The 72,089-nt window shown below is 36.6% G+C and overlaps 1 long non-coding RNA gene across 1 annotated transcript; it reads right to left on the bottom strand.

Moving 5' to 3' along the window:
* Positions 1-11,879: 11,879 nt before the first annotated feature.
* LOC132121816 (uncharacterized) lies at positions 11,880-46,431 on the bottom strand. Its single transcript, XR_009426322.1, has 3 exons — positions 46,332-46,431; positions 12,067-12,297; positions 11,880-11,941 (listed from the first exon to the last, which is right to left on the bottom strand). It is a non-coding gene; the product is annotated as an uncharacterized LOC132121816 (long non-coding RNA).
* Positions 46,432-72,089: the final 25,658 nt, after the last annotated feature.

The raw sequence follows: 72,089 nt of genomic DNA, 5'->3' as shown, positions 1-72,089 counted from the left end.
ATGCCACACAGCGCCTCGCGTGGATTGTACTCTCCACTTGGCCTTCCGTTTTAAGTGCGATGCATTTAAACCCTACAAGTCCTTCTGCACCGTCCTCCCTCTGTGTGCGGTGACAACAGATATTTATCAGAGAGTCCGAAATGCAAAATGATCGCTCTAATTGAAAAGTACATGGTTAACTAATGTTAATAGTCTTTAGATTAAGTCACTGCCGTACCAAGCTGGCTTTTAACCCTACAAAGCATTTCTCAGCTCATCTAGTTTTTCACACAGACAGCCGGCCCCGGCGTGTCATTTGTCTCAATTACTGATTGTTTGATTAATTTGATGTTACCTTTCCGCAAAGTGCGCCTCTTTAGATATGTGCGCCGTGACAATGCAATTAGGTCATCGGAGGGCTAATCCAATTTAGCATGTTAGCGTCAGATGCGTAAGTGAAGATGTTAATATTTATTTATTCCTAATTGTGCGCAACTGTCCGGGTGGTGTCTGCATACTAGCGGGGTTATCCATCCTGAGTTAGGAAGCTATTTTCACTCTGTCAGAAAAAATAAACTCCCTTATTAACAACTCACTCTGAATAATATCCTCTCCGCCGCTTGAGTAATCGCCTACAAGAGTGGCCCCTGCGTTTTACATTCGTGGGGCCTGTGAATGTGTCGCCTTGATCTAATGCGCGGCAGTACATCACAGCACAATCACTGATCGCCGTAATCTAGCATCTCTGTTTTGAGAATATGCTGTTGCCTTCGTGCTGGCTCGCGGCGCTGGTGCGATTCAAACAATTTATAATAAACGTGACACGGTAAGGTTAACAACTGCCTGGTGAAGATATTCACAAAGAAACATACGATATGAAAATCGCTCAAAGCTGCAAATGTGGGTTGGTGGAGAGATGCATTCTTGATGAAACACAAAAGCAAAAATCATTAGAATAGAAGCATAATACCTCAGGAGCAACGCAGCAGCTTCAAAGGTTGTTAGAATATAATTGACACTTTCAACTTTTAGTGTCCCGGAGTCATTTGCACCAGTGGAAAGAAACAAGCTCTAGTTTTGATTTCTTCCAGGACTACTTGATTTGCATTCATCTGGAAAACACATGGCGATTTAAAAGGAACACACAAACAGCTAGTTTTGACCCTATTTGCCTTTCACACACTCCCGTTTTTGTAAATGCTAATTTTGTTTCGTTATTCCAGCAGTTCTGTGTGTAATGTTTGCGAGAATACAGCATAAGTGTAGGTGCCTCAGGGTGCTTGCAAATGCATGTGTGCGCAAGTATGTATAGTATGCATGATGTGAAGCAGTGCGGTGTATAAATAGCTGCTATGTGTTGGTCTTAATGACGGTGCAATGGCTTGCTGTTGCCCTAAGGGCCAGTGTGCTCAGAAAGAGCTTGTGTTCGGAGTCACACACTTCTGCCAGTGTGTATGTGTGTGCTCACTGACTCCAGGCTTCCAGCTTCAGATGACCTTGTATGGGGTCCCACAAATGGTTTTTCAGGCTCACTGCTGTGGAGGGAAATTGATATGTTTACACAAGGCGCAATTATTTATATTACATTATGCACTACAGGTATGTATATTTATTTTGGCTTGATTTGAACAGAACCTGACTGGAAAATTACCAAATAGAAGTGGCAAGGAGATGGAGGTATTTCACAGTTTTTAAGTTATGCAACACGTTTATTGTTAATGCAAATGTATAGAAAAGCTAGTCAGTCATGGATAAAGCTATCCTTAAGCAGTCCCATTGATCTCAGTGGCAGTCACTCATGCAGTATGTGACCTCAGGATTATGCATCTTGTTTTCTGCACATTGGTGTTCAGTTCTGGGCATAGAAGTTCCTGAGCCAATTTCCTAAGTCAAAAATGTCATGTGACCATCTGACACTCTGAAACAACTGGAAATTGTTCAAAAACAAGAATGTGCATTCACTAGCAAATTTATTATATATTATATTTATTATATATATTATAAGCTTTTTAAAACAAAATAATTAAAGCTTAAATAAAATGTAGAATATAAAACTTATATTTTAACATATATTTCATTTAAAATTTTGAACAAGATAAATGACACACAGCAAAAATTCTAAAAGATTTAAACATAAATAAAAGCTATTTAAATATATTATACAAGTATAAAAATACCATAAATAATACTATTATAAAACGGACGCAACACTTGCTTTGCGGTACAGCTGATTCGTATAAATATTTCTCCAATTATCCTACTCGCCCATTTAACAATTTGGTTTAAGGAGTCCTTATTCTTCACTGACAGGCTTCCATACCACACCACAATGGAAAATTACATAATAGATTCAATAAAAGCTTAGTAAAACAAAGTCAGCATGTGTCTATCAATGTTAAATTTAGCAAGTTTCCTAAGGCAACTCAAACGTTGATGACCCCTTTTGCAGACCATTTCACAATTCAACTCAAATGATAATTTTGAATCTATGACTGTGCCAAGATATTTATACCTCTCCACACGATCCACAACCTGTCCTTTGATAGACGTAGTGACATGTCATGTCTTGTAGTGAACACCTACAAGCAGTGGCTAACTGACCCATTATAACTAGCCATAGCTAAACCTAAAAATCAGCGATCTGCCTGTCTTCCCACTAGGAGACAGTTCCTGATTGGATGAGAATCCATGTTGCAACTTTTCCCTCCCTGCATCTCTCTCTCTTCGGCTTGTTTTCTTCATGCTCTCTTTAAAGCCCATTAAACTCTAATTGCATTCATTGATGCTGACTAACAATTTTTGCAAAACATTGCGGTTAGTGTAATACCATGCAAAAATAAATAACTACCAGCCACATTATAAATCATTTGTGCTGTCTCTGCTTAGTCTAGCAATTAATTTTTAGGCTCTTGAGCATGTTGCTAAGAGGCTATAATAATACAAAGCACGCATTTATGCTTGCCGTATTAACTTGTTAGCGTCATTGTCTACATATGGTGCACCGGAGAAATCTGTCCCCACTACTTAGGAAACGATGAACGTCATGTAGCTGGAACACAAATGCATAAAGCAGGGCGTAGAGCATGTCAAAGCTAAGCTGCTGAAATGAAGCATTACACCAGTGTTTATACATTCTACTTAGCTCTGTTAGAACAGCATACTGGCATTCTGTAAATGCAAATATGCAAGGTTTTGTATGCATGGAATATGCAGATTTACTGCATTTGCCAAAATGTGCAAAGCACAATGCATGGACTGTATCCCAATGTCCAACACGTTTGAATGCAAACTGATGAGGCTGTGTCACAACAATGTTGAAAATGCTTATTTTTGCATGATGCATGCTTACTTTTCACTTACACCGCACACTAGTTTTCCATTTCGAACAGAGCCATTTGTCTTTAAATGGATAAGTTGGTGTTTTCTAGCAGGCCAAGTCCATGTCAATCTTCTCAGTCAAATAAATACTCCTTTAAAGGGCGGCAGGGCTATCGTGTCGATCTGCCGGTAATGGTGGGATCCCTGGGCTAAATGTGTTTGGTTTAGCATGACACGTGTATTTGTCTGCTCTGGTATCTTGGTGCAGAGTGCGAATTTGTGGTCGTTGTTATCTGCTTGGATTAAGAGCCAGCGGCGGCTTGTCCGCTGTGATTATCCTGACAGCCAGTCCATTGACCACCACTTCTCCTCTCTCATTCGTCGTCTAATTGAAATGTAAGGACTCGCCTAGCGGGTTATCCTCCCTTATGGAAAATAAATGGATTGAGGAATATTTTTTCCATGCCCTGACTGCGAAATTAGGGCGGAATGTAAGTTTGACTAACTCAATCAATGAATTTAGTAAAGATGTATTTCAGAGCGGTATTTAAGGATTAGTCGCACCGTTCGGAATTGAAAGTGGGGGGTGTGCAGCTGACGTTTTGACAAATCTATCTGGGACAAGATCAACAACTTAATGTTTAAACCAATCACTCTAAGTATATATTTGAGCTCGGATATGCAGATGCGATGTTCAACTCTCCGGGGTTCAAATATACACTAAAAGGATCAACAGCACTCTCGATGGCCAAATTACCCCGAAATCCTTCGAATTTATCAAACATGAATTTCAACAAGGAGCCTCGTCTGAAGAAACACAAGAAGCGCCCATTAGCGCACATGGAAAATAAATGCCTTCGAGGTTTAACTACTTATTTTTGACATGCAATCAGCTTGACTGTGTTAATTTACATAGCCTGATAAATACCATCTGGACGGTTATGCGAAATAACTCAAGGTACGAAATTGAGCATTCGCCCCCTGCAACCAATCAATGAAACAGCTATGGGCAGCCTCCTCCTCGGCCTGCCTAAATATGTTGAGGCATCTGATCTGAATTTTAATGATATAGCTGCGTCTTTCCATTATATCTGCACAAATGTGAAGCACAATGTTTTTCGATGCTGTTTATTTTGTATTATTTTCCTTAAAGGGTTAGCTCTCACCAAAGAAATGGAAATTCTGCCATTGTTTACTAGCCATCATCTCGGTCAAATTCATTTAAAATAAATGCCGTTTTTAAATTTTCATGGAGCAGAATTCTTTTGGAAGAATCTTCCATACAGTTCATTCATTCATTCAGTTCATAATACAAATATACATATCTATCTATCTATCTATCTATCTATCTATCTATCTATCTATCTATTGTTTTTTATATGTTTATTTTATAAATAAATTTCCTGGCATTGATGGTTTTCATTTGATTTTGAATATTTAGTTAATTCAGAATTTGATTTTCAGTTAATAACAACTTAAAGTTCTGTTTCTCACACAGCTATCATATGACTTCAGGAAGCTTTGGATAAAGTCATAAGAAGTCTTTGTGTAAAGTCATTAAAGTCATTTTATTGTGCTTTTTGTTCATTTTGGAGCGTGACATCTGTGGTTGCTTCATACTGTCACTGCATGGAAAAAAAAGACTCATAAATTCTCCTTTTATTTTCCACTAAAACAAAAGAACAGACATTAGAGTGTGTTAATTAAGACAGAACTTTCATTTTGGATGAACTATTCCTTTAAAGGGGTCATTGTGAGTGGATCACAGAGCTGTTCACTTCCTCGTGAATATCAAACATTTTCTTATTTTGTTTGCAGAGCATCACATGACCTTGCTTTAGTTTAACTTGTCATGTTAGCCTGTCAGCATCGCTTCCCGACGCTGTTTTGTTCTTGTCTGTTTGTGTCATTGCATATGTGTTTGTTTTTATGAAAACAAAGACCTTCCCAATGTGTCAGTCACACAATGTTAAATGTGTATTATTGTGCACGTCTGACTGAAATTTGAATATCCAATAAGCAGAGACAGAGGAGGTGAAAACCCCCGGGGAATTCCCTCCACCCCCAACATACACCAGTGCATCAAAAAGAGAGGGAAAACCGACTGAGCATGTTTGTTTCTCACCAAGATAAACAGATCCGAATTAGAAGAAAAAAAACAACAACAACAACAATAGGCCTCCCTGCTACTGGAAGAATTTAACTTCAAAACTGGAACAACGCTGTGAGAGATGTACGGCCGGGCGTTCATCATGTCAGTTTTAATGATGTAGGGAGATTGGCTAAAGTTCATCGTCGCCGCTAATCAACAAAGCTGAGCTTATCAAGCACACGTCCTGCTGTTACATCTTAATTGAATTATACCTTCAACCCAGCTTTAACACTTTGTTTAAAATGGGTAAAGTTTAGAAGGTCATTTACTTCTAACAACTTTCTTTTTGCTGGAAGTATCTCTAATGTGCCCTGCTATAATTAATATTAATTAATGCTAAGGCTAAGGCTACTTCAGGTGTAGTATAATGAAAACTTAATGTTAGCTGGAGCCATGGTGGTTACATTACAAAAAAGTACTGTGGTACTATATGTGTCTATATGTCCTTATTTCAATTATTTCAACTTGACTGAACAACATCAACACATTTTTACATGGGGTTATTAAATGCAACACTAAAGTAAATCAAAGATATGAACATGGTATTGTGTTTAACATGAGTTCATTTCTTGATCCTGTTCTCCCATGTTATATCCATAATTTCCAGCCCTCACTCTACTATGGAGAACATAAAAGTGACTAAAGATGAATGAATAAATTAAAATAAATAAATAAATAAAATAAAATAATGCCAGTTTTCCATGCTATTTTTAATAAAAAAGGGTCGGTGGTTGAATTTTTGATTTATCCATTTATCCATATAAATAGTATATGTCACAATATAGTTATTTTGTATTTTTATAGTTACACATTATTTAAATATTTTGTCTTTTTATTTGAAACTTCAGTTTTCTATGTTACATTTTTACTAAAGAATCAAAACAGCAAAATTTATATTATTAAAATAAATACTACAGGAGTAATTTTCACTCAGACATGATTCATACATTTAACAATTAATTAAAGAAAGCATAAATACAGTAAATAAACAAATTATAAAGTAATACTTTGAATTAAATACAAAACTTTTAAGAATAAAGACTGAAAAAACATACTCCAATATATATATATATATATATATATATATATATATATATATATATATATACAAAATAAGATATACTGCCCACCTCTAACTAGTAATTCCAATATGAAACTCAAAATGACTTTTTTTTTTTCTCGCTGTTTAGATCTCAAAACTACAGGATACCCTCTGTTCAATACCATAGCATGTCTAGGTGTTCATCTCGGCAGCTGTACCCACAGTAGTTTTGCACAGTCATATTTTATGGCATGTAGATCTAAAGCGTGCCACGTTTTTTCTTTCTCTGCCTGAGCACATCCCACTTAAAGGCCTGAAGAGAAATCATGTTGTTGTCATGAGCAGGGCGACAGGCCAGTGGAGATGGATGATTCATTTCCATCCCCATTAATACTATGATTTGTTTACAGATGCATTGTAGGTCTGGAGAGAAGAACTCTCTTCTGCACGAGAGTGAGAGATGATTTGTGTACCGCTGGCTTAGATTAGCTCCAGTCCCCATATTGGACATCATATTTCCCAAGGTATTTTTCCTGCAGGCCTAAGTGAAAACCAGATGTCACACACGTCAGCTGTGAGGGGGTATGAAGTATGCTTTTTTGTCACCGTGATAGTTGAGACCATAAAAAAATGTGGCGATATCTTCCCGACACCTACATATTTCCTGTTCTCAGCCCTCGGCCAGGCTCTGAATTAAACAAACCCATCACAGAGAGTTTAAACACAAATCACTGTCTATCATTTTGTGTTATTGAGTCACAGCACTTAGCTACTCTATAGGTTTGGCTACTCCACGAAACTTAAAAGTGTGTTTTCTAGTGCGTCTATTGAAATATCGTACACAGTCTTATGTCCTGCTAACGTAGAGAGGCACAAATCCTTGTCCTGAAACGATTGCTTACAGCCAAACAAGTGAAACTGAAAAATACTCAAGTATGCTAACATTTATTTGAATGCTCTACCAATGTACTGCAAACTTGTTGACCCACTGAACACACTTGACCTGAACTATTGCATTGATGTGGCAGTAACAAACTCCAGAACTCAAGGGGGTGACAGAGTGCCCTTCAAAAGGTTGTGGTATTGAACCACATGTGTTATTATCCAGGTAGCTAACTATAAACTGCTTCTCAGCCAAGAGTTCATGCTGGTTCCCACTTAGAGAAAACTTACATCAGTTCTGGAAATGTATAAATATGTTGCACTACGAATTAGTTTTGAACACAACATAAAATAAAATAAAGCTTGCATTGCAAGGGCTTGTAATGTCATATACAGTAGGATTAATTTTGCCCTTTCGGCATGAAATATTGCTTGAAATTACGTGTTTTGCAGCTTATTCTGGCCACAACCCTGCTGAAAAGCCTAAGCTAGTTGGCTGGTGTTTAGCCTGGTCATAGTTGGTTTAGCAAGCTGGTTTTACAAGGGTTTTGACCACTTCTTTAGCTGGTCAGGATGGGAGACCAGCTGACCAACTAGCTAAAACCAGCTGAAGACAAGCTTGACTAAATCCTTTGTAAACCAGTAACCAGCATACAGTATTTTAATCTGCAAATGAAATAAAAAAAGATTACTGGAGCATATTTAAAGGAAACACTATTACTATCACTATTACTATTAACCCTCTAGGCGCCATGGTCGAGTTTACACTGAATAAAACGGCAGATTTTGTCAAATAAGATGTCAAATTTAATGCAACCTCTCCTGCACCACATGGCAGACATGTAATACTTCATCTCTCACTCAAAAAAAAACGTTTAATTTAAACACGTGACTTTTCATGAAAATTATATAATTCACGATGGCCACCACCACATGACGCCATAATATGCAAATTAGATGGGAAAATGTAATCCCTACATAAACAATGGTTCATCCTTAATATTTTTATAATTGATAGAAAGTCTCTATATTTTATTACTTTTAAGATATTGCCTTTTGAAATTAAGATGTCAAAAGATTAAAAAACCTCTGGTGCCTAAAGGTTAAATACAATTTACAGTACTATACTATTTATTCTGTATTTATTTCCACTTCAAATTTTCACGTTTATTTCACATTGCTGGTGTTTCTTTGTAACTTATTTTGTAAAATTTATGATCAGTTTACAGCTGATTTTTTTTTACACCAATATAATTTCAGTGTTGACAGTTTTTAATATAATTTTTTTTTCAGCAGGGGTCTATAGTAGACAAAAGAAATTTCTGATTGGCGTAAAATGAACATTTTAATGTGAAGCTTAGACAAAATCCATCACTTTAATAAAAATGCATTCAGATAATGGCAGTTGATAAACTAATGTAAAGAAAAATGAGGTACAAAGTGTGTAAATTTGTGTTCGCAATCTTTGTCTGAACAAACAAAGCCGATGTCTAGTTTATTTTCTAATAAGTGACTCAGACTAAACACTGATTATCTTTAAACATCGAATGTGATCTGCTAAACTTCAGTAAACTGATTGAATATTTCTTTCTAAAAACTCAATTTTGTCTCAGTGGATTGCTAAAAACGTGCAATGTGACTTGAGTTCGAATCTAGGATGGATTGGATTTCACGATTTTTGCAAGCGCTTGCCAGGTTTGTGTGCATCAGACGGTCAGCAAACAGATTGTGGGCGGTCTGTGGGCGAGACTAGAGCACGGATAACATTCAATCACGCTAGCATGTGACAAAGTTAAAGCACACTTCGGGTTTGAAGAGAATTACGGTCCCATAATGCCTGAGGGCTGAAATGAAGGTTGTGTATGCCAGTTAGCGTTCCTGTGTGGTTAAGGCTAACAGCTTAGCACGTGCCAAGGCATAGTGGTATACGACAGCAGTGGCCCGCGCGTGGGGGTGTGGCGTGGCACTCTGAGCGACACGGCGTCAGATGGAGGAGCTGTTCTCCATTAGACGAGAGCTCCCCAGGGAACCGCCGCAGCTGACGAGCTGTAAGAAGTGTCTGTTAATTACGAAAGTCCAAATTTGAACCGCTTTGAAGATGACGAGCTCGGAGAGTGTCATCAGGAGTTGTGCGCTAACCTTTTGTCTTGGTCCAAATGGGGGCCTTCTCTCGCTCTACACCCACTGACTCGTAAATCTTTAGTCAGGAAGAGGTAACGGTCATGCAGAGTTCAGCCCGTGTTGTTTTTTCTTGCTCATGTATGTAATTTAATTTCATATAATTTTATTATCCCACGCTCACTCAAATTACACGCTAAACACACTAAGGTACTGATAGACCGAAGGTCTGAGAGGAACACGCTAATGAGGTTGGGGAAAATATGCAGGTGGTCATTGCACTAATGCATCAGGTTTATACAAGTGAAACTATGGAGCTTTTAGCTTTTATTTCCTCCTTATGTCAATAGATTGGAAGCAGCTGCATGAAATGAATGAGACTATTTAAAAAACGCCCTCATCAGTCAGTGCCTCACTCAGTAGGAATGCCAGTTTGAAATAATCCACATATTTCGACCTAAATCATCATTGACTGTGACTCGCCCCTGCGTAATTGTCTGAACGTTGCATTTTTACAGTGTCACCATATTTCTGAGCCATTAGAAATGAACAATCGACTAGATTCAGCCGCACGTGTTTCAGACAGTTATCTGTGACCTCCCGGCAGATTAATCTTAAAGAAACAGAAGTGACCAGTTTTTACCCTCTGCATTAAGCACAACAGTATGTAGAGCGAACCGAGCATAACAAAACTTTTTTTTTTTCTTTTTTCTTTCAGTGGTTCAGTGTTCCAATGTGTCCCATGAGGCCTCCAGCAAATCACATAGCTCAGTAAAATCAGCACGAACCAGAGAAACTTCTGGAAATCTCATCAGCGAGGCGCACGACCGTCAATCAAATTCACAAATCTGAGGGGTTTGTGACCTTAGATTTGCGGGGAGTCGCTCCGGGCTGATCGAATAAGCTATCGGTCTATCAAATGCAGCAATATTTTGGCATATTTGAAAATCTTAATACTTTATTGCTCTTGAGAGGGACAAACCCCCTGAACCTCATAGACGTTTCATGCCTGATAGACGTAATACTCCAAAAGCCCTGTAATTTATTCCAGTGAAAACATACTGAAACCGCTGTGTGTTGTTTCAAACCAAAATGTATGCAAAGACAGAGCGTAACTCCTATATATGTCCCATTTGCGGTGACTGAATGATGTGCTGGTTGTGTTTTCCTCTCCACACACACATTCTCTCTCATGGTTTTTTTTTTTTTTTTTTTTTTCATGGGTGCTGGAATGGAGTCCCAACAGCATGCTTCTCATAATTATTTACAATCTACCCTGAAATCATTTTAATCTGGGGCCACTTTGACACTCATATAACTAAACAAAACACACTCACATACTTATTGTACATCATTTAGATGAGTAGAGATAGATTGATTCATCTGTATGATTTTGATTATTGTGGTAAATATATCCAGCTAACAGTGAACAGGATCGCCATCCTTTGTGAGGGTGAGAAGGAAACATGAAGAAAAGCTAAATGAAAGTGTGGGACATGCATCTCAAATATAAATAAATAAACAAGTGTAGCTCATCCAATCAGAATTAATTTCCTATGAATAATCTGATGGTTTGCTCCATTAATTAATCAGAAAATAAACTAATAAAATAACATTATAATATACTTAAATATTTAATATTAATTCAAATATTGTATTTAATATCCACATATGTAAATAACTGGAATATCTCAATAGAATAGTTAAAATTATATACATTTAACATTTAAATGACTGGAATATTTCAATAGAACTGTTTTGCACCATAAAATAATCGGAAAACAAATAAAATTATCATATATTTATAATATGATATATTTATATGTAATAAATATTACATTACATTATAAATATTATTATATATTTAAGTTACTGGATACAATTATTTAAGTTTCTTCCTTTTTCTATTATATATATATATATATATATATATATATATATATATATATATATAATTTTTATTATTTGCTTTATTTATTAATTTAGGAGGTGAAACAATTTTTCAGGCAAACAAAAAAGGATGAAAGAAATTTGAGTTAGACGGTGTGACCTTTTTTATATATGATATATGAGTGATATGAGTATTGCTGCTACATATATATATATATATATATATATATATATATATATATATATATATATATATATATAGATATATATATATATGTAGCAGCAATACTGAAAAATTGTTTCACCTCTTAAATTAATAAATAAAGCAAATAATAAAAATTAATTACCAAAGTCATAAAGTCAATACTTCAATGCATTATGTGTGGAAGAAAAGGTCAGCGTTCCCCGGTGGAACACACAAACAGGACTTAACATATAGATCCATAAACAAATTTGTCATTGGACCAAAGAGAAGTGTGAATGTGTGCTAGCACTTACTAATGTTTGGGTCACTCTGTCGAGGTCTCACAGGATGGATCCATGTCCATTTCCTGGAAACACTGTTAGATGAGGTAAAAGAAAAAAAAAACACTCATAATAATGTCTTTATTAATGTACTGTATGTTTCCAAACATTCAAGCTACACACAGAAAATTCTGTAAGAAATGTGCTTAAATAAAGTAACCTGGTAAAGTAAGCCTGGTGAATGACCCCCTCTGGCCTGCTTTATCCTATACATCCCACATATCAAATCGCTCCGCCACTCTTCCTTGCACTCCACAGAGGAGGAAATTCCCTGGAAAATGAGACACATCCTTTTGGCTGGGATATTCTGGATCAGTTTCATCCTCATCTGAACCTGATACTGAACTTGTGCAAACTCTCCCACCGTGTGTGTTCATAACCCTGCGCTCTACTGCAGGAAAACGGAAAAAGAGAATGAAGAGATTTAACAATTGCGTAAAAAGACATTTAGCATGTTTAGGTAAATACATTACTGCACATGCATGCAAATGTCACATATGCATCACATACAATGGCAGTTTTACTCAGCCCAGTATTACAATTAAACAATAATCTACTTAAAATGAAACAATGAAGTACATATTACAAATAATTGCATAGGCTTAAAAATATGTAAAACTGCAAACATGTCAATGGCTGAAGCGAAAAACTGAACTACTAAATTAAAAAAAATGTAAGGGAGATTAATTGAATTACTGATTTATTTTTTTTTAATGCCTGATTTTTTTTTCTAGACAAATATAAATTATGACTAATATATTTTAATATGTCTTTACAAAACTAGAATTCCTAGAACTAGAATTAATTTGAAGAAATAATTTTTTAATTCATGGCTGTTATCAAGGAGAATAATACATTTTATCGCCACTAATGTCCTTTTTGTGCAAATAAATAATTATTTCTAAAATAAACTAATTAAAATTATTAAAAAAAAGAAACAAAATTATTAACAATAATTATAATAAATCAATTAATAAAAATTATCTGTAAATAATAATGAAGTGATTATACATTCAATAATAATAATAATAATAATAATAATAATAATAATAATGTATTTGACAGTTGAAGCATATTTCAGCATGGCTGAACAGTCAGCAAGAAACAAGTGGTCTTCCTTCCATCAAACCTGACCCATTATCACCTTGTTTTATTATCATTAATAACCAGCGCAAACACAACAACATGCTGACTGCACATTTGAATCTTCATTTTCACCATGAACCAACACTGATAGGCGAAGAGTGTATAAAAATAATCAGTGTACACGGAGGGTGAGAAGTCTGATAATCAGAAGACGAGACCCCGTCCTCCCCCGCCACCTCCCTCCCTCACTTCATTTTCCCTTCTAATTACTTTGTCTTCTGATAAAGGCATGGCTTTGGGATCATCAAAGGTCCTTGAAACAAAGAGCAATATATAGCAATTACTGAGCCTCTCATCTGCCGGGCTCAGATTAAAAAGCAGCACACAAGAACACTCCAAACTCTTGGCTCGTATGTTCAGAGCTGTCATAACATTGTGTCTGGAACGTTCTATGGAATTCTGCAGTCCTCCGAAGGCAATTAGGAGGAACAATTAGCTCGTAATTGCTTAAGACTCGCTATGCACATCTTAACTTGAATTCATGTAAAAGTACTTTATATGGACGTGTAAATCTGAGCATTGTGTTGTTTTGAAGAGGTTCCTTTTGGGGTCATGATGTAATGAGGGCTTTTGTTTAGTTTGTGTCAACTATACCGGATACAAATGTTGGCCTTCAAAGAACCAAATAAAAAAAAAAAAAAAATAAAATCAATAAAAGTAAAAAAAAAAAAAAAAAAGCAACATAAAAGTAGTTTACACTATTCTGAATATTATTTATGCTATAAGTCTTCTGAAGTCTTCTGCAATACTTACTGTGAACAACAAAGTGAAATTTAAGGTGTTATTCACTGTTAACCTTCCCTTCTGTCAAAATGATCCAATGAAATGAAAATATCATAAGCCATATCATGCCATGCTTGATATGTATATATATATGTGTGCATGTGTGTGTGTGTGTGTGTGTGTGTGTAAAATACATATAAAAAAAAAAAAAAAAAATTATATATATATATATATATATATATATATATATATATATATATATATATATATATATTATGTCCATCTGAAAGTTATTAGATTATCTGAAGTAGTCTCTAAATTAAAATATTTTATAACCTGTACATATCTGTGCACAATAAGACCGGAAACATGCATTGACAAAGCAAACAGGGTCAATTATCTATGTTATGTTGCCTTTAAGTGGTAAAAATACAGTTTCATTAAAGGACGCTACATGCAATCACAGACATAACTAATTGTGAGAGCACTGCCATGTAGATCAAACGTGATAACAAGGTACACATAATCTGTCACCTAAATGTCTGTAACCTGAGTGCTGGTCTTAATAAGTCCTTATAGATGGAACCCAAGTGGTTAACATCTCTAATGAACAGGACTGTTCACAGCCCTGCCTGCACAGTGTGAACTTACATCGGAGCCATTAGCTGTTAAAAAGCTGATTATTGTGGAGGAAGTCTTTTCAAGGTTAAACACTGCAAGGTTCTGCCGTGAACACCCCTTAATTGCAATTATATTTGAAAATAGTTGAAACTATTTTACGCCCGCACTTAGTGTGAATGGTGAAAGTGTTAAACATGAAAAAAGCACCATGCCTGTCAGAATTCAGTAGCCTTATTAAACATGATTATGCAGCGCATTTGTGTGATTTTCAGAATTTCTGTTCATGGACTATTTATAAAAACATTTCACACAGTGAGTGATGATGTACTTCAAGGAGAAAAATTTATTTTCTTGCAGTTTAAATACCTTGCTTGTTCGTGGCCTAGTGGATAGAGAGTTTGACTCCTAACCCTAGGGTAGTGGGTTCGAATCCCGGGCTGGTAATACCACGACTGAGGTGCCCTTGAGCAAGGCACCGAACCAGGGGTGTCATGCATTCATGATTTTTGAGGGGGCACATTTGGGGGGGGGGGGGTTCGGGATTATAAGTCATTCTACGAAAGCACTGTATAACTGATATAGGCTTATTTTTTTATTATTTTTTTTCCTTTTTATTCAAAACAATTCCAAACATGCTTAATATATCAGGAAATATCTCGTTTCTCAAATATGTGTAGGTAAACGCGTTTTGCACCTTTATAGATTGTTATTTGATCAATATATGGAAATGTAGTGTAATCTATTAACTACACATAAAAACCTGACTTTTTACTTAAGTGCCATATCATGCCATAAAATATTTTTAATACGACTGAATTTGCATTTAATGTAAATTTTAATAACAATATTGTAAGATACTTATTTTAACACTTTCATTTTACAGAGAGTAAAGAACATTTACATTATCAAAAAACATTTTCATTCAGTCTAGCCAGAGTTCAGGCACTCTCAAAAACTCCCATTAAAATCACTGAGGCACTTTACATTATGAAACTAATATCTTACTTACATTCGTATGCACATCTGCACTTTTTGTTGTTTCTGATGAGAGAATTCGCTAAATAATTCAGTCAGCGAGCAAGTGAACAAAACACTGCGTTTCAGTGATGACTCTTCTGGACGTCTCTGATTGGCCATTGCATCCATAAGCGCAACAGAATAGTTTCTGATTGGTTATCATGAAGCGTTGTACGAACGCGTCTGTCTCTGGCTCAGCGCCAGCCAGCGAACGCAGATTTGAATTTAGCAGCTGATGCTGTGCACTGAACGATCTATTCTCACCACTGTGATTGTATCAAATATATAAAAAATATTATTCTGCAATTTTTTTTTTCGTTTGGAAGCTGCATTTAAAATCCACTTGGCTCAGAAATCTGAGGGGGCACGTGCCCCCTCACTTTGAATGGGCACGACGCCTCTGCACCGAACCCCCAAACTGCTCCCTAGGTGCTGCAGCATAAATGATGACCACTGCTATGGGTGTGTGTTCACAGTGTGTGTGCACTTTAGATGGGTTACATGCAGAGCATGAATTCTGACTTGGCTGAATGGCACTTCACTTCAAAAACAAAATGAATGGATTTGCTCTAACTTTTTTCTTACAAACATGCAGCTTTTCACTTCACAAGATGTCAATTTATGGACTGGTGTTGTGTGAATGAGTTGAGATATTTTTTATCAATTGTTTGGACTCTCATTCTGACAGCACCCATTCACTGCAGAGTATCCATTGGTGAGCAAGTGATGTAATGCTGAGTTCCTCCGAACCTGTTCCAATGCTGAAACAAACTCATCTTGGATCACCTGAGGATGATATATAGGCCTATATTTTTTGGGGGGGTGAACTGTTCCTTTTATAATTATTTGTGAAATTTACTTCCAATTTTACACTTTTATCAGTGTAGTCCCTGGTTAACCTGTTGGTTAGTAAATAAAACCAGATTTCACGCTGCATAGGTTGGTAAAACACCATGTGAATCATTCACAGCAATCTTTCAATCCCCCTGATCAGATCATGCGCGAATCTCGTGCACGTCTCTTTGGTTCTGTATGTGGTGAAAAATGAGAACGTGGGAGGACAGGAAACGCATCGCCAGTCCGAATCACAACTCCCTCCGAATTCCTCACAGTTCCTGGCACAATTACGTGGCGTGTGAAGCCGCTGCTTACACGCACACACTCCTCTGATGACAGCCCATCTACAGGGACATGTAGAATCAACGGCCATAAGACAGTAGGTTACAGTTCAGAAGAATTTGCAAGTTAAGTAGGCAGTGAGTGGGGAGGACATGCAGATGAACGGGAAGCCACATCATGCCGTTGATAGCTTCACATGTAGGTTAATCATGTGACAAACGCATGGAGAACATTTACTTATCGAGTCTCCCCATTGGAAGAACTGCGGAGACATGCAAATCCACGCAAACTTAACTATGGTGGTGAAGCCATCTGTAGAGGGATTTTAACTCACGTGAAAAAGGTTAATGTACAATATACAATCACGAAGCACAATATGTATTGTAGGATACCATAATTATATCATTAGCACAAAAATATAGTGAAGGCCCTAGATAATAAAGTGGAATTAAATTGAGTATACACAGTATGATATTAGTGTACACTAAATACAATAGCCTACGCTGACCTCAACAAGTACTGGGAACATTGATAAGAAATGTTTCATCAAGAAATTAGAATGATTTCTGAAGGATCATGTGACACTAAAACAGGGTTTTTAAAATTAACTGGAACTTAAACCATAAAAACATTAAGAAAACCGAAAGAAGATATAAGAAAGCTAACCTTTTTTTTTTAAACCCAACTCCCCCCAATAATAATAATAATAATAATAAATCAATCAATCAATCAATCAATAAATAAATAAAAATAAGTTAATTTAATATGACCTAGTAAAATAACTAAAACCAAAGGGGAAAACAAACCTAAAACTTCTAGATCAAGAAAAACCCCCACAATGGAATCACAAAAATCTAACTTTGATCATAATTATCTGATCATAAGTATTTGGTTATGTATGATATTGCATTAGATTGTCATCAATCCAAGTGGCATTAGCAAACTTTCTAGCAAATTATGATTATGAACTTTTAATTAATTTAATTATGCGAACCAATACTTCTTATGTATGCATGTATTACGTATTTATGTATAAATTTATTTACGTATTTATTGACAACACTTAAACCTAATAAACTTATGGGGAAAAAATAACATTGATTTATTAAAAAAAAAAAAAAAAAAATCAGAAACCTTGATATATTATTTAAGATAACAAGACTAATATAATGAAAAACAAGACAAAAATAACAAGAAAGTATTTATTTATTTATTCTGGTGTTTATTTGAAATAAATGGCAGTTGATTTGCCATTTCATCTAATGCAATGACATTTAGACACTTTTAATAATAATAATTAGCATTACACTAAGTGTCCAAATGCATTTATAGCTACTGTACATCATTTAGCTAATTTAAGGCTATTAGCATTACTAAACCACATCAAAGACTCAAAGGTGCTAAACAACATGGTAAGGAACTGCACTGCCCACACACAAAGGTTACAGGTACAATCCCAACAAGTAGTGACCCTGACTGGAGAGTCTCTAACCGTCTGTATTACCATTGCGCTCTGGAGGAAGACACTTAACCCCAGGTTGCTCCAGAGGGACTGTCCATGAAATTAATCAACTGTAATTTGCTTTAGATTAAAAGTGCAAGCAACTAAACAAAGCATTTGACCCTATCGCATTACAACCTTTGATTTCTGTAAGATAAAATCATCAGATAGTCGTGGCCTAATGGTTAGAGAGTCGGACTCGCAATTGAAGGTTTGTGAGTTCGAGTCTCGGGCCGGCAGGATTTGTGGGTGGGGGGAGTGCATGTACAGTTCTCTCTCCACCTTCAATACCACGACTTAGGTGCCCTTGAGCAAGGCATCGAACCCCCAACTGCTTCCAGGGCGCTCTGGGTGTGTGTTCACTAGGGATGGGCATTCGATTAAATTTCCTTAGTCGATCGTCGGGAGAATTAATGAACGACTATCGATTTATCATTAATATTTTTATAATATAATTAATTATTTGATTTTTATAATAAAAAAATGCAATGAATGTAAAAATACAGCGTGTTTTTCCTCGGGAAGACCTTTATTACAAGATCAACTTGTGGCAGACAGTTAAACTATGTTCAGGCAACCTGAACATATATGCGCGTTCATATGCGGTGCTCTAAAGAAGCGGAACCTGCAGCTGCGAGCCGGCGTTCTTAAACAGAGACCTCATTTGTTCCAAAATAATAATAATAATAAAAGAATCATGTTAAAAAATAACATAAAAAAAACAATAATACTTAGATCTGACAGGTTTTGTCAAAATGTAACTCAAAACTATCCAAGCCAGAAGAAAAAGCCAGATATTAGCCTTCCTAACAATTACGCTAACTTAACAAATTATGCTACTTAAAGATGGATCACCATACTTGGCTGAATGTCATGTCACCTTCACTTTTCACTTTCACTTATCTATCAGGTGAGACGTCCCTGATGTCTTGATTCACTTCAAGAAGTGCCAACACATAAAAATGGAATTACATTCCCTGTTCACTCTACTCAATTAGTCCTCATCAAAAAAAGGAATATTCCCATGTAAAATATACAGAGGAAAGTCTTTTAATCATTTTTAAAAAGGCCCGTGCTCCACATGTCTGGGAGGATTTCAAGGAAGCAGCCAATTAGAAGTGTGAAAGTTGGAATATACTTGGCAAGTTTAGTTAGGCTTACATATGGCATACGCTGGCATTTCTATAATTTAGCAGCAGTGCAATTAACAGTTATAATGTATGTACTTTCCCGTGAAGGTCTAATTTGAAGGTTTTGCACATCTGCATATGAAATAGGGAATATCGCAGCGGTCTTTGTCAGGACTGATGTCTAGCTTCTGAACACTTTATCACAGAGCTGAGGAGATAGAGAGACATATCTAGGAAATTCTAATGATAATATAATGGTTATTTTCCTTCTCAGAGATCTATACTTGATATAGATAAAGAAAATATGTACACATTTGAATATTTCATTCAAGAATGTGATAGACTTCTTAAAATCCACTCAAACTTTTAAACTGTGGCATATGTCAAATATTACCCATTACCTAGATGATGTTTAATATTTAAATCATAATCAAATATTTAACACAATTTAAATTGTTCATCTGATAATATATATATATATATATATATATATATATACACTCACCTAAAGGATTATTAGGAACACTATACTAATACTGTGTTTGACCCCCTTTCGCCTTCAGAACTGCCTTAATTCTACGTGGCATTGATTCAACAAGGTGCTAAAGGCATTCTTTAGTAATGTTGGCCCATATTTATAGGATAGCATCTTGCAGTTGATGGAGATTTGTGTTGATGTACATCCAGGGCACAAAGCTCCCGTTCCACCACATCCTAAAGATGCTCTATTGGGTTGATATTTGGTGACTGTGGGGGCCATTTTAGTACAGTGAACTCATTGTCATGTTCAAGAAACCAATTTGAAATGATTCAAGATTTGTGACATGGTGCATTATCCTGCTGGAAGTAGCCATCAGAGGATGCGTACATGGTGGTCATAAAGGGATGGACATGGTCAGAAACAATGCTCAGGTAGGCCGTGGCATTTAAACAATGCCCAATTGGCACTAAGGGGCTTAAAGTGTACCAAGAAAACATCCCCCACACCATTACACCACCACCCCCAGCCTTCACAGTGGTAACAAGGCATGATGGATCCATGTTCTCATTCTGTTTACACCAAATTCTGACTCTACCATCTGAATGTCTCAACAGAAATCGAGACTCATCAGACCAGGCAACATTTTTCCAGTCTTCAACTGTCCAATTTTGGTGAGCTTGTGCAAATTGTAGCCTCTTTTTCCTATTTGTAGTGGAGATGAGTGGTACCCGGTGGGGTCTTCTGCTGTTGTAGCCCATCCACCTCAAGGTTGTGCGTGTTGTGGCTTCACAAATGCTTTGCTGTATACCTCGATTGTAACGAGTGGTTATTTCAGTCAAAGTTGCTCTTCTATCAGCTTGAATCAGTCGGCCAATTCTCCTCTGACCTCTAGCATCAACAAGGCATTTTCGCCCACAGGACTGCCACATACTGGATGTTTTTCCCTTTTCACGCCATTCTTTGTAAACCCTAGAAATGGTTGTGAGTGAAAATCCCAGTAACTGAGCAGATTGTGAAATACACAGACCGGCCCGTCTGGCACCAACAACCATGCCACGCTCAAAATTGCTTAAATCACCTTTCTTTCCCATTCTGACATTCAGTTTGGAGTTCAGGAGATTGTCTTGAACGGGACCACACCCCTAAATACATTGAAGCAACTGCCATGTGATTGGTTGATTAGATAATTTTATTAATGAGAAATTGAACAGGTGTTCCTAATAATCCTTTAGGTGAGTATGTATATATATATATATATATAATTTATTTATTGATTTATTGATATCCTAATTACAGTTAGATGTATTATTTGCACCATTGTCGGTGACCTGTGACCCAGAGGATTAAAAGACTCCAGTTTCTTGGTGGGCTCCTATGTGTTTGTGTGTGTATTTTTGGCTTTGGAAGGCTCCCAGAAGCCATCTGGCTGTTCGGGGTGGTTAATATCCAAGAAATAATCCATTTACAGCTTTAAATCTACCGCCTGAAGTGTTCACACACTCTCTTGTCCTCCTAAAGAGCCGCAGCCTCTGGTGAGAACCCAATAACAGCAGCCTGCACAGCCAATGTGCGCTGGGGACACACAACTTTTCAAATGTATATGCATGCTGACTAATCTGCCTCCATTCACTCTGATTATGTAAGCCAGCAGCCAGGCTCTGAAAAGAGAGAGAAAGAACAGGCGGCGTATTGTGCACCGCACTGTATTTTCTCCAGGGTGTGCGTCTACCTTGACATCGGAACCCGATTGAGCAGAAAATATCTTCTAATATTCACAGTGGTGCTCCAATATATCAAAACACGGGCTGGTAAATATTTGCCACATGTTATTAGAGCACATAAACCACAGGGTATTTGGAGAGGTGAAAGGTCACGCCTAATGCCGTCCCTTGAGGGAGGAGTTTTGTATATAACCAAATGGAGCCACATCCAGGAATCCCCGACGGAGCAATGCAGGACATTGTAAATGGGCATATGCTAGTCTGTTTGGCTAAGGACAGTAAATATGTAAAGGAGATGGCTCATAAACCGTCATTATTAAACGAGTGACAAGGCTAATAGTGTATCTGTACACGGAAGCCCTGCTCCGCAGCAGATAGGGCCATTAAAAAGCTCGGCGAAGGCAAATAAAGAGTTAGGTTATAACCTAACAAGGTGCAATTTTATCCCCACAGATCTCGCACGTATTTTTTAAGGCTATTTAAAGTCAAGAATAGCTTCTGTTTAAGCCCTCTTGATCTACTTGGAAAAGAAAGCTGAATATTTAATGCCAAACTAGCTTTGATAGGATTTTTTCTCGCTAATTAAAGCCACATTTCAGTTGGGCTCGGGGTAAGGTGCGTATACAGGAGCGGAGGTTAGAATATTGAACATTTCTGGTCAGCAGTTCTTCCCTTAAAAAATTGTCCATTAAATCAGGCTTAGCAGTGCCCTCATCTAAAGGGCTTTCGTTCGGGATAGGTAAAGCTCGTTTATCTGCGCACTCAAGTCGATAACAGGCCGAACGGGGAACGGGATGTTATTGTAGCTCATCTGTCAGATATTCTGTTGGATTAATAATGGATGCGATGTTTAAGTAGGCATGTCCATTAGGAAAGAGACATTTATTTATTTAGAGCCTCTGAAATGGGGATGATTCCGCATTTTCAGCTCAGTCAAACTAATAATGCAGCAAATTCACTGTGGACTAATGTTTTTAGAGCAATAATAATATTATCACTGGCTCTTGACAGATATTAAGTATTCCTGAATATTGTATGTGTGAAGCGACGGGAAATGGATTTGTCTGGCCTGCCGTTACAGAAGCATTAGGTGGGCCACGTCTATCATGCATTACAGTACGTTGAAACCGTAACTCATGTGTTGTAAATTAAAAGAGTGCAGCAGTAATATGCTGTGATTAAACTTCAGATACTTACATTTTATTCATGAAAACTTCAGAATATTTTGATTATTTTACAAAATACTAACAGGATGGAAATTGGCACAGAGAAAAGAAACTTTCCCTCTCTAAACCGTTTTTTTTTTTTTATGTTTTATTTAAAAAATATTAAAATTAGACCCCCCCCCCCCCAAAAAAAAGTGGAAAACCTGGAATCTAATGATGAAATTAAATTTTAAACCAGATATGATGAGGACATAAGAACGTATTGCATCTTAGAAATTAGCAGAAATCAGTTTATCTTCGTGCTTTAAATACTATTTGTCTTCACTCATCATGATTTTCCCTTATTTGATTAAAATGTAAAATGATACCATCTAAATACAGCAGCACTCGTCGAGCCACATATCACAATGCTGATATTTATTGATATTCATTGTTTTTTAGCATGTTTACATATGTATGTTTTGTTATTGTGGCCCACTGACATTACCAAATGGGAATTAAAAGCAACTGGCCTCAGGACGAATGTTACTATTCATCCATGAATCTCAGGACCTTTTATTACATGGGGGTCTGATATCTAAAATGAGCCAATTACAAAGTCGTCCCAGACTGTTAAACATGCAGACGCTAAGCGTCGAGCTCCACCGAGTGTTTGCATGTTCTCTCATTGTTTCAAGTGAAGCAATCAAAATTCGGCATTATTTTTTTGTGTGTACTTTTGTAGGGTCAAATCAGTCTAAAGTGCATGTGTGCATCATTAAAGGAAAAAGGAGCACTAACACACATGTTCTGGATAAGTTCAGACAACTGTAAGCCACTGCTGTGATATTGTCCTGCTTTGTATGTGCGTTCATTATCAGTTAATGAGGTTCAGACCGAATTAAAAGAACAAATAATTTCTCACCTTACAGGTGTTATCAGAACTAAGGAGTTTACATCTGTTCTATTCAGTGTTTCTTACATTTAGATGACTTGAGACATTTTCTCTGCTGTGTTTACATATTTCCTGTTGAAACAGGAAGTTGTGTGGAACAAATGGAAGAACTCATATCTTTTTGTTAAATAGCCTTTCCGCAATAGCGGTTAAGCATGATTTGCTACTTACTATGGCTAGTCAGAGGCAGGTCAAAGGTCAACATTTGGTAGGTTGGCATTGTCCATTAGCCCGTGATGGTGAATGCTGTAACTAAAATAAATATACACGTACAGTATGATAAAGTCCTTGACTGAACTGGCAGGGTGTTTTGGGTCATTGTCCTGATCCAATATGAAGTGCTTTTTTCTCCACACTCTTGCTTTCCAATCACTTAGATAAAGGTTAATCTTTGTCTCATTGGTCCATCAACTCAGTTCCAAAACTCTACCTGCTCACATTTGTGAAGAATCTTGCCTTTCTATTTTTGGTGCTGATCAGAGGTTTGCATCAAGCTGTGTAGCTTCTGTAATTCTGTGTCAAATTCTCCTGCGGACTATAGATTGACAGAGCATCACCCTAGCTTTCTGGAGGTTGTTAGTGATTTTACAGACATGTATCTTAGGGTTCATTTTCACACCTTTTATGATTTGTCTGTCATCAACTGCTGTTGTTTTTCTCAGCCGATCAGGTTGTCAATGGTTGCTGATGTCACCGGTAGTTCCCAAAGTCTTGATTTCTCCATGCCCTTTGTTTTTACTATAGTTCTAATTGACTTCATCTTTTCTTTTAGCATCCAAATTCATCCAAAAATGTTTTTCTTTCAGAGTCGGCTTCCTCGTCTTCATCCTGGTTTGTGTGTGTCATCATCGGATCCAAGACTTAGAATGCAGAAGCACTGGATATACTTGATAAGACACATTCCCTGCTTTTAATATCTGAGGAATGAATGCATCAGGACACAGCTGCATACTTAGAAAGACCTGTGAGGCAACTGTTCCAATACTTATGCTCACATCAGATGGGAGATGAAACTCTAAAAGTGCTGATCTTCTTAGCTGGTAAAATATCTTTGTGCTGAATCACCCAAAAATAAAATGTGACATTCTGTAGTTGTGTCTCATATTCATCTTTTAATCATATTTACAGATTTCTTGACTCCACAGCAAACAGGACAAATTTGTCTTTACTGTTCCAATACTTATGGAGGGCACTGTATATACCTTTAAAGACAAATTCACAGTTATTTTGACAGAAGTCATCTGTTTGCAGTATTAAAACTTATTTTATTAAATAATCATGTTTAACAGCTGATTTTGTGGTGAAAAACTGCATTACCTATGATGCTGTATAAACAATTCCACCAATCAGAGAGTCGTGGACATGTATATTTTGCAATAAATTTTATTTTATTCTAGTATTTCATTCACAATGTAGACTCGCATTGCCAGACCTTCAGACTGACGGCAGAAGGTAGAAAACACGACGGCTTTCTTCTTCCATGAGAGGGTTTGGCATTTCGGCATCTTTGTTTCCAGGTGGAACGTAAAAAAAATGTGAAACACGTCTCCCGGGAATCCTGTATGATTTAACCAATCAGATGACGACTTTGAAACTCCTGAAGTGTTTCCAGCTCAGTGTGCCTCATGCAAAAGACATTCAGCCAATGGTCCGTGGGCATGACTTCTGAGGCTGCGTCCATTCAGAATGCATTGTGGGATTGAAGTTCTTTTCCTCACTAAATGCAAATGTTTAATAGTATTCTTTTTCATAACAAATCAATGCATTTTTAAAGAAATTGTGAGACATTGTGAGTGTGATTTCATTTAATAATTTAATTAGAATTGTTTTCACACCTATCATAGTCAAAACATTGTTTTTTAAAGAGCCGTTTGTGAGCCAAAAGAGCCGGCTCTTTTCAGTGGTGGCTCTAATGCACTCTATAGTATTTAAATGCATTTCTTGCTTCAAATGTAAAGTCTATTAATGTATCACAGGTTGAATCTTACAGACTTTGTTGTAGCTTTATGATTTGCTTATGAATACCTTTAGGAGTATACCAGCCTATATTTAATTTTGGTCCATAATGGCATCCATATGAACATCATCAATGGTCTCTTTAACATCCCTGCCTGTTAAAATACAGTTTTGCGGCTCTCAATCTATAAATTTCCCTTCAAATTTAAGCTTCGTATTGAATCACCGTGTCGCTACCAGTCGTATAAGTTTAACATTCACGTCTGTTCAGACTTCCTCACACGCCGTACAGTGTCAGAAACAGGAAAGCCCCGTTATTAAAAGCCACCAGGCTGTTTTCTGCTGAACGTGACCCACAACGTCCTGCACTGTACTCTGTTAAAGTAGTCAGGGCTGGCCCGCGTGAGCGCATGAGCTCTCTTTCTCTTGTTAAAGGTCAAGCAGCCCTTTTCTAAACAGTAATTGTGTCTGATAGGCTAAGCATGTAATATGCAGCGGCGCTGAAAGCGGCTTCTCACCCGTTCACGCACTGACCTGTTCCACTTCATAATGGGGATGTTGTAAAAGCGCAGACGCCTGCTGGGTCGAGCTGTTAGCTGTGAGAGCGGCAGGCTGAATGGTGAATGGCTGTTTCAGTGTGTTTTAAGCACCGTTCAGACTGTCCAGCATCGAGTTGTGCTCTAATGAGCTGACTGTCAAAGACCGATCCCGGGCCAGAGCCATTTCACTCTCATTCTCTCGTATTTATGAAGCTCTCAGGCCCGACTGTCAAAAGTTCCACCATGACGTTTGATCATTTGGCAACAAATGCAATATTTGAGCCAAACGGATATTGGGAAATTTCCATTGAACTCTGTTCTGTTAAGAGGGCTGTTTTTATATGGTCACCTCATTGAAACCACTACAGACATAGGATATATAAAACTAAAACAGACCTTTCCTCTCATCATTATTTATGTTTTGATGGAGAAATTTATGATTTTCTGGCCTTGTGGTTGTATTATGTATATATGAAGTGATTTATTTTAAGTGAAAAAAATGTGTGAAGTGGTTTTATGGGGAGTTCACAGTTAAAGGATTACTTTTTGCATATTATAGTGTTTTACAATTATTGAGTCTCCAAAAAGTTGCCTGATATTTCAAGCTTCTGAAATCAATACAGTTCAATGAAAATGTAACATCTATACTTGAATAAACGGCTGTTTTCCACATCACAGTACAGACAGTATATACTGTGTTAGTCATTTTCTTGTCAATTTTAGGAGTATACCAGCTTATATTTACATAAAAATATGTAAAAATTATATATTGTTAGTACATTTCATTTAAACATTTTCTTCCGATTCAGCAAACGTGTGCTGGTGTTTGGATTATATAATCAAAAATGTATTTAAACTGTTCTGAGAGAAGTAGTGTAGGTCATGTACACACTGCTTCTAAAAATGTTCATATTCTGAGTGCTTAAAGAAATCATTCATGCAAAAATGAAAACTGTGTGAAATTAAACTCATTAACTCACCATCATCTCATTCCAAACCCATATAGCTGGAACACACAAAGAGATGTGTTAAAAATATTCTGGTGTGCTTTTAATTCTAATTTGCATTTATGCATGTATCAAAAGTAAACTGCATTGCAACCAAACTTGCCTGGGATTTGATCCCAAGATATTGTCAGAATACTGTTGGTATGGAAGACAATTTCTGGCACATAAGGGAAAAAACATATGACATACTTACTGTAAGTCATACATTGAAATTATCACATGCCAAATTGCTACTTTAAAAATCTAAATTACGACTTGCAAAATCAATGATCTGACAAGACACAATAGTGGTTCATATATATATATATATATATATATATATATATATATATATATAGGCAAATTCAGCACACACCTTATTAATATAGAAAACCATGAAAGCAGGGGCGTCGCGGTGAGAGGGTTCAACACCTGCACGTTTTCTGCAGTTTTTCCGCAGTTTTGCACAAATGCCTTACTACAGTCTAGTGATGGGCATTTCGGCTCTTTTTTTCGTGAGCCAGCTCATTTGACTTAGCTCACTGAAAAGAGCCGGCTCTTTTGGCTCACAAACGGCTCTTTAAAAAACAATGTTTTGACTATGATAGGTGTGAAAACAATTCTAATTAAATTATTAAATGAAATCACACTCACAATGTCTCACAATTTCTTTAAAAATGCATTGATTTGTTATGAAAAAGAATACTATTAAACATTTGCATTTAAATTACAACTTTTAAATGTATAGAAACAACAACATTACAAAACAAATACAATCTGAATCTGAACAACATAATAGAACCCATATTAAAGAAAAATAAATAACTGAAAGGATTAAATTGGTCCCTCTTTTTTGGCATGTCATATAACCAGCATGAACTATCTCACTAGTTATGTTTTGTATAACTAGCATGAACACACACACACACAATGCAGATCATATTTTTATTTTATGAGAGATTTGCATTCAGAAATGCAAGCTGCCTTACTTTCGAGGGGTTGATACAGGTTCTTTTCTCAGTAATAATTTGTCCTGTTTTCGAGGAGACCCTCTCAGAGGTAATGGATGTGAAGGCTAACTTCTTAAACCTGGGGTCAAGTGCAGCGGTTTCTGATAGCACGTGATTATATTCCATTCTATAAAGCTTTCTGGCCATTGATGAACATAGGGTGTCTATCAACTCTATCACTTGCCCTGTGGTTACATTTGCTTCTCTCTGGCGGTTGGCTGTGATTCGCTGCAGACCCTTACTTAGGAGTATCATTTTTGAGTGTGTGTGATGAATATGTGCGCTTTAGGCCTATACTAATTTGTTTTTGAATTAGTCAGTTATTTTAAATAAAATAAAATGCATCCATTATTACATAATGATTTAATTTCTATAGGCTATTTTATTTTTTTTTTAATAGAGTCGGCTCTTCAGAAATGCGAGCCAGCTCCCATCGTTCACCTACAAGAGCCGGCTCTTAGAGTCGGCTCATTCGCGAACGACCCATCACTACTACAGTTGCTCCTCCGTTTCTCTGGCCGCTCTGTGTCTGTGCTCGCCGGCTGCCTCCTCTCCCCCTCCCTCTCAAACATGACACCGGCTTTGAGTGTGACCAGCTGATGATTGGCTGTTCTGCCTTAAGTTATGGTTATGGTTATGGTTATTTACATCTCCCTTTTCCAGGTACTTTGAATGAGTGTTTATGCTTTCGATGTTTTTAAATAAGCTTGATATGTGTTTGGGAAGATGTTCTGTAATCGTTTTGTTGACATGTTGAGTGTTTTCGGTATTATATTTCTTTTTTTAGACTAATGCTAATTGCTATTATTGGGATATTGTTCAGCAGCTAGCTAAATTTGGTTATGTAACGTTATGTGGGATGCAATGTATAACATAACTGTGATGAAGAAGGCAGGGAATTGACGAGGAGGGGGGGCAAACTGCCATTGTTAAGCAGTGTATTTATGGGTTCATTGCCAGTGCAACTGATTTTGATATTTTGAGCATTGTTTGTTGATTAGCTGAATACTTTTGTGGATCTGTTGTGTTTGATTGTAACGTTACCTGTTGAGGAGAAAAAAGTGAGAAATGATGACATTGTTTGCTTACCTGCTGAAGAACTATGAAAGAAAAGTGTATATTATTTTATTGTTTAAAAAAAGTAAATTGTTACATTATTTATAACACCAGAGAAAAAGCTTTGTGTGGGCGTTTTTTTTCTCCCCTTTTCAGGGCGCAAGTAAGCAAAATTTAGCAGTCTTAGTCACAGTCCTGTCAAACCCATGTCACTATCAAGCTTACCACTGTCTTTTTGTCACGCAGTATCATTAAGATGCAGAAAAGAAAGAGGCAGGAGAAGATTGACACGTTTTTCAAGATAAATCCTGTAAGTGAAGTTGAAAGCTGAAAGTTTAACATTTTTGACATTAAACGACAGTAGCCTATTCCCATTAGATATTGTTTGCATTTATTTCATGATATTACTTTTCAATATTCACTGAGGTTTGCTAGTGCCACAGCTGTAACTGTTTGTCCCTATTCCTTTACCACTGCCCATTATTACCACTTTAGGAGAGGAAGTTGCTGGAGGCATCAGTTTCAGAGAGAAGGTTCACAGGTGAGCAATGAAATGAATGTTACAGTTTCTGAAAGAGGTCTATGAACGAAGAGAGGCCATGTGTGTGTGTGTGTGTGTGTGTGTGTGTGTGTGTGTGTTTGTGTCATGGGTGGTGCTAATTTTCACCCCAGGTGCACACGTGTGTCTGGTGTGTTTTCATTTCAAATGTTTTGATTAGGGTGTATGTGAGGATGTGGCCAGGAGTGAGGAAGACAGAGATGAAGCGGGAGGAAAAGGCAGACACGAAGCAGACAGACAAGAAGCATGAAGCCCTGCATTTTGTACCCCTCTGTCACTGTATTCATCGTTTTTATTGTTTATAAACAAACCACATCCATCCCCCGCACTTTTGAAAAGATTGCTACGCCCCTGCATGAAAGCGTAAGAGCCCAGAACATGTACTCAACACATTAAATTGCATGTTACGCATTTTCTTCCCCATAGAAAACCATTATAAAGAAAACACTTAATGTTGCTTAATGGACAGAGAGTGTTATAATAAGACCAAAACCAGTATACAGTTGTATTAAAAAAAAAAATATATATATATCCCTATAGTTATCATCATTCAGGCCTAAAACTACCACAAACTACTTTAATTCCATTCTGTACACAATTTCCAGGAGTGACAAGCACATTTCACAACAAAATTCACTCATGAAAAAATCCCCAAGCAAAAATCGGTTCTAAAAATAATCAATTCCTCAACAATGCATGTCAAATTTTATACTTGGACTTCGCAGTCTGTTTAAAACTCTTACCTTTAGTATTTCAAGTTTATTGAACTCCCTCACCTGTTTGATCAGACGTCACAAAGCACGTACAGCAGAAAAGAGAGATATCGTCTGGCTAATTTAAAGGTGCTATCTGGTGTAGGTATGTTAATGAGTCTTGGGGCACTTGGGTTTCTGTCTCTATGTGTATCGACTGCTGAGGAGAACCTGGCAGAACTAATCCGGCTGTCTGATCTCCCTCCTGCTTCATGCCACTCTGTTAATTACCGAGCTACTATTGACAAGCTCTCAGCTCAGCGCGCTGATCCATCAGCCGGCAGTACAGAGCGATTAGACGATCACTCCCCAAATTTCTAACACCAGGAGAAGGGCTATTATTCACTTAAGAGAGGAATGACAATGTGTCCTTCTCAAACCTGAATCCCTTGTAGAGAGGGTGGGAAATTAGCTGTCTCCACTTCTCTGTGGAGAGTGAGACCCCTCGCTGGGCTTGGAAGGTCTTAGAAGAACAGTTCTAAAATTACATGTTATTTTGTGTGTGTGTGTGTGTGTGTGTGTGTGTGTGTTCCTGTAATTGAAAAGACTGTACTTACTTAATAACTACCTTTGTAATATTCATTAAAATAGTGGCTCTGCTTTCACTAAACAACGACAGCAATTAATGGCCATCATTTTGGCCAAAGATGTTAAAACAAGCTATAATGTATGACTTTTCCTGCATTTCCAAAAGTCATACATTATAGCTTGTATATATATATATATATAATTGTTTTATGTTACATAAACTATTTATTTAGCTTCTATACACTATAAAAATTAAAAAAATAAATAAATATCTAGTTGCTGATGATGTTACCACAAGTTATAAAATATACACATTTTATGTGTTTCTCTTTTGTTGTATGTTTTGTCAAGCTGAATAAATAAATTGTAAAAAATAATAAATACATTTAATAGGACACTAACAGTTAATTATCTTTGATACACTATGAAAATAGGAATAAATAAACAACAAGGACAACAAAAAAAACAAAACATTTTATACCACATTTTATACCATTGTGTGTCGTACCACAAAAGCAATAAATCAATCAATCAATATTATTCAGATTATTTTTTATGATCCATCTGTGAAACAATTTTACTTTCCTGCTGACATCACCTAGGCCACAAAAGCTATTGGATAATGTTTTGATGCACTGGATTCCAGCAAACTCACAATCAAGATGAAATGATTTAATAAATCACTAATGAAAAAAAGAGAGACCTATTCTACATTCCTGTATCGCAAACAATATAGCACTAGGAACACCAACAAAGAAATGCAAGATGCTTTGGATAAATGCATCTGCCAAATGCATAAATATATTTTTTTACTCTGAAACAGAGGTAAAATGGCTGGTAAATGGTGAGTCAGGTGGTTTTAAGCTGTCAGTGTACTAGAAACACACACATGCATGTGCCTCGGGACTTCAGGACTTCTCCTGGCCCTTTATATCCCATGTTCTTTAATGGGATGGGGTCAATTCTACTTTACCCACATAAGCACACCTGCCCTACCGCCTCGCTGCCCCTCTTTCCTCAGCCTGGGGGCTAAATCAACCTCCTTATTAAGATGGTAATGCCTGTGAACTGTAGGGAGGAGGGGAAGGGCATCTTTTGCTCAGTCAGTCAAGCTCATTGTGTGTAACACATGCCTGAATCCATCAATTCACTCCAATCCTCACCAACACCAACCACACTAACAGCCGACAGCCACGCAGACACACCAGAGCCGCTAGCTGGAATTGACATGCAAATAAAGTCCAAACGGTTGAGCGTCTACATGTGCTTATTTATTGCAGGGCTTCCCGGAGTCTCAACGTCTAATATGATGTGACACCAAAAATAATACTCAATTTAATTTACAATTCATCTAATAATGTTTAATTTTACTCTTCATTTAACATGATTTCCCAGCCAGTGATTACCAGAATGGATAGCATTAATTTGAGCAAGATCTACGATGTACCAGCGTGTTCTTCTGTTCAGGAAAAAATGAATTCTGATCACATTCATAAGTATGAAAGCCAGAAAAGGCTGTAGCTTAATTATCTTTTGACGATGTTCATTTACGCTGGTTTATATTAATCTTTCTGGATTCAGAAATGAGCAGCTCTGCTGCTGTACAGAAGTGTCTCATCGGTCTTATGAAGGTTGAGGTTTGTACACAACTCCACAGACAGTGAAACGCTGAACATACAACACCATATTAATGATATATTAACCATTAGGGTGGGATGCCTGAAAACCCCTCACAAAAGCTGAGTTATGTTGGGTTATAACTGCCATGACTCGAGTTATTTCTGCTATATAAAACTTTATAGATGTAAATATGGAAACACAGAGGCCACTGGGTCTCGTCCCTGTGTGTGTGTACGGCAACAAAACAACAATAAAACCAGCTACATATGCGAAAGTGTCTCAAATGCATAACATCAGATTTTATACAGTTGTACTTTAATTTTTAGCTTGTTTAAGTATATGAACGGACTCAAAAAAATATTATAACGCAAAAAAAAAAAAAAAAAAAAAAAGAGTAGCATACCAGTAAAACTAAATGTGCTGACAGATTAAATGTTATCTATAGAGCTTCAGTATATGTTGAAATCACACAAAACAATAAAAAGAACAAGAATATAATGAATCACGCTGATTACATGTGCAACGTGTTTTCTAACAGATTCGGTCACACATGGCGCACACTAAAATCATATCAGACGTGTCAGGTTCTCGTCATTCACATTGATGGCACGTGAGATCACTGAGCTTATCATCTGCTTATCATTGCAATGATTTCACGATGTTTTTTCGGATAGACAGCCAAGTAGGATGGGAAAAGCAGTGCTGCTTTTTCAGCCCCTGAAGTCTCACACACTCTGGTGGGCTGGTTTGCTTCTAATTTCAGGGTGTTGTCAGTAAGAGCACTGGCCTTGCACTGAAAAAGCCCGGGGATTGAATTACTCTCCCCTTCTCTCACTGTGACCTCGTCAGAGGGGGGTTAGAGAAAGAAAGGGAGGCAGAACAGCCCCCACCTCGCCATTTTATACCCCCCCCTTGCTTCTTACAAAACCCCACAGGCTCGCCCAGTGTCCAGCTTTCCTCGGATTTCCCTCCACCATTTACACCCACTCCCGCCTAAATGACCCTGCGCCGCCCCGCGCGGCCTGAAAGAAAACCTGTCCCCATTAGTGATGATTGCTGACCTGATTTTCCTTCCCTGGTGTCCCCATAGTCAGAATTTCAGGATTTGTGACTTTGTTTTGAAAGAGTTTTTTTTTTTTCTGCACGAGTCTTCCTCACAGGCTTTGTGTTTCTCGACATTAGCAATTCCACAATACAAACAACAAAAGGATGAAAGTGGGGCGAGAAAGAACGAGAGAACATAGCTGCAGTAAAGAGTAAGAAAAAAAAAACATGAGGGTAGCTGCGCGCATTCCAGAGAACTGCATGTTACTCCAAATTAATTACATTGGTTTCTCAACCATTTCTCCCTTCGTCTCAACGTGACTGTTTTTTTTTCCCTTCAATACCTCACGGAGTTCCACATTCTGCCGTAAAAAATTCAGAAGCCGCTTTAGTCCCGTCTGGAGTCAAGGTCAGAATGCGCGCATGTTGATGACAGACAAATCTCTTTCATTTTTCATGAGTTGCTTAAAGGCATAGAGCGTTTTCTGCCAAAGCAGGGCCTGTGTAATGCACGATCATTTTCCCCCCACCTCGCTCATTATGTCAAACCGCACATGCAACACAAAGACACATATTTGCTTTGAATTGATGTTTTCGGATTCGCGGGGTACACGCCGCTTACTAACCGCCAGAGCAAGGTCGTATAAATACATCCAGGCGGTCGGCGAAGGGTAATGATGTCTAGAACTGAGGTAATTTGTGGCCCAACAAAGTGTCAACCGCCGCACAGTTCATCATTACAAACACCATCCATATGCATGCGTCCATCCAGTCTGCAGAATTTGACAGCTCGGATATTAGCCCAAAAATTGCTTCAAGACCTTAAACGTGAGATATTAAAGCGGGGAGGTGAGCGAGCGCGATTCATCTTGCCTTTCTGGGGCTGACGTCCTGCCGAACTGTAGCTGTCAGATGTGACTTACTATCTTGATTATGTGTGGAATAAAGCAAACTGATCAAGACCAATGCTGCGAACAAATGACTCCAAAGTCGAGTGAGATGTTTTGCGAGGGCACGGGCAGACTTTTCCATCTTCGTTTGATCAAATTCCGGGTGTTTACTCCAAATTGTCACATGAAATAAATTTTATCATCAGGAATTCCCAGGACGCGCTGCAGAGCAGCTGAATTTGATTGCACATTTCCATACAATATATTCATAATATCAAGTGCCATTTTGTAGTTATTACATATTATGAAACCAGAGATGTACACCTGTCAGTCATTAGAACGGAGAACGTTCCGGATGCGAAGTGGCGTCTCAGAGGGAGAAATTACTCTCAGAGCGGGCCGTTCTCATTTTGGAAATCTGCTTCATGAGTCTGATGTTTGGCAGCTTCCATTTCAGCCCACGCTGGCAATGAAAAAGCATTATCCTCCTCTGAAACGCCCAGGAGGCTTTCACAATCATCTGCAAACTGAGAGTTATTCTTATTTGCCTCCAACCTGTCAGGGGCCTCTGTTATTAATGTTCATATGTCATCAATAACCTGACATTACAGCATTTTAGTGGGAAATAGCATTTTAATTGTTTCCTTTCATGCAGGTTGGCACGGTAAGTGGTGATTGACCTCAAATATTGTGATGGAACGCTTCATTTTACCTCGCGTTTGACGGACCGTTGGTTACAAGTCAAGTTTCTGCACCGCTGCCATCTCTAAACAGAACAGCAAAAATAATGATTGTTTGCGAACAGGTTTTTTTGAAAATCCACTTTTTTGCCATTGGTTGGATGAACAGAACCTTTAATGAGGACCTGATATGAGCGGATCAAATTGAGGTTAAAGTTACAGTTTATTTTCTTTATTTTATAGTTTTCATTAATTACTTTTTAAGGAAAATTCCACATAAATTGTTAATATATATTATTTTAGTAATTATTTTATGACATTTATACAAATTTGGATACAAATTATTAATATAGTATATAGTAAATAAATCAATCAGTTAATCAATAAATAAAAACTGTTTAATAATAGATATTAGTTATAATCAATTATTTTTTATTTTACTATTGATTTTGTTATTACCATACATTTGACTATGTACAGTAATATTAAATAGTAAATGAATTAATAAAAACGGTTTAATAATTAATATTAGTTCCAATCCAGACAAATCGTTTATACCATCAATATCAATAAGGAGCTGAAATTAGATAATCAGATAAAAATGAAAAATAATAATAATAATTAAAAAAAATGTTGAGGATAATTCCTCATTTTGTTGTTAATATGTATTAATTTTGTATTACTTTACTATTGTTTATTTCTTTTTGCAACTAATATTATGACGTTAATATAATAATACGTTTTTTACTAATCATTTTCAATTGTAATCTAAACAAATTGGCCACTATGTATTATATTATTTATTTAAGACATCTTGTTTTTAATTCACAAGTCAAACAAGAGAATAAAATAGCGCTATTTATTTATTTACTTTGTAATATCAGCTCATTGGCTTGTTTGCATTTTTGCCCAGATTGGCACTCTAAACACCTCTGTGTTTGTTAAGTGGGTCTCGTCTGCTGTTTGTCGCAGTGCACACAAATACGAATACAAAGCACTCAACACCAAAAGCCATTTTGGCACCAAAGCCCCTCTGCCGTGCAACCTTGCAGTATGTAATCATCTTCTCTCTTCACCTGCTGTCTGCCTGATACCTTCGTCTTGAGGACATCAACCATGGCAAATATTTTACATATCGCCTGCCTTTGATGCTTGAAAGGTGTGTGATTTACAACAAGGCCAACGTGTCTCGGCTTTTTACGCTCCCCGCCTATGCTGCGGGACGTCCCGCCACGTGCTTTCATGTGTAGCGCGTGTACTCGAATCAAATAGGCCTCTGCGGTGGGGTCGTGTGTTTTTGAGAGCGAGAGAGAACAACAGCTTCCCGTGTTCCTGTCACCATCCTGCTGTATCCGTCTCTCATGTGCCATCTGGATGGATGTTGTGGAGTTAAGACGATGGAGCAGCAAAACACTCCTCTTTCACTTTCTTTCTCGCTTTCCAACTACCCGCTGTCAGTCTGTTGTCTGGCAGCGATGGTGGTGTGGAGATGTTCCTGTGGTGGGGATGACTCAGATGCAGAGAAACTCACAATCAGGACTGATTCATAAGTAGGTTTTTACATTTTTCGAAGAGAATTTGAGTGGTGCTTAACCATGAATTATTTCTGGATGCTGCTATGTGCTTGCTTGCCATCCCAAGTCAAAAGAGTTCATCTTATAGTCTCTGTGGCAAAGATCAACAATTAGCAATTTTTACATAAATCGATACAATTATAAAGATTTATAATTGATAATTAATATATGCATTTATAAAAGAATCACAATTACCTCTGAAACAATGACTTGGCTCAACATGTTGATTTGTATTCACAAGCGACGGAAAAGTTGCATGCTGAATGTCACCAGGCTCACTTAATGCTCAAGAAAAGTTCATGAAAAGAGATGTATGAAAACAGCTGCATTTAATTTACAAAAAAATAAAAGATTAAACAGTTTAGTATTTAATTTATTCGTGATTATATGCTTGGAGAGACACTCTTAATATTGTAACATTCATTATTCTTTGCATATTACATTAACAAGATATTATGACATGTCAATTGTAACATTTAAAATTAATTTAACTCCAGTCCACTTATTTAATTTCTAAATTAAGTCTTGAGATCCATTTACTGAAACAACATTGCAAAATGTGTTGTTAAAATATATATCTTTATGAATGTAAATTTTCTTTTTTTAAAGTTAAAAATAAGCCAAGAATCTGCCGGTGCATGAAGACAAAATATTCAAGATACAAGCTAAGAAAACCAGTCTTTAAAGCTTATGCAGTGTTGAAGTAAATGTACATTGGTTTTGTAGATAGATAGAATCTTTTTAAACTGATAAACTTTAATCAAATTCTTTTTTTGTTCTCCTGATTTATCGCCCCGACTGTCTAACTGTACATTTTTAGATTTGTTAGAAAGGTTACAGCTCTCCTCAAGATGATTATTAACATTGCATTAAATAACCATGAGTGATAGAAGTGATGCAAACTCCACATATTATGCAGCACATTCTCTTTTACAAACACACTCAGATAATGTTTTCCTCCCCCTCTGCTTCCCAACTCTCTCTCAAAAAAAGGAATAACTTAATCATTTCTGAATGTTTAAATAGTCTAATTGACTTAATCCTCTGTATTTGGGCAGCATTATTAAATGCGAGAGAGGCAGAAATACACAGGCAGATTGTTATTGACCGAAAGTCCCCGTGCAGCTCTTCAGGTGAATCGATCGCATGTCTCACAGGCAAGTTTGAATCATACTAAACCTTTGACTGACAAAACTTCTCCCCATTGAAATGCAGTTGAAAACTCCCCTATATTGATTCCCTCCTTGACGAATGGAGAAAAATTGAAGGAAAGCAAATCACTCTTTCTCTCCCTCTCTCTTGTTTTCCCTCTTCACGTTCTACACTTAACCCACACAAACTGAGCTCCTCAATCGCATTTGGAAACAATGAATGGAGAAATGCGGCAGTGCTGTGGCAGAGTTGAGATCATCCACAGTTCCATAAGTGAGTGCTCAGTGGAAACTGACTATCTTTGCATTGATTAGCTGACATCAGTGAGCAGCACAAATAAGACATCAACCGTAGAGAACTGAGACATGACCACACTAAATTCTTGTTATGCAATATGATCACAAATTGTATATAGAAGATTATTAAAGTTACATGGATATTCATGTCTGTTTTCTGAAAATAAAGACAAAATGAAACTAAATCAACCATACATTTAACTGAAATAAACATTTTATTATGTGAAAAGTATACCAATGATATGGCAGTGGTTAATATTTTAGTATATAGTATATTAATATATTTTTTATATAAGGTAACTTGGTTTTGTTTAAGCTCAAAAAAACATATTGGAGGTGTAAAAGCAACTGCATTTAATTTTAATAAAAAAAATAGCAAATTTCATTAGACACATTTGATGGCCTGCATGAATCTGTAAATGCATTTGTGGCCAATCTAACTGCAATATAGTTTAAACAGGGGTACACTGTGTGAGCAATGAAAGCCACTCCCTTTCAGTTTCCAACGAGAGAGAGAGAGAGCCGGGTTGGATCTGAACCCCTGCTGCTCAGGTCTTTCAGAGAGGCCTCGGGGGCCGTGTTTCAGTCCAGCCCGGGGGGCCCGAGTCCCAGCCACGCCTGCAGGGCACTGGGTTTGTTTGTGGTGAAAGAGGAGAGGAGAGCGTGACAGCGTTTCTCTCTTCCATTTCTACAGATGTGCTCTGATGCTCTTACATAATGAGAAGAGGCAGAGAAGAGAGCTGGCACTCGCTTTTTCCTCAAGGCATGAAAATATGCTTCAAGGATGCTTGTAAATAAAATGATAATTGCATTGAAACTTTTGCTTTCTTTATTTCTTTTTGAGAAAGTTATTTTACTATTTTAACTATTTAAACTTCCGATATTGCATCAGTCTCTGCACATGATTTAATTTTTAATAAACAAAGGCTAGATAAGCATATTTGAGTTGTATATTCCAAAATGCACCATGAAGTGTGTAAGTTTCTCGTGCTGTAATGTCATCAAATGCAGTCACTCTCAGCACCCTTAGGTTCGCCCGGGGCCAAAAACACTACCGCACACACACACACACACACACACACACACACACACACACACACATGCACACACGGTCAAGGTCTCACTACAGAGACCAGCTGTCTGTTATTCAGGACCAGTAAAGTGATGTCACAAAAGTTGAGACAGAGATTTCTAAACAAGTGATGTCATGAGTGTGCGCTATGCAATGCTGCATTTTTTATTTATTCTGTTAATATAGTGAGCTTATTTATACTTTTTTCCTTTTCTTTTCTTTTAAGCAAGTTTATGCGATTAACTACATACACTTACTTTCAGTAGATCTAAATTTAAACTTGACACATTTTCCTACAAATGTAGCAGTTGTGCAGGAAGATTCTGCAAAAACAGCCACAGACACCCAACTCCATGTGTACACAAGAAATACATAACATTATGTAATTGATTCAGTTGCTTATAATTTATTTAACATTTCAGTCATTGACAGTCCTACAAAAAGTCTCTACATTACTGGCAAATGAAGAAAAGTTAACAAATAAACAGCTAAATAAATGTGTGATGCAAACTGAAAATGGGCACTGATGAATCGTTCACAATAAGACCAGGAACACACATTAAGAAAGTAAACTGGGTCAATTTTGACTTCATGTTGACTTCAACAATAAAAAGTTATAGGAGAAACTAGCGAGGCAAGCGAATCATCTGTAGACACATGAGACGGAGTGTGTAATAGAATAATTAAGGCCTCTGCAGTGGTAATGGCCCATGCGTTGAGTCAGCAAAATTTCCAGTCGTTTTAATCAACCCCCGAACAAACATTGTAAACTGCCTACATGCAACTGTCAATGCTTATTAAATCCCCAGTCACTGAATTTTAAATATTCCCACAAATTGAAGCAGTTGTTGAAAAACTAATATTTCAGTCACTCTGAGAGACATTAATATATTGGTTGCCACATGCCCTTTGCTTTCACAAGAGCAATTACGGGCCCCGGAGTAGACAGGAGAGTAATGAGACAGAATAAATATTTTCTCTTTCTTCTTCAGCCACCCGTGTAAGCGCAGCGCAGAGAGAGGGCCGCCGCGGATGACAGACGTCTGCAGCGAACACCCGGGAAATATATATCAAAGTCAGACTCATAATTTATGTAATGACATTTGCTTGGCCACTGATTAGCTGCCTTATCAACCTCGGTAATAAAGGAGACCTAACCCCCGAGTTTATCATTCATTTATCAGCAGTCGTTTTGAATAATATCACAGGATTGTAATGTAATCATTATGCGGTGTGGAGAGCATGGACTGAGGCGGTGTCACGGACTGTCATAGTTCACGCCTCTTAATTTGCTTCCACTCTCCAACGCCGGGAACAAATTGAGTCAACAGAAAAAAAATTTAAAAAAAATACAACGACGAATAAAATGCGTATCAGAGGACCGGATCTCGAGGGCTGAGAGAGAGCGGAGGAGGATATAGGAAATGTTAAATACAAACTGGAGGCCGCTGAGGTTGTGGCCAATCGGATGCTACAGAAAGGGAGGGACAATTAATATCAAGAGCCAATTAAAAACTGAGAGGAGCGAGGAAGATGTTTACAGTGCTTATGGTGGTGTAAAATTAAGTTGAAAGAAGGACTAAAAGAAAGAAAACAAACAAATTTGTTTGTCACTTTGGATAAAGGCATCTGTAGAATGCGAATATAACAAACAGATGGGTTGCAGCCAATCAGATGCTACAGAAAAGAAGAGAAAAATGGGCATTCTGAAAATTTATATCAAAAATATGAAGAGGGAGTGAGTGAGAAGAATAAAGAATAAGAAAAACAAAACAAACACTTGGAGAAAATCATTTGCTGAATGAATACATGTAGCAAACATAAATACATTTGTAGGCCACTATGGTTGCAGCCAATCAGAAGCTAGGAAATTAATAATTTAATAATTTATAAAAGAGGGAGGGGCCTATTTCCAGTTCTTTTGATGATATAAGGGCTGAGAAGTAACAAACATTTTGTAAGTCATTCAATAAAAATTACTACTGAATGGATGACAATTTTCATTGACACAAAACTAATAAACAAACAAAACTCAAAAGCAGCGTTTTGTCTTCTTGTCATATCAACAGCCCCTGAAACCCATAAAGACTCCATAAAGTGAGGCTGACATGTTTTTCTAACTTTTCCACCTACAGATCAGATGACACACAGCATAATGGAGAGCGCAGGCAATATGATTGTTACACAGCACTTATCCATTTTCCCAGATATGATGGATTTTGTGCATCTGAAGCGAGAGCAATGAAAGAATATGAGAAATTACAGCAGCTCCAGGAACGCAGCGACGGTAAATGTAATTTGATCGACACAAATTACGGCTGGCATGTCGGGGAGTTTCGTCTAGTCCTCCAGTAATATTCCTGTCAGAAATCTCATATATCCTTTCCCATAAAACACTGTTTATTTATTCTCTCTCACTCGCACATATACACGCTCACTCTGTCTCTCATTCTCTCAAATTGCAGGATATTACATTTGTTTTGCTGCTGTTGGAGGGATAAACTGTGTCTTGAAGTGTGTAGTCGCATGTCACAGATACAATAAGGCACTAGTCAAAAGCGTTGATGAAAAGAGCAGCATTACATTTTCCCTTTAACTCCCTTTAGAATTAATACAATCACACATCTACATACAGTAACCTGCACATTTATCATCTTCTAACATTCTTTTAAATCAAATGTTTTGGTTACTTTATAAACCAGATAGCCTTATATATATATATATAAAAATAAATAAAAAAATAAAAAACAAATTTCAAATGAATGCTTATGTTTCACACAAAAAAGGTGTCCATTTACACAAGATGCTAAATAAAAATGAATGCATGGTTTAAAAGTTGAGCTTCGTATAGTATTTACACAACACTCAGGGCACAAGGTGCTTAAAATAAAATGAGTGAAACACAACATCTAGCCTGTTTAGACAAAATAAATGAATAAATAAATTTTAAAAAGGGATATGTTTCAAACATCAAATAATTTGTCTGTCTTCATTAGCAAAATGCTGAATGCAAAAAAATTAAAATTATAGTAATAATAATAAATACACACATATACGTGTGTGTGTGCTCTTGTTTTTGTGCCATATCAGGACACAACTCACAACTATAATGACATGGGTATGACACAGGTATTACAAGGAGAGGGTGACTTATGAGGACATAATTCATGACCCCATTTTTCAAAACGCTTATAAATCATACAGAATGAGTTTTTGTTTTTTTTGAGAAAGTAAAAATGCACAAAGTTTCCTGTGAGGGTAAGGGTTAGGGGTAGGTTTGGTTGATAACTATTATGCATATAAATAATATTTTAGAAATTAACTTTATTTTAATGACCAATAATTAAATTATAACTGATCTACATACAACAGCACCGAACCGTGTTTAGGACATAAAATACAAATAGATATATATATTTTTTTCTTCTTTTTTTTATGTGCTCATGTGTAAAATTCATGTTTTTCATTTCTGAAAGTTATTATTATAGACAGTGGTGTAAAATGATGGAATTTACACTGAGCATAAACAGTTTTGGATACTGTTAGCAGCAAGTAAAAATAGCTTGTTTACAATAAATGCAAATAATGTAAACTGAAGCAATATGGTATGTGTACAGAACTAAAGGTAAAATATCCAAGCAGTAGGTAGAGAACATGAAAATAGCCTTTGCTAACAAGATTAGTTGCACTCAGTGTAGTACTGCATATATTATTCAAGATAATTTGAATGCTGTGTAATACTTTAAAACATATTCATAACATTTATTGTAATGCATTATATATTTTTGTAAATAATTGTAACTAAAGTTAAAATGCATTGTAGTACTTGCAGGTTCCTTATCTGAAATTGTTTGTCTGCCATTTTTAATGGACACATTGTTCTTTCTAAAGGTGCAACAATGAAGTATCATAACTGTGGTTGCAGTTATTCATGAAATGATAATTAATGCAATCATCCTTTTAAAATGCATTATATACAGTATACAGGCTGGTATCGGAAGCATGATTTTGGGAGTAAAAGTTGCAGTAAACATTCATCGTCAGTCTGTTCTTTATATTGAAACCTGGCGAGGTCGTATCACAGGAGGCCATCCTAAACATCTGGAGCCGAGGAGGAAGTCGAGCTCGGTAAGTCTGTCAGCGCTTTAACCAAACACACAAGAGGAAAACCCAATGAGAATAACAAACCAGACAGAGGACCACACCGCACACAATAAAATTCCTTGCACAATAAACGGAAGGGCCGCTGGAATACACAATAAGATGGAATCATCCACTGAGCATAAAACAAAACAAAACAACAACAAAAAAAACCCAACAACAATAGGATCTGGAAGCTTTGCACATAAAGTCCAAGAACACTAATTTTACACCTCAGTGTCCTTAAGGACAGTTCCTGTTGTTTCCAATGCTTTGCGGTCTGTTAGACACCCGGAATTATGGGAAGAGCGGAGAGTGAGTCCAGCCTGGAAAATTTCACTCCGATTTCACGCCCATCCGCAAAAGCTTCCCTCGAAAGTGAGACAGTATAGGGAAGAAAAATCTCAAAATCTCTTTCAGCAGGCTTCGAGAATGCAGAACGTGCTCTTATTACCCCAGTAGAGGGGGCTCCTCGCTCTAAATCAATAATAATGACGGTGATTAATGAAGGGAGATTCTCAGCCTGTGGAAGTCTGCCTCCATCCCCTACGGAAGATTCAGAATCAGATCGGATCCTCCAAATCCTCTTGCAACGGCTTGTCAATTCAACAGGGACGTCAGCTTCATCTTACACCCTCCAACAGACACTCATAAACGCATGCAGACAAACTCATACACTTATTAGACTATGAAAACACACTTTCTCTTTTCATCACTGGGACTTTATGAAGTATTCAGAATCAGCTTTCCAAAAAAAAAAAAAAAACACTATCACCAATTATCACGAGGCTTTACAGAGCATCAATTTATCTCTTGTATTATATATATATATATATATATTTTTTTTTTCCCTCTCCCTCTCAGCCCAAAACCCTTATGTTCTGCCATTTAAGCAAATGGCTTTTGTTGCCATCAAATAATTTTATACATTTCCATGCTGTTCACATGAATAAATCAGAGCTAGTTTTATTATGGTATGCTTTAATGATATTTATATAATCTCTCTTTACCGTGGCCTGTAAATAGGATGGTAGCCCAAGGGTGAGTCCCATGTTATGAGATGAATATCACAATGGAATTCATCTTCAATTGTCCTCTTGAGTCCTAATGTCGGACAGAACATGCAAATATTATATTGTGGAAGAGATTAAATATCATTTACACAGCTTTAATTTTCATGTTCTATTTTTTCATGGCCTCAGGGCAGAATTTAAGAGATTTATGTAAAAGTCTTAATTCCAGAGCAGATCAAAACAAAAGGTGGTCCCATGGTAATTTCTAATGTGCATGTTTGATGTTAAATCTGACAACTAGAAAATGCCATAAAATGTATATCAATATATTATGTTTTATTTATTCTATTAATATTTTTAAATGTTATTAATATTACAAATTGTACACTTTATATTTAAACTTTACACATATTTTACACTAAAAAAAAAAAAAAAAAAACATAGCTCTATTAATCTCACTTTGTCTTGGTTTTGGACGATTTGCATGTGAAGGAGAGAGTTTGTGTGTCCATATGGCCATGTGATCCTTAGATATGTCAAAGCTTTTTTATACTCCTTCATTAAATACAAACGGTCTAAATTAGCATCAGCTGCAAAAACACAATTCACACATGCACAGACTATATCATACAGTCCTCACTTCCCTAGTAAGGATACCTCACCCAAGTCAATTCTGTCATCAATTACTCACCATCAAACTGCTATGCCCTTCTTTTTTTCTCTCTCTCTCTCTCTCCTGTAGAACGCAAAAGAATATATTTTTAAAAATGTCTCGTTAAAAAGAAGATATCAGAATATAAACAGATATATAGTGATCTAGGTTGAACTATTCGATATGGGTACATACACAAGGTCAACGCATCCTGAATAACATGTGCATCACAAACTAAGTGAATCGATGTGCTTGTCAAAACAGATATGCATTAAACATGTAAAAGCATCGCACACACCATATAGAAGCAAACAGAACACTGTTAAAACCAAGGATATATACATATCTCCTAGGTAAAGGAATGCAAATGAGGGGACAGTGTGTAGGCCTTCAGAAACGTCAAAGATAAAGGGTAAAATGTCACTTCGATTTAAAGAGAGGACAGTTAGCAGTTCATTAAAGGGAGGGCCATATTGCGCTACGGAGGCCTTCTGGCAACCTCCCCGATCTGGGCCACTCACAGCCCGTCCAGATGGCATGAGAACCCGTGCGGAGTTTAAAAAGATCTTAGAGAGGGTGGCAGCGTGCTTCCCTGCCCGTCACTGACATGGTGCGGCTTGCCAGAGCCCAGAGTTTCTATCTCTCTCTCGCTCTCTGTCTCTCTGCAATGTGTCACCGCCTGAGTGGGAATATGCTCGTACTAAAGAGCTGTTGGAAATGCTGATGAGCATGGAAATGTATTCTGCTAGTTAGTATGGAGATCAGTGCTGAAGACGATTAGTACAGACATTGTCTCTGCTAGGAAAGCAAATATCACTGTATCACTGGAGGAAGTCCACATTCAATCAGCGCTGCCAACTGATATTTAACTAAATGTGCCACATCAACAGTCGCTGTTTAGCGTAATGCATTAAGAAGAGTTTTGCATCCCAGCGTTAGGGAGAAACTAAGAGTAGCGATATCTTACCCAGTAAAGAATTACTAACCAACATTTCTAGTTTTGTTGATGATAAAACTGAAGATAATCATTTCCATTTCTAGCATTATAAAGTCAAATGTATCTGATATAACACATGATATATTGCAACTGTTTGGCTGCAAAGTATTTAGTCAAATAGATCTGCCTATACACATTTAAAATAAATTATATAAAACACACAAAAACATTGTAATAATAATGAATATGATGTATCAAGTATAATTATATTGAAGCTATTTAACGTGTGTATATATGTTTAGTGATTAGTGACTTGTAACTTGGTAATCACTGCATTACATTGAGTATGAGTGACCATATCAGCTAAGAATCGTATGATTTTTAACCTTTGAGGAGCAGAAAATACTTACAGTAGTTTTAAATGTATGAAGGAGGGATTTCCAGAAGGTTTCTTTCTATCCGTCTGTCTGTCTGGCTCTTCTGCAGGGCTCCTGAGGGTCCTGGACTCCACAGGGCTGGAAGGCTGCATTAATTCAGGTGAGTTCTAGAGTCAGGAATAAAAACACAGAGGAAAAACTAGACTATATTTTATAATATATATAAATATATTTTACACATTTTATTTATTAGTAGACTTTACCAAGGCAATCATTACTACTATATTGATAGAGTAAAACAAACTCGAAACCATTTGTGCAACGTACAGTACATGAAGGATTCCTCAGATTATGTGGCTTGCTATTAAGAAATGTACGTTAAGTATTACTTTTCAATAAACGATTCTCACGTGGTATACATTAAAACGGCCGAAATAATCCCACAGATTTACACGGCAGAGACCGAATATCAGATACTTTTTTCTTGCGCTATTAAGTAAACACATAACAGAATAATTTTGCAACCGCGTACCAGCCTTGGTAAAATATAAAATATAAGCAGTTTAGCAACAGCAAAACAACGTCATGGCAAACATCCTCAACACGATATCTTCTGTAGGGACAAACGCCATTCCGAAAATAGTTCACCTCTGAGATCGGTGAGCAGAAACTCAAATAGGACGGATTGCTCTATGGCATCAACAAATGCACATGCACAGCTATAGTACGAGGGTGGTATATTTACGAGTAAATGCTTAACTTCAGGGGGCTCCAAAGTCGCAAAAATACACAAAACTGCATACAGTTGCTTAGACTTTATATTTAATGAAACAAACTTTCAAAAATGTGAAGAAAGCCACAGTTTTCCCCATAATGACAGCAATCTTCTGAAATATTAGGTTTAACATTATAAACACATATCTGGTCTCATTATGTGTATCAATCATAATATGGATTTGTCAAATTAAATGCTCGTTTAGCAGAGTCAGATTGACCAAGAATGCTCAAGGAACATAAAACATGACAAATTATGTGAGTTTATGTCCCAGCAGACCGGTATGATTCACTGCTGGACTTGACCACTTCAGCAATAAGGCGGAAAACACAGTTATAACAGATGGCCTGACACAACATAACCCAAAACCCTCAAAAGTGTGGGCTTATCTGTCATGCTTGGAGTTCTGGATATTGACTGTTAAAGCCAGCAAACTTTAGCCAACGTCTCCACGGCTTACAGGAAGTTGCTTGAGAGATGAGAGAGCAAATATTAAGCATGACTACTTTTTTTTTTTTTTTTAGGTGTTTGATCAAACTTTTTGTGAATATATGACCCTCTGCTTTTGACTTATTGACCTTTGCAGCTCGGATCCCTTTGGGTCGTAGCCTACTGAAAGATTTGTTCATGGAAGAATCCATCTCTTTCTCCATCTTCTGCGCTTCGAGGTTGGACTCTTCGGATGGCAGGGCATAGTTGGAAGGCCAGTATCTAATTGATCTCCTTAACCTGTATAAATAGTTTGTGTGTTCGGCGGTCATAGCACCATGCATGGTCACAAATGGGAATTAATAACAAAATCACCATGGGGGTGGATGAACTGACAGCTAGCGAGTCCTTCGAATCGGCCCAGCTCATTTCTCCGGTACCTGCTGACCTCCGAGGCGCTGCCTGCCATCATTTACAGTATCAGACCTGAATATTTTATGTCACGTTCCCTCCGCTAAGAGGAAATCAATGCAGGTGGTCATTCAGTTTGTGCATCCTCTCTGTGGCCACAATTCCAAACAGATTATTTGATATAAAGTTCAAAAATATATAAAGTTCAAAAGAGCAGCATTTGTAACAATGTAAAAGTCTTTATTAATGTTTCTTTGCTAAATATTTCTAAAAAAAAAAAAAAATGTAATTGAGTAAAGTGTGACAACTAACCCTGTTTTTACAATCTACATGTGTTATGTGTAACATAATAAGATGTAATGCAAACAAAGAAGCCCGACTAGTCTATTTGTGGTCATATAAGGGGAAATAACATACTACAATTATCTTTACAACAAAAAACCTACACAAATGCGAGAAAGAGAAATCAACTTGGCTCTGAATGATTAATTCATCCATCGTTCCCACTCCTTTTTACTCTCACTGGTTTAATACAAATCTCACAGGCCCTTCTGAAAAGCCTCAGAATATCTTTAAATATTAATCTGGATTAGAAACCATGTAATTATGTCAATCTAGCAGTTCACTTGAGTTTAACCTGGTATTTAGGTCATTATTCTACCTGAATTTAAGAGCAGGCACTGAGCGATTTCTATTTGACAGGAGACGGGGAATATCCTGAGCACAGACACGGCCTCTGAAGATCACTGAGTCGCTCAAAGGAGAGGCGTGGAGGGTTGTTAAGCCTCATTAAAAGAGTCACGCATATTAATGACTGGAACTCAGATCTGACTGGCCCAGTCAAAAGGCAGGTTAATGAATATGGCCGCAGGGCTTCATGGGAAATTATTCACATTTTGCAGCTGGAAGAGCAAGTGATTTGCCCTGCCTTTGTATAACAGATACATGCAGTACAAGCAAGTACCAATTATTTAAAAATATACACATACAGCATATATTTGTTCAAATTATTGTTTAATGTAATTGTAACAAACTGTATTATGTACTGTATGCTGTATTTTGTCAAACCAACAGAAATTTATAGAAAAAATAGCAATATTATGATTGATAGATAGATAGATAGATAGATAGATAGATAGATAGATAGATAGATAGATAGATAGATAGATAGATAGATAGATAGATAGATAGATAGCTTTCTGCTTTTTTCAGGAAGTATGCTTTTCTTTCTTCTTTAAATACCTTGTTTGTTTGGAAATGTGCAACATCAGATTAATAAAAAAAAGTCAAACAATTGGAGTTTCCAGAGAGTGTGGTGGTAATAAAATGAATGCAAATGCAAACCAAAACAGGATGGCAGGCACTCCGGCAGCTAGTGACCTTTAAGTTCATGATGAAAAACAAATGTCAAGTGTCTAAGAGGGTGGACTGTTCCAGGCTTTGCAGGGATTTGGTGTGTTGTCTTATAGGCAGAGGTGGAAAGAGTACAAAAATATTCTACTCAAGTAAAAGTACCATTACATTAATGAAATTTTACTTAAGTACAAGTAAAAGTACCAGTCTAAAAATCTACTCAAGTAAAAGTAAAAGTAGCTCATTTAAAATTTACTCAGAGTAAAAATTACTTTTTACAGTGGGAGGGAGTCAAAAATGGGACAGGCCAAGGGTGTCAAACTCAGTTCCTGGAGGGCCACAGTCCTGCACAGTTTAGATTTAACCCTAATTAAACACACCTGATCCAGCTAATCTAATCATTTAGGTTTATTTGAAAACTACATGATATGTGTGCTGGAGCAGGGTTAGAACTAAACTCTGCAGGGCTATGGCCCTCCAGGAACTGAGTTTGACACCCCTGGGATAGGTCTATTAATCTCAAACTAGTTGTTTTTAATTAAAGGAATCAGTTATTTAGAATAATAAAACATTTGGGCTGTTACCAGGCAAATCAGTATCAACAAACTCATCTTTTAATGCAGAGGAAATGCAGAAGATTCATTGGAAGTGGCATTTAGATGTATTACACTGTTTAGTGCAGGACAAGAATGCATTTAACCTGCAGTTACAAATGCATGAATAATGTTTTGATATACAAAACATAAAATGTTGAATACTCATTTGAAATGATAAGAAATTAATTATTTAAAAAAATCAAAAGATACTTTAAATGTGAAATTAAAATGGCCAGTATGTGTCAGCAAGTCACTGTTAATAAGTGAGTCATTGCGACTGAACCGAATCATTTAAACGGTTGATTCATTCAGGAACGAAACACTGTCACGTTGCTCAGAGACCCAAAACTGTGCTTTGGTGGCTGTGTTTGGAATTATTTTCTGTTGTAGAAATCGAGCTAAAAAAGGCAATATGGTGTCTAAAACGCAAGTCTCTTAATTAACTTGTTTACTGATATATACTGTTTACTGTTATATATATGTATATATTCATGATTATTTTTGGAGGAAAAGACGGCCTTCTTTGTGTGGTTTTGATTTAATATATGAAATTATATAAATATGTGAATTTTCTGCCCCTATATCTTCAATTTTGTGATCATTCTAAATGCATTTTAGGAGACTGAATCACACAGTGAAAGAACGCACTATAAATGCGCGCACACATCATTAAAACAAAAAACATGATATTATCGCAGACGATATATATATAGCACACTCCTCACCACTGTCTTTTTGGCTAATTTGTGCAAAACCTCTTGCTAAAATGTCAAAGCTTCATTTTAACCACCAATGCAACGATGCAATTATTTAGCTTACCTCTACATTCATGCGAAGGGTTGATGTCTTGTCGAGATTTTATAAGCTGCTAGTTTGGTCTTCCTAGACAAGTACAGCTTACACTTCATTCCCTTCGAGTTCAACTTCAGAATATGACGGGGTTTCGTTTTCGGCGGTGTCTGCACCACGAACGCCTGTTTTGACCGTCTGCATCTTTCTTGTGATTTTAGCGCCAGTTTGCCCTCCTGCCCATTATTTACTGACGTAGTTTCCAGGGAGCGATTTTTTTTTTTTTACTCAGTAATTAATGTGTTTTAAAATGTAGCGAAGTACAATACTTTAAACAAAATATACTTGAGTAAAAGTAAAATTACAGATTTAAAAAATTACTTTAAAAAGTATTAGTACACAAAAAAGCTACTCAATTACAGTAACGCGAGTAAATGTAATTCGTTACTTTCCACCTCTGCTTATAGGACACATTAATTCAACCCACCATCAATATCTTGGAAAACAGGGGTGTTTGTGCTCAAATCCAGCTCCTTATTTATATAGAAAACAAGATTGGGACTCTTTGATCCTCTCTTAGTGATGTAGATGAGGGCAATGTAGCCCCGCTTAGACACAGTCATTAGGCACGGCATTGATTATAAAGATGGGTGCAATTTAAATTGCAATTGTACACGGTTGCCACATGCACAGTTAATAATAATGTGAGTTCTTTATATTTTGTGAGGTCAGAATGACATTTTGCAATGCTAGGGTGTTGCTTTGCGGGTATTAAGTTTTGTCTATATAGGGTTACTAAGGCCCATGTCAAACTAGGCAATTTGCCATTTTTTTGTACTTTTTTCGTGAGATTAACAATAATTTTCTGAGTGAAAATTGTTTCTACACCAATTTATTTGCAGTGTAACCAAACCCAAAGTCTCTCTTCATATGGCTCAGGTCCAGCCTTCAGTGTAAGGGACTGTTATATAGTGTGCAAGAACAAAAACTTCAATCCAATTGCTCAACAAACTGCACATTTTGAGATATCATTTAAAGGACGAGTCATGAACAGACGCTTGAAACTTCATTTAGGAGTTTGTTGCAATCCCCAACCCTAAGTATGAGGTTTAACAAACACGTCTAATTTGGAAAATGTGAAGCTACATGTATGACACTCAACACCTCATCCACCTCTTTGAGCACATGATGAGAAATAAAATAAAAGTTGAGTGCTTATTTTATAAATATGTCAATTTACAATAACATATGCCTGTGCACATGACGTGCCAAAATGGATTTATATTTCATCCTGAGGAGCAAGGTCTTGGTAAAGTTCTTATTGAAACGAGAAAAAGATTGATAACGCTGAGCTTATTGTCGACAGAGTTTACACAGATCATGTCATACAAAATCACTGTATAGAGTCCCATATCTCCACAGAGAGCGACCGCCCCTGCAAAAGCAAGCAGAATTCCATCTGAGATTTGACAATGATACAATTGCATTAAAATAACTGGGTAAAATACAATGACTATGTCCGATAATTCAGTCTTCCCAAACGTCTCGGGTATACTTATGGGGACAGAGATATACAATGTTTTTGGCGCAACCAAACAAATCTGCTCACTCTCTCTTTACTTCCCAACAAAGTCGGTCTCCGAACGATAAAATCAAATGATGAATTATTTTCAGGAGGTCAGAGGGTTCTTGGTAGTTTGTTCATTTACGCGCAACACTCAATGCGCTAAAGAAAATTCCAGAATTTAATAGAAACTCATAGGTGGAAATGCCTGTCACTAGTCTTCAAAGCAGCTCCTTCCACAACATAAAGACCGGATTGGACTATTTTATGGCTTACAGTGCCCACAAATAAATGTTCCAAGTACACAAAGACAACTCTTTCAACATAGTGAGGAAGGAAAGACATTTGTATATCCTGTAGCATGTAGAAAGGTTACATGGCCTCTTGTTTGAGAGTATGGAAACCATTGTTTTGATAGATCCATCCACCTCATAACAAACCCAGCGCATCCTATGCAGATCGTTTCAAAGACAATTGACTCCTAAAATGCCCTGTTTACATCTGATAAACATATCAGATATCCATTGGCTCATTTTCCGAAGTCGACTCCCGACAAATATTTTGTAACTCTATCACCATCCGCTTTTATTTCCCTCACTCGTCCGGCGACTGGAAGTCGACTTCGGCTAAATGCGGGCAATTTGGTTCACTTTTCTCCACCTTCACCCTATTTCTGTCAACCGGCGCACAAATGGATTGTGGGAAAAGCGATGTGTCCCCAACAATTCCATCATGAAGAAATGAGGAAAGGCAACATTACAGATGAGTTCACACATACAGTAGTCAGGCTGAACCCCCCTTCGCCCTCCTCCTCGCCTCTGACAGTTATTGTTTGCCGAACAGATGACAAGATTGATGCTTCTCTGTAAATCAGGAGTGGGCATGAGTGACTCCTTCCCTTTCTCGTATCTATCATCGGCAGAATGGAGATTAATAGGAGAGAGTCCTATTCTTGGATTTGTTGAGGGCACTTGCTCCCTGACCTCTGGTAAATAATTAGATATCTTTGAGACCCAGTGCACCGTGGCGATGGACAGACAGGGGCCTGCAGACGGACTCTAATGGCCTGTGGGCTGAATTCACGTGCAAATGGTCTAATATACACCAGACAAGAAACGGCAATGCAGTTTGTCTTTTTGTGTGTTTACATACGCAAACATACCTGCATAGCAGTGGGAAATTTGCATGCAGGTATGCTGTCAATTTGTATGCATTTCAAAAAAGAAAAAGTCTAAAAACAACAAAATTATTTTTGACCATTACAGTATATACATGCACTAGTTTCAAATATTATTTTTTCATAATATATTTATCTTTTTTTTTATATCGATAGAAATCTTATTTTCCACAGCTTAAATACATAAATATATAATTGTCTACAAGCAATACATTTAAATCTATTAACTTGAATATAGTATTGACTAATGAATATTGTATTGTATGTACTATATATATATATATATATATATATATATATATATATAATATGTGTTTTTTAACACACACACACACACACACACACTCACACACAAATATATATAGTATGTATGTATATTGTATTGAATGTATATATTATATTTGTTTTCATAATCTAAAACAAGAGACACAAAGCTTGTTAAACATGCATCCTTTAGCTCCACAACATGTTCATTAAACTCCTTGCAAACAGTTTTTATTTGTTTGTTTTCTTGTTTGAGTTTGTTTTGTTTTTGGGAGGGAATGCCTTATAGCAGTGTGTGTAAGCTGAAATCTGCATAAGAAAGTCGTATTCTAATTGGCTGTAAGGTTTCATTCTTCCAGCAATTAATAAGAGAATGCAAGTTTCATGGATGCCTTGTTAAAAGGTATTAGAATATCTGTGCCATTGCTGCTGCTACAGAAAGACAAAACATCCCAAGAAAATATTATCAAAGACTCAGGACCCAGGGGCCTTTCGGATATTTTTATTTTCTTATAATTGAGTTGTAATGTGCCTATATGGGCCATTTTTTTTCTGCTGTATAGAGGTTTTTAATGCTTTCCATTATCACTCTACAAAACTTGAGGTTTATGCTAAAAATTTTAGAAAGACTTTCATTAAAACTGTCACTCACATTTTTGAAGATAGACTTGAATGTGCATGATACAAACATTCATTTTTATAATGCATGACTGAAAACATTTTGTTACATGATTTTGATGTACCATTTACATGGTAATGCAACGTTTGAATTTAAAATGGGTTTTAAAGGATGAATTTTGAGATTTTAAGTTTTCAGTTGATATATAATTTCTGATTATTTCTAAAATGTGATAGAGAAAAAGGCAATGAAGAAGTCTTTTTTTAAAACAAAGGTCAAAACTCCTGTTATAATGTAGATTTTTGAGGGTGCACTCTTCTCATAAATTAATCGATTACTTTTCCTACATAATTTTTAACAAAAAATATTGGTAAAATAAATATTTGGGTCTTAGACCTTTCCAACGATATATAGTTTGTGAAGATTAGATTAGATTTAATTGTAATATAGTGAAGTAAACCTAGGCGTCCCGTGTACAGGGTGAAAGTTAAAGGGCTATTAACAATGGAAAATTTGACAAAGAATAATTTATATAAATCCGGAAGGTGTTGTATACCAACAGAATCATTTCTTATAGTGCAACAAAAAGAAAAAGAAAATATGCAACATGTTTGAAACACTTTTCTTAGAAAAAAAAGGGAAAAAAAGGATTTGAAATATATAAAATAATATTCATAATAAATTGTTAGTTTTTCATGTCAAAAGCATTTGAAGACATGAAAGAAATGACAACACCCTCTTAAAATGATGTTCAATTATTGCAATATTGTGCGAAAAAAAAAAAAATGTACGGCACATTAAGGAATGACCCAACTGCTCATCTGTTCAAAGCCAACGTCAGCGGCAAACATGACAGAGAGCAGTTCCAGCCAATGTTCTCACCCTTCATTAATGCCGTTAGACTTCTAGTGCTGGCTTCTGCTTTGGATTGCTGTCGAGGTGAAGTGCTTAGGCAAGAACAGAGTGATGGATGATCAGCCAGTGAAAAGGGGGACTTCTGGGCAGGAGAGGGTGGGGGTGAATGATTCACCATTTCCCTCGTTCAAAGGCTTCTGTGATAATGACACATCTCCTGCTGCAGCGTCCTTTATTACTGCTACTAATAGAAACAACAATAATAAAAAAAATAAAACTAATACAATAACACATACTAATAACCACCCTCCACATTACCATCATCATTATAAACTTAATTTGTCCCATTAATTGTCAGGCATTATGCTGAAAATACACAGCTCTTCCTTATAAACTGCGGTAATAATCTACGAATAGCTCTGCTATCGCTGTGAGGCAAAATTATGCTGTAATGTAATATTATTTGATATTTAAGGGTTTACTTTTATAGCGCACTTCTGTTTTTAAAATTAGGCTGCAATGATTCCAGCATTATTGCGTAATAATCCAATGCAATATGTTTTATTGTATTTTTGCCAATTACATTACTCGCGGCCGAGTGCACCTGGATGTCACCTTTGAGGAGGTTGTTATAGGTTTATTATAAAGGTTTATTATTGCGGACCTGTTTACCTCCAGAAAATAATATTTTCTCCTGATAAGCAATTTTGTTTATTACTTTTAATGATTTCATTAGGAGGACGCCTCAGGGGTGGGCTGCGGTGTTGGGCAGCTCTCTCATCTTCCTCTGAGAAAATACAAACACATGCAAGGCACATGATGAAATTAACTATTAAAACTGCAAATGTTAATAATACCGGACAACGTACCTGATAACAATGCCATAACAGCCATCAATAAAAAAACATAATTTACTTCAAATCTGCAACACACCACTCCAAAAGCAATAACTGTGTTTGTTGTCTTTAGATTCAACCGGAGGATGTTAGTGATACACGATAAATAAGAGTGAGTTGCACTGTTTTGGTAGTTTTGTTGTTTAAATAATCAAGTTTTAGTATACTGAGGGAGAAAACTAACTGTTGGTGATAAAAACTAACTAGTGACCTCTCAAGGGCAGTTGCTTGGTTGGCACATGCTACCATCATTGCTTCTTTGGCAATCAGCTCCATAATCCCTCCTAAAATGCAAATGACCAAAGTGTGTCAGCAGACTAAACTTAATGTGATGCATATTTGTCAATCATATATAATATACAATTTTGGTACTGTAAATCATGCCATAGTAAAATAATATATATATATATATATATATATATATATATATATATATATATATATATATATATATATATATATAGCCATTTAATTAATTGATAATTTCATGCAATTAATTTGGTTTTGACAGCACAAGAACGGCCATCAATGGAGTAAGATGCTTTTTGCCTTAGATGGTTTAGTTAACTTTATCTACCAGCTGCTAACTGCTGAAGTAACTAAACTAGCCAAATCTTGAGCCCTTGTAGATAACTAATGGGCTAATTCGATTAGTCAACTACGGTTCATTAAGATCTGTTCTTTGATTGCAGAATCCAGTCAAAAGTCACTGTATTAGTGCACAATGAATGTAAACGCATCCACCGTGGCTTTAAAGCATTCCAAACCAGGTTTGGTTTTGACACAGTTATGCTGCATGAGATTTCCAGTAATAAAATCATCCATGGGAGCTTATCTAAACATGCACAAATTCATTTACATCTTATTTAAGGCTCCATTTGTAAATACGCCAAAGTGACGGCTCACCCCAGTACATCCACTTAGCATGTTCAGATTAGAATCATCCAGCTAAGCTATAAGCAACAGTAATTGTCGTTCAAAGCACCTTGTCACTTTTGACAGTCACGTTCAGTCGGGCGTATCGGCGCTTCATTGAAGTACCCTCCACTCAACGGCGTTCGGCTTCATACAAAGAGCAATTGTGTTGGGTGCAGAGTGGTTTACATGCTGTTGCTTTGACTCTGCCAGGGGTTTCATGGGAAAGTGGCGTAGTGTTCTGCCAGCCGTTCTCCTCTGCTCGCTGTGATTCCATTAAGCAGCCCAGGCATCATGCCATCACGCTGTAAAGCTTCCTCTGCTCATTCTTTCCTTTTCTCTGAAAGAAAGTCTGTTGACCTCAGATAGACAGGCTGAAATTTCCAGAGCATTAAATCAGGCTCAATGCTACTCGATGCCTTCGCAGAGAGCTGACCCATGTAATCGCTATGCCGCACTGGAGTCATATTGTTTTTAAGGCGTCGTCTCGATGTGAGAAAAGGGACCGGGCTTTCCTCGACAATGATGGCGCGTGGAAGTGTGACAGCGCTCTGCTGCTGCAGTCCATGGTTCAAGCGCTTCAGATTTGGGAAAATGTCATAGTTTGGCTGAGAGCAAAGTGCAGTGGATAATCTTGTGTTGGCCTCTACTCACTTTACCGCTCTGGGTGTCCTGCCAAGAATGGGTGGTTAAATAAAGGCCACTGCACCATGTTTTACTTCCTGAGATGCATGTACCTTAAACTGGCACTGCTAAAGTTTCTCTACTTGGACATTTATTTGCTGTTGTACATGCAATAGTGTTGTAAGTGATTTGGAACAGCAACTGCCAACTTTGTTCCAGAAACATGGCTCAAGAAGGGTTTTTCCCATCATTTGCAACATATGGATGAACAGCAGAGTTCAAAGCCTTTCACCAAACCAACTTTCTCCAGCATTAAACAACAAAAGACAACAACAACTACAAAAGATGCAATTGTGTAGTTGAATTTTACTATAAATCGATATACACCAACAAGATTATTGATTATGATTATTGATTGTGAATATGAAAACAAAATTGAATATATATTCTGTTTATATAATGTGATTATATAAGCTTATTGCAGAAAAAAAATATTATTGTTTTTGCTACATATATTTTCATGTCACATAGATATTTATTATTATTATTATTATTATTATTATTATTATTTATTTATTTTTTGGAACTAGGCTATTAAATAGGTTGAAAAATATTTGACACTTCTGCAGAAGTTCACTTAACATCATAGTAATACATTCTAATAAATCTGTCCTTAAATGTAACAAAACCTTAGACAAAAGATTATATGCTAAAAATCAATTACTCTAATGAAAAAATAAGTTAAAAAAAGTTACATTATTTCTGGAACGCTTCTTCAGTAGACAACAATACAGCAGCTAACCTTTCAGCTGACGCAACTACTATTTTCCTCAACCATAAAGTACAAGCATATGCTCACCAGATAAATACTTTTACTTCTTGAGAATATTTATATTGAAGAGAAAAGTTTACTTAAATTTTACTTTGTGTAAGTCTCCTGTGTGCAAACAGCCCAAAATGTGTGTAGTCAGATTATTTTCAACATCTATTTTGGTCATCAAAGAAACTAAATTATTGTAGTTGTTAAGAACCGAATCCTACTCCCCTAAGATTTACACCCCGAGGACAGCATTCAGTACGAAGAAAACAGTTCATGCATTCTCTCTGAATGACGTATTGAAAATAATCCCATCCCAAGTGGGACTTCAGTTAGCACATAAGCAGGACCAATACACACTTCCTCCTCCCTCCCTCTGTGTTTGTGTCTCTTTCCTGCACTTGAGCCGCATACAAAGAAATGAATTAAAAGCAGTGTTGGTTTAGAATGTGTTCCCGATTTTGTACACCAAGGATTTGGCTGGATTGAGCAATTCAGCAAAATAACTACTTAAATCAGCAATCTGACTGTGTCGGAAATTCTTCAACATCTTTTGGTTGTGGAGATTCATTCTTAAGTGTTTACTTGAACCATGGCATTAAAAACATATTGTACCTCTAATTGAAATGAGCTAGTACTTTGATATCACAGAGCGGTTGTTAGTGCTGGGTATAGTAACTGATTACATGTAATCTGGATTACTTGTAATAAGATCAGGCCTATAGTACATATAAAACTACTCTGAACCATACTACAGTTACTGTTTACTGATTACATACTATACACAAAATAGCAATAAATTATTCATAATTATTACTCCCAAAATATTCCTTTTCATCTATAAAATTTTCCTTCTTGAATATATGTATATAATCCCATTAATAGGATAGGAAAATATTTGGCTGAGATACAACTATTTGAAAATCTGGAATCTGAGTGTGCAAAAAAAATCTAAATACTGAGAAAATCGCTTTTAAAGTTGTCTAAATGAATTCTTAGCAAGGCATATTACTAACTAAAAATTACTTTTTGATATATTTACAGTTGGAAATTTACAAAATATCGTCATATATCACGATCTTTACTTAATATCCTAATGATTTTTGGCATAAAAGAAAAATCGATAATTTTGACCCATACAATGTGTTGTTGGCTACTACTTCAAATATGCCTGTGCTACTTATGACTGTTTTTGTGATCCAGGGTCACATATGGTACAAGATTATATTATTTAAATCAATATAAACAAGTTAGAGTAAAAGTAATCTAAAAGTAATCTGATTAAATTGTAAAATTGTTAAATTGTGTAATGCTATTTGGAATCACTAACAGACCAGTTTTGTAAGTAATCAACCCAGCATTGAAAACATCTGAAATGTAATGACTTTAATGTGCATATATTTCATTAAATACATGCAAAATATTCATGAACTCAATATTCTGTAAACATCAAATGACCTACGCAAAAGGGTTTATGTTTCAGATGCTGTCAAGTCATTGCTACTGTAACATACAATCACGGAACCATATTTTACATACGAGATCCCATTGGATATCGTCAGAGAGAAAGATTGTGGCAGAAACACTGGTCAGCTCTTTCAAGCTCTCACCTCTCTGACTCTCTCCCTTGGGTGAAGATGCTGTGAGCACAACACCCAATTCAAGGCAGGACACTCCAGCACACCTCCACTGCTCGGCTGGCGGGGGGTCGGGAGGGGTGCGGCAATGATTTGATTAATAAAAGTCAGAAATTTACAGGCAGAAAATAATCTATAGATGTGATGGAGTGGAACATTTCTCATCAAACTGTGAAAATTCTCAGATCCCAGAAGAACCGCGGCTCGGCAAAGTTCCATCTGCGCAAATACGAGCTCTGAGGAGCACAGACTTGAGCTCAAAATGAGAAATTTGATGGCACACGCAGTGAGTGTCGCAAACCTAATTTTAACATCTGAGAGTAGATTGAATACCTCCATTCATTTTTGGATAATTTAAAACGCTTCAGACCGACATTTCTTTTTTTTTTTTACAGGACCAACTCCCCTGTGCAGCCTCTCAGAATTGATGGAGAATCTAAAACAATTAAATGCAGCAGCAACATTAACCCATTCTCATACCACTCTGAAAGGGTTTACAATCTTTCCCCCCAATAATTTAAAATATACTGGCATTTCATAGTTTTTTTTCTCTCTCTCTTTTAAAGGGTGAAACCACAGTTAGTTAATAAAATATTCAAGTAAAGGTTAAGCATGTAATTTCTGCACCACTTGCAGAAACAATTCACCTCCCAGCTCACACCATTGATTAAGACAATGTTGTAATTGTCCAGCCTAGTCAAGAGGCTAACATAGATTTAAATTCAGTTTGGTGCTAGAAATACTACACACTCTGTAAGTAAATATGTTACTTGTTTTAAAGCATTTTAAGATGCTTTAAAATAAGTACACTTTTGACAACACTTTAAATTTCATTATATTTAGTCTATATATCTCCAGTGTATTTGGTTCATGCCCAAGAACACCACTTACTCAATCTTTATACCTGAGGTCTTTTTTGCTGATTTTTTTCAGCATTTCACGCCATAACCATTGCTTTTTGATGTGAAATCAATGTCAAATCAATGTTAGTTTTAAGATAGTGGCACAATAAGATATATATATATATATATATATATATATATATATATATATATATATTATAATTTTTTTTCATTTATTATGTTACAAATGATTTAAAATAAAGGGTTTTCTTTCGAGCAAAAAAATCTGAAAATAAATGTTTTAGTTTAAAAAAAATACATACATGTAAAATAAATAAAAAATAAGCAGTACAGATGTTCACAAAATGATAAAAAAAGATTTCTTGAGCAGCAGATCAGCATGTTAGAATGCTTTCTGAAACAAAAAAACAAAAATAACGACTTTATTAAATAATTCCTTTGTCAACAGTCTCTTCTGTGTCACAAGGATGCGCCGTTTTATTTCAAATCAAAGTTAAATACACCTAGAAAGACAACATCCTTGTGGCGCGGAGGACACAGAAAAGCATACGCAGCACGGTGATATGTAGTGACACAGAGGAGACCATTGACAAAGGAATAATTTGTATCTGTTCAATCTGGTTAAAAAAAAAAAAAAAAAAAAAAACACGCCCAAATCAGAGTGAGTGTAAAACAGTCACAAATTAATTATGACAGTTTTTAAGACATTTCCTAAAGGGGCAATGATTTTAAAATAAATTCAGTACATAAGCATAAGCAAAGCACCAAATCCAAAACCTGTTGAATAAATGTTAAATGGTGGTTGAACTATTTGACATCCAAAGCTTAATTTCCTAAAACTAGCAGTCTAGCCGTGACATGGCATGGCATATAGACTCAGTGAATACTACATTAGTCTAGGGAGACAGAGAAAGAGGCCTGTGCAGAGGAGAAAAACACACGAGATGAGAAACTGTCAGAGAAATCAATGTGCCCACACTTGCACACAAATCTTCAAGTGATCATTAGTTTGTATGCGAGCTCAGTCTCCATAAAAGACCTTGAGGATCCTTATTGTAATTCCAAATTGCTCAGGCAGGTATATTTATTTATATTTGGAAGGGAGAGTCAAGTTAAGACGACCCTTAATTCTCAGATACCCCAGCCACCCTGCAGCCACCCAGTAGCTGGATTACGCAGATCTGACAAGTGTGCATAGCGCTGTCAGATTTTGTGATGTCGGGAATCTATTGCTGTAATTGACAATGCGTTGAGATGCTGAAAAGCCAATCATTCCAGATCACCCTTCTCTTCAGTGTCAGCCTCCCGTAAGCCTTGCGGACAATGGCTGGAGGGCAGATACTCAAGTGCGGTGAATCGTAACAGTTTATTAGCCAGATTCGCTCAATATGGGGCACTGATGGAACTTCCTGCCCATAACGGTTGTGGCCGAATTACAATTTGTGGCTAATTTAAATCACTACATAATTGATAAAACTTTAAGAGGCCACTGGATGATTATTAGTCAACTGTTATGTGATTAGTTTTTTTTGATGTGTCTTTATCATTTATATTTCACCAAATACCTACTGGTGTTGGTGGACTTTTTGATAAAATGGTGATAAAACTTTGACTTACAGTGTTGTTATTTTTAAACTAAAATTATATAAATAAAAACATGTTTTATTATTTTAAATAAAGCTGAAATGAAATATAAGCAATAGATGAAAAACATAAACTTAAAACATGATTGGCTGATAAGTGTGCAATATTCAAGTGATATTTTAAAATTACACAAGCTTTGAAACAAAAATGTAAAAAAAAAAAAAAATGCATTGCATTTTACTCATTCAATATCAAAATGTGCATTGGTATGCATGAACGTTGATGCCTATGTAGAATGATTTCAAATCAGACACTTATGCAGTTCCATTCCACTTTATATGCTGCGTTAGAAGGCAGTTACCTTTGTAGGGTGTAGATATAAAGCATCTCACCAGGTTTTGGAACAGAGTCTTGAAGTCTTGATGTTTGTCAAAAGGGTTGCAAGATCACTCGACAAACAGAGTGTAGCTGTTTCCCATGAATTATTAACTCAGAATCAGTAAAAGAACAAAAAGTACTTCCTGTAAAAGTCTTACAAATAAATTCCTACCTTAATTTGTTCATCACTGCAATGATTTAGGCTCAACGTTTTCTTTAAAATGAACAGAAATGTTGAAAAAAACAAAGACATTCCTCTTTCTGATCTATCTTATTCTCACCTGATGTTTTTCTCTCTCCCCCACACTCTTTCGCTCTCTGTTCAGGAGTTTAATTTCTGTGATAGGCTTCAGTAAGCAAATGCAAATGTGTTTAATGATTTGCATCACTAGATCATTTCTAAGTTTAATATGCTTAGGTATTCTGGTCAAGAACCCAAATTTGATTTGGAGGCCTTTGCTAGCTCCCAAAGACAGACCTAATCGCATATGCCATATTAGCATGGGCCAAAATGAGGAAGAAATTACACAATAGGTCCCCAATGATCCAATCATTGCACACGTAGGTTACTCCATGCTACCACAGCTTATAAAGCAACCACCACCGTTTAATGCAATTTTCTTCAGCTCAGAGCTAAATTGTAAAAATTCACTCCAACTGCACTTTTTATGAGACTCTGGTAGTGTGCTCACAATTGCAATTTGCTTAAAGGAATACCACCCAATCATTTTGTCATTATTTGCTCACCATCATGTCCTTCCAGAACCGTGTGGCACTATTCCTTGGAACACAAAAAGAGAAGTTCGTCTTAACATTCTCAGTTCTTTCACATAACAGAAGCTGTTAAGCTACAAACAGAACAAATACATATTCAATGACTAATGGTGATGTCATACCTGGAGCAATGCATGTCCACGCTGTATTTATATCTATAAGAGAATGCAAAGGAGATTTGAGGACTGCAAAGAAGGATCATCTGGAGGCATCCGAGGTATGGTAAAGCGCTCTGTTTTGGGTGCAAAAAGGTCAGTTGTTAAAATAGACTCCATGTGACATTATGTGGCTAAAGGTGTTTTAATTAATCTTTTTGAAACTGTCACAGTGCAGCGAGTTAACGAGCTACCGAGGCCCGACCCAGGGCTCCCTACTGAAATGAATCTGGAGAAAACATTTCCACCAAGTCTATAAACTGACAAAATCTAGCACAAAATAGCACAAAATCTGCTAATGACACTCAAAATCGCAAAGGATCTGCAAACATCCAGATATGAACATTTCATTTTAAGGACTATTTTGTAATATATGCACTGTTCCTTGGGACATTGCTCCACCGGCATCAAATATTATAGGAAATATGCCAAGTAAGCATGATACATCAGCCATGTAATTTTTATTAACCACAGCGTAATGCATACTTAATGTCTGTTTTTTGCTACATTGACTTGGGGTATGGATTGCTTAACAAACATCGTGCTGCCCTTTTATAATTAAACTGAAATAATACTGATTAAAATGCCATACAACACCCTTCTTGAGTTTGTTACATTAGTTTGGATCATTAACTCTGGAAAAGCTTATGTTGACAGACATCAGGAAGGCGGTAATGGAAAGGCCTGCTCCGACCCCGGAGCCGAGAAGCGCTAGAGCTGAAATATGGAAGAAACAGTTGATTCTGGAAACACTTCCACAGATGGTATGTGGTTCTGGCAGACATATGAAATGCCACATGGCACCAGTTATCTGTATGTAACTTACGAAAGCAAACACGCGTCTAACACTACATGATAATTCACAGTATATTCCACCATGGAGTGGACCTCTGTTTAGATCAATCAGATTTTAATTTTTATTTTTTTTAATTTTAATTAATCTTGAAATTGAATGATTATTTACACAAGTATGCATCTCCCTGTCAGTGTTTTTGTGAGATCTGAGGGATAATTTTAGATGAAAGCAATAAAGCCTATATTGAGATGAGGTATTGAGATATTTTTGCAATTAATTTCATCACAATTAAACACCCCCCCCCCCCAAATAAGTTTTATTTTAGATTTGTTTAAAGCTATTATAATCTCTCAAATTTAAGTTAAAATAAGTAGAAAATAAATTAGCAGTAAAGACTTACCAGTAAAACTCGTTATTTTTCACACACAAATACATATATACATAATTAATTAATTTTCATTACATTAAATATAAAGAAATGCAAGGGGTAAATGTTAACTGCCATAAAATAACATGAAAAAGTGAAAGTAAATAAATAATAATAATAATATGTATTATTTATTTTTGGTACACTTTAAGATCTGACCATGTTCTTGAGATTTTATTTTTTCTTTTTTTTTAGATTGAAACATTTTCGATTTGAACAAAACACATATAAATCCACATAACGGGAGATGTGTAGAACCTTTTGAATGACTTTTAGAATTGATTTTTCTGTGGTTTTCTGCATGCACAGATCAAGTCCAGCTTAGGTCAGCCGAGCATCCAGAAGAACTCCTAATCACAAAAAAGAACAAAGCAGGAGGCTGAATTAGATTTACAGCAGATGCATCTGTCTAGTCCGATGCCACACCAATCATAAAGCTGTACAGCGACTACAGTAAGTTTGTAGTATCACCAGCACACCTATATTAGAGCCCTCTCGCTATTCCCAGCATCCAGGGACAGATAAAACTGCTGAGAGAAGATGATGTTGGGGCTGAGGATATACAGGCCCGCGAGTGTGTGTGTGTGTTTGTGTGATAGATGGGGGGAAATGTGCATGGTTCAACACTATCACAGTCATTACACATATCTGGCCGGTGTAGCAGAAAAGCAAAAAGAGAAACCCTGCACTTTACATTGTCACTAGCATCTCTGCTTTTAACAAGACTGCTGGGTGGCTTCCAGCACAGACCATTTATATTGCCCACTGAATAGGAAGGATACTTATGAGGGAAATCAGTTTGAAGCAACAGAAAAAAAAATAAAATGCAGCCAGGATGTTTCGGCATATAAGCAGGACTTCTGGAAATTGTACGAACACGGCGGGAGACCAGGAACTAAAGGGTGTATTAGTGTGTGTGTTGTTGTTTTCAGTTCAGGGGTTGCTTTTATTGTTGCTGTGATACCATACAAATCACAGCTATATCACAAAATGTCCCCGGTCAAAATTGGCTGGAGGCAAGTGATATCTCCGAGTAAACAGTATATGAAGACCATATCTTAAAATGATAGATCACCTCATTTTCCTGTGACAGAGGTCTTTCCTGCCAAAAACATTCGTCACTGAAACTTCACTTCGCAGATGGAGAGACGTTACAAAACCTAGTGAGCTGACTACATAGGCAGCATTTTAAAGGTGCTACGGGCTTTCTTAAATCTATTTCAAAGTATTTTTAATTTTTGTTTTTGAAGGAAACATTATGTGTGCCCTTCATTGCAGAAGGAATCCCAGAATGCAATGCAACAGGGAATAACAAGTAAGAAAATGTTGATAAACCTATCATTTATAAACATAAGTATAATATAAATTCAAATTTACATGATTACATATTAATTTATAATTTATTTATTCTCCCTAAATCTTCTTTGTCTTAATTTCAAGAGTGTTACTCTTGATTCTTGAAATCTGGACTATATATATATATATATATATATATATATATATATATATATATATATATTCAAAACTGAAAGACTTTGAGCAAGTGATATCATTGATTTTTCATGTTTATTAATGTTTATTCAATAAATGCAGGGATTCCCAAATGTTTTTGTCAGCCAAACTCATTTAACATGAGATATTGACTTTTGTTAATATTCCAGTCACCTAACAATGCATGATTACAGTTCAGTGTAATTTACACAAATGATTTCTCTTTTTAGTGTTCAAATCACAAACCCAAGTTCCCTGTAGCCCAGTTTGGGAAACCCTTGTTGATACCTACCTACCTACCTACCTTACAAAAGTAATCTAAAAAGTCAGAATACATTACCTAAAAATTGCAACCTAGATTACACTAATCTGTAATGGACTACAAATTGTAAATAATCCATTCAGATCTGGTCAGTCAAACACTGCTGAAATCAATTTTTGATTTGAGTTTCAATTCTAATTGGTCACTTATGAGGTTTCATTTATCTTCAGATGCTGCCTATGTAGGTTCTAGACAACTATTTTGCACTTTAGAACAGCTGTTGTGTTTAATATGCTGCCTTATAACTAGCTCAACCAATAAAATATTCAGCTTCATCGGGAAAAGCATGCGAGCGGTACACAATTTCAGATTTAATCAGTCAAGCTCAAATTAAAGAGCACATGACAGGAAGTCAGACAATTTCTTGCTATTTTACCATCAGATTCACTTCAAATATTGAGAAAAAAGTAATAGCATCATCCAATTAAATGTATCTATTTAAATCAGGACCAAATTTCACAATCAGCCTGAAAACTTGGAAGTGTCCGAGTTTTCATCAGCTTAATGAGGACCTTCTTCATCTGACATGTGGTTCTTATTCAGTCGCCCTGACAAGGTTGAAAAAAGATGATTTCTTTTAACTGATATACTGTAATAAAGATTTCTGCATCTAATGAGGCCCTGAAGGGCAGTGTCAGATTTATAGATTTATTGAAGCTCGGCAACATTATTTTCAGGCCAATAGACTCCCTACTTGACTTCCTGTGCTTACAATGATTTGGGACCACTGAAAAAAAAGAGAGAGTGAGAGAGAAAAAAGCTCTACATTCTGTTTACAGCGCACACAGTGTTGATGTATGGGCCGACTTTATTGCAAATGAGCACTACATAATTGTGTAGGAAAGGGAGGAAGGAAAAACACATCAAAACCGTTTTTCATTTTGTTCCCATATGAAAAATTCAAAAGACTGGAAATCAAGGTTCAACGAGTTTGGGCAGGATATTATTTTCCAATATTTCGATCAATTTATCTGTCATCCAATGCTGGCGAGTGAAGGCACCAGCAGAGGCAATTTCGCCGTTGAGGTCCGAGGCGGAGATGTTTTTAGAGCTCCGTGTCACATGCTATAGGAGTGTTGAGAAGAGATCCTGATATCAATCACTCAGACTTACTCCCAGCTAATGGCTCTTATTTTCAGCACATTTTCTCATTTAGATGGGATTTTGAGGGGATGGTGAAGCACACAGGGGTTAAATTATGTATGTATGCATTTTATAGCATGCATGAACACATAAACATCTTGTATTCATGTTTATCGTGTGGCCTTGTGGCAATTCTGGCTTCCTTCTGCTTACCTTGCCTACTTACTTGGCTACTTACTCGTACGACCACCTACTCGCCTGTCCTACGGCACTGCACTAAAACTAAAGATAGTTTCCAGTTACATGGAACTTTAAAACAAACAAAAAAAACCTGAAAAAAAATAACTCCTATGTGAAAGTGAAGTGACATTCAGCCAAGTATGGTGACCCATACTCAGAATTTGTGCTCTGCATTTAACCCATCCGAAATGCACACACACAGAGCAGTGAACACACACACACACTGTGAGCACACACCCGGAGCAGTGGGCAGCCATTTATGCTGCGGCACCCGGGGAGCAGTTGGGGGTTCGATGCCTTGCTCAAGGGCACCTAAGTCGTGGTATTGAAGGAGGAGAGAGATGCACTCCCCCCACCCACAATTCCTGCCGGCCCGGGACTCGAACTCACAACCTTTCGATTGGGAGTCCGACTCTCTAACCATTAGGCCACGACTTCCCCAATGTATGTATATATGTATATATATTGATAGTGGTATCCTTAGATTATGTGACATGGACCTTAAAAGGACAGTCCACCCTAAAAATGAAAATTTTGTCATAATTTACGGTACTTAACCTCATGTCATTCCAAACGTATAACTTTCTTTCTTCACGACACAAAAGACGACATTTTGGAGAGCATTGGGGGACAAACAACACTGAAGCCCATTGACTTTCATTATATGGACCAAAAACATTGAAATATTGTTCTAAATATCTTCTTTTATGCTTCACAGAAGATATAGAGTGTTCGCAACAATGTGAGAGAGCGATAAAATAACTTTATTTTTTTGGGGGGTGAACTATCCCTTAAATACAGTTAACATATAAGATTATAACAACAGTTTTGATTGAAATTGTCACATTTGCAGTTTTGCTACTTTTAATAATCACACGAAGTGGGTCCAGGGATAAGAGCATTTATAATATGTAACCTAAATCTGATTGTACAAGCCAGGTTTAAATTCAAATAGCTAATACACACACACACACACACTTGTGACCTTTAAAGAGATAGTAGCCCCAAAAATTTAAATTGTGTCATTGTTTACTTACCCAAATGTTGTTCAAAACCTTTTTTGAGTTTCTTTCCCTCTGTTGAACACAAAAAGACACAAAAGAAAGATACAGAGCACAAACAGAGATATTTTGAAGAATGTAGGTAACCAATAGTATGAAAAAACAAAGAAACAAACAATGGAAGTCAATGGGTGCCAGCAACTATTCGGTAACCAGCATTCTTCAAAATATCTTCTATTGTGTTCAGCAGAAACCCATGCAGGTTTGAAACAACATGATTAAATGATTATTGGGTGATTAAATGATGATAAAACATTCCTTTCTGGGTAAACTATCCCTTTGAATCTTAAGGTAACGTGGTTAGTTTGACCGAAGAGGTTAAAATCTACAGTTTTACTAATTTCATAACTTTATGGAAATACACACTTTAAAAGAACTGTATTCAGACCTTATCTTCCTCTTTCAACAGTGCATATGCCATAGTAGCGATATGTAAGATGTCATCACATATAAGCTGACAAGATTAAAGGCAAAAATGACCTTGCATCATTTATCCTCAGGACAGAAAACACAAGCACGCGGTTGCATGAGGACAGGCGCGATGTCGTGTTGTTCCCCGCATGTGCCTGTTTGTGCTTTCCCGTCTCCGGGAAATGAAGGGAACCAAATTAATTCGGTCCATCTGTGTCATCTCCTGTAACACATGTGAAAAACTAATTAGACTTTCAAGTGTTTCTTTTAAAACAAACATGACCTTACAACCATCAAATATGAAAATGTTCTGTAAAAAAAACCTTTCATTGATTAATAGAAAAAAAAAATGTTTTTTGATACAAGCTGGCTTAAATATTGCAGCATAGGCCCGTGTCTTATTAACATAGCACGCATAAACAATAAACATGCCCCTTCATTTGCATATAAATATAAAGAATTCATTGGCATATCAGGATTCCAGTCACACATACACTGTGCTATCAGCTTAAATTTCTAAGTGGCAAGGGCTGACAAACAATGATTATTTTTTTTTTATAGGCTAAGGATTCTGCTTTTGTCTGGCTACAGCTACCCCTGATTTTATGCACATTGTTTTTAGTTAATGATTCTCAGCTGCTTGTTGTGCCTCTGATAGCATGAAAACCTACCATATGCTCTGCCAAAAGACAAATGATTAGCAAATGAAATTCTGGACAGCTGTCTGACTGAAAGTGTTTGGTTGATAGCATTCTGCTATCATAATTAGCTTAAGCTTTGGGTTAATTAACTTTCTACCTGGATATGCATAATAATAGCTCAAAGTGTGCACGTGTGCGAGAGAGAGACGGGAGCAAAAGAAAGAGAAAACGCATAGCTTCCATCACATCAACAACAGCGCCAGCTTTTTATTCACCATTTCAAGAGCATATTAGAATTTGGAGAGTGATTAATCCTGGGAATATTGTGGAATACAGTAGATTTTATTTGCACGGTAGATAATGCTGAAACAATCGGAATCTATTATATGGAAGAATGCCATTTTCCAGTCATAATTAAAGTTTCTGAAAGCAATCACTGATTTTAACTGCTTTTGTTGGTGGAGAGAGGCGCTCTGGCGGGCTTGTAAGGAAGAAATTTACAAAAGGCGTCTTAAAAAGTGACTAAAATAGAAGCGGCGCGTATCAAATGTGTTTTACCAATGTAAAATATGTTCAAGCATATCAATGATGTGAGCCTTTGTCAGTGTCACAGAGCTTGGCTTGGCTTTGTTGCCATGCCGAGTTTCTTTCTTTCTAACTTTCTGCTCTTTTTGTGCTATTTGGCCTTGGATTCAAAGGACTACTTAATGAAAATTTGCAGGTTTACAGCGTATCAAGCTCTATTGACAGCATTCAAGACATGCTTGTAAAATAATATACAGTGTACAGTAATGCACTTACAGTACAATCATTTGTACAAATACATTTGGAGGACTGAAATCGTTATTAAAAAATAAAAGAAATGTTTACTTAGCGAGTTCAGTTACCCACATTTTATTGTGGTTTTGCAGTTTTGAAAAGAAAAAAAAAAACACGCACACACACACACATATATATATATATATATATATATATATATATATATATATATATATATATATACGACTACTGGTTTCTACTAGTCGATTTTTTTTTTTTTTAAATACTCGAGTTACTCGACTACTCGTGGTTCATGCTACTGTAAATGAAAAGACATTATTATTTTTTATTAACGCTTATTAATTAATAGCCTTATGCAACAATAACATATGTAAATTGTCAAAACTTCATAATTATGACATTACATATTTAAATTTTCAAGTAACAGCCAGTATTTGTATTTGTGTCTGTAACAATCACAACATTTTTCGTATCTGCATTCGGATACAACATCGTACAGTACTTGATAAGACCGTTATCTTTTTTTTTCCGTTTAAATTCTGATTAATTTGGATCATTTCTTTGAATTAGACGGTTGAATGCATGTTAGATTGGTCATGAAGAATTAGGCGCTCAATGTGACTCCTCATTTATAAGGTAGCTTCCTCATGTTTTCTCTAACGTATACCGCAGGTTCATTTTAGGGACCTTTGCGGTTTGTAAATCAATTTTTGGAACGCAATGGAAGGCAGAGGGGAGGCCTGTGTCCTTCTCCGCACTTGTTTGCATGATTTACCAAAGCTCACAGTAGGACTATTGTCATGTTAAGGGGACGCTGAGGGAACGTGCAGGTCAGCAGGCTGGATTGTGAATTTAGAGTTTTTAAAAAAATGGGGTTTACATGTCCCAGAGCACAACAGATCTACAGAGCATGGCACTCAATTCGCCAGAATAAGTCATGCTTGTGAACAACATACTTTAGAATAGATACATTGCATCCTTCTGAAGGAGAATTGTCAAGTCAAGTCAAGTCACCTTTATTTATATAGCGCTTTAAACAAAATACATTGCGCCAAAGCAACTGA

The sequence above is a fragment of the Carassius carassius genome, chromosome 40, assembly GCF_963082965.1.
Source record: "Carassius carassius chromosome 40, fCarCar2.1, whole genome shotgun sequence".
NCBI classification, from domain to species: domain Eukaryota; kingdom Metazoa; phylum Chordata; class Actinopteri; order Cypriniformes; family Cyprinidae; genus Carassius; species Carassius carassius.
This window is presented reverse-complemented; position numbering and strand designations above follow the sequence as displayed.